Source organism: Macaca fascicularis, chromosome 18 (genome assembly GCF_037993035.2).
Source record: "Macaca fascicularis isolate 582-1 chromosome 18, T2T-MFA8v1.1".
NCBI classification, from domain to species: domain Eukaryota; kingdom Metazoa; phylum Chordata; class Mammalia; order Primates; family Cercopithecidae; genus Macaca; species Macaca fascicularis.
Genome location: NC_088392.1, coordinates 21,051,280 through 21,123,158, shown reverse-complemented (window position 1 = coordinate 21,123,158; position 71,879 = coordinate 21,051,280). Strand labels below are relative to the sequence as shown.

At 43.1% G+C, this 71,879-nt stretch overlaps 1 protein-coding gene and 1 pseudogene across 3 annotated transcripts; one reads left to right on the top strand and one right to left on the bottom strand.

Moving 5' to 3' along the window:
• Window positions 1-36,218: 36,218 nt before the first annotated feature.
• LOC102120841 (cytochrome c pseudogene) lies at window positions 36,219-36,682 on the bottom strand (annotated as a pseudogene).
• A 7,454-nt stretch (window positions 36,683-44,136) lies between these two features.
• On the top strand, window positions 44,137-48,388 carry PMAIP1 (phorbol-12-myristate-13-acetate-induced protein 1). Of its 3 annotated transcripts, none has more exons than XM_015439698.4 (3): window positions 44,137-44,374; window positions 44,568-44,851; window positions 46,722-48,388. In XM_015439698.4, exons 1-3 carry the CDS (start codon window positions 44,317-44,319, stop codon window positions 46,770-46,772), a joined length of 393 nt encoding a protein of 130 aa, XP_015295184.1. In that variant the 5' UTR covers window positions 44,137-44,316; the 3' UTR covers window positions 46,773-48,388. The 3 variants fall into 3 exon arrangements, with proteins under 3 accessions (XP_015295184.1, XP_005586606.1, XP_065389760.1); XM_065533688.2 differs by having other exon boundaries at window positions 44,147-44,374; window positions 44,573-44,714; window positions 46,722-48,386; XM_005586549.4 differs by lacking the exon at window positions 44,568-44,851.
• The last annotated feature ends 23,491 nt before the right edge of the window (window positions 48,389-71,879 follow it).

Genomic DNA, 71,879 nt, shown 5'->3' with positions numbered 1-71,879 from the left:
GCACCTGTAATCCCAGCTACTAGGGAGGCTGAGCAGGAGAACTGCTTGAACCCAGGAGGCAGAAGTTGCATGGAACTGAGATCGCACCACTGTACTCCAGCCTGTGCAGCAGAACAAGACTCTTTCTCAAAACAAAAACAAACAAAAAACCCAAAAAAAATCGGTCTATGGTTCCTGATATGCTATGTAGTCTGCTAACAGACATAGGTTTGAAGCTGTATGAAGAATATCTTTCAGTAGCTTTGGGGATGATTTAATCTTATTTGGAGAGAACATCAAGGATTCCAATTTGAGGCCATTCCTGAGTGTGAAGCCTGAGCCACACCCCCTCCCAGGGTGGACCTAGATCAGGAAGCCCTATTTACATACAAAGATCTCTGCCTCCACCCCTGGCCTGGGGCTGTTCTCTGCCCTGGGCAGGGAAATTCCCTCTGGTCAAAACATCCCTACGAGGCATGGAAAGCAAAAGCATAAACTGCAGTTCAAATCCACAAATATCCCTTTTCTGGTATCTCCTTAATCCCTTCCCTTCACCACAGCTTAGTTTACAAAATTATCGCTTTGGAAGTCACAGCAGGAATGAATCTGAGCTGGTACTGTCCAGTGGGGACAGAAAACAGAAAGCAAGGGCCAGGGCAGTAGTTCGAGCCTGTAATCCCAGCACTTTGGGAGGCCGAGATGGGTGAATCACTTGAGGCCAGAAGTTCAAAACTAGCCTGGCCCACATGGGAAAACCCCATCTCTACTAAAAATACAAAAATCAGCCAGGCGTGGTGGCCCTCACCTGTAGTCCCAGCTACTTGGGAGGCTGAGGCAGGAGAATTCCTTAAACCCAGGAGATGGAGGTTGCAGTGAGCCGAGATCGTGCTACTGTACTCCAGCCAGGGCAAGAGAGTGAGAAGAGAGAAAGAAAGCGAGAGAGCAAAGTGAGAAAGCAAAGCAAGAAACAAGCAAGGCCTGGCTGGTTGCTGGAAAGGGAGCCTGGTGTGAGCAGACATGGAGACCCCAGGCAGCTAGGGCTCTTACTGGGTCCCCTTGAGGACCATTTGGGTTCCAAGATGGAGCCTTGACACCAGGGTGAGGGAGGGTATCCAAAGGTAAGGGAACACGAAGGGAAAAGTGAGGGGCTCCAAGAAAACAATTCACTTACTTCACTCTGCTCCACGTGCTTTCAGGGAAACAATGAAACTGTTGGGAAAAGAGACTCCAATTTAGTACTCAGGGAGGAAGAATTTCCCTTTGCTATCTCACCTGATCAACTGTGACGTCATACGATACTGGTTGGCTAACTGGTCTTTCCTCTGTGCAAGCCTCATTTCACTCCCCACCTGCCCCCAGTCCCACTCAACTCAGGAGAGAGGCAGGTGGGCAGCAGGGGTTACCACTTCTCGGAAGATCTGTTATACCTTAGATCCTTTACGCCAAAGCCCAAGCCAATTGTCTTCACGCAGAAAGCACAGCTGAAATGTTAAACACCTCACACAGGAGAGTGGTGACCTGTGGGGAAGCAAGGGAAGAGACTGGATGGGCGGGGGGAAAGGAAACTTAAACCCTAGCTTGAAAAGGTTAATTGTTCAGCTGGATGGCATGGTTACGAATGTCCACTGTGCAGCATGAGGTCTAAAAGATTTCATAATAAGTTATAAGTATACCATACTTCAGTGCAAACTTAGGAATGCATAGTTCTGTGCTGATTTTAGTTCAATTCTAGAAGCACATATAGCCATGAAGGAAGCCTGAGCTAGGAGTTAATAGGACCCAGGTGCCTAAGTGTGTGTCAGCTGCCCTCTGTGCTTCAATATCCCCATCTTAGCCGGGCACTATGCTATGGGAGGCTAAGGCGGAGGATCACTTGAGGCCAGGAGTGGGAGACCAGCCTGGGCAACATAGGGAGACCCTGTTTCTAGAAAACCTTTTTTTTTTCTGAGACAGAGTTTCGCTCTGTCACCCAGGCTGGAGTGCAGTGGTACAATCACTGATCGCTGCAGCCTTGAACTCCTGGGCTCAATCCATCCTCCCGCCTCAGCCTCCCAAATAACTGGGACTACAATCCCGGGCCACCACGCCAGGCTAATTTTATTTTTTGCGGTGGGGGGTGGGGGTAGAGAAGGGGTTTCACCATGTTTCCCGGGCTGGTCTCAAACTCCTGAGCTCAAGTGATGGGCCTGTCTTGGCCTGCCAAAGCGCTAGGATTACAGGTGTGAGCTAGTACAGCTGGCCAAAAAGTCTTTTTAAAAATTAGCTGGTTTGTGTCTCAGAGAGGACACCAAAAAAAAAAAAAAAAAAAAAAAAAGAAGAAGAAAAAGAAGAAGAAAAAAAGAAAAAGAAAAAATTAGCCAAGCATGGTGGTGTTGGACTGTGGTCCCAGCTGCTTGGAAGTCTGAGGCGGGAGGATCACTCAAGCCCAGGAGCTGGAGCTACAGTGAGCTATGATCACACCACTGCAGTCTAGGTGAAAAGAGTGAGACCCCGTCTCTAAATAAATGCATATAAATAAATACAAACAAAAACAAAATTAAAACCTCCATCTTTAAAGGGGGGAAAACCTTGTTCTGCCCACTTCTCAGAAGAATCATACAAGAAACTTCTGTAAAAAACCTCAAGTGGCTGCGCACGGTGGCCCACGCCCGTAATCCCAGCACTTTGGGAGACCAAGGCGGGTGGATCACTTGAGGTCAGGAGATCAAGACCAGCCCGACCAACATGGTTAAACCCCTTCTCTACAAAAAATACAAAAATTAGCTGAGCGTGGCAGCAGGCGCCTGTAGTCCCAGCCACTTGGGAAGCTAAGGAATGAGAATCACTTGAACCTGGGAGGCGGAGGCTGCGGTGAGACGGGATCATGTCGCTGCATTGCAGCCTGGGTGACAAAACGAGACTCTGTCTCAAAAAAAAAGAAAAAAAGAAAAACAAAGAGCAACATATAAATGCAAGCCATTCTATGTTTTATTCGGGGTCTGGACTATCCATGATGTTAAAGTCACAATTGTTGGATCTTTAGGTTACCGGCATACGTGCTTTTGTAGGGGAAAGATGGTGTTGAATGATGGAGGAGAATAACATGGTTCCCAAATCATAAACTGAGTTACAAGCCTCCTGGTCATCACCAATTCTGCGTTATTCTCATTTCTGTTCTCAACTCTTCTGTAAGTCTCTCTGCAGAACAGCAGCTTTGGGAGAGATGGAATAGTTCTCATCTCACTCTTTCGTGCATGGTGGGGAAGGCAATATAATTCTTTTTCCCCTAAGCATGTACTTGAAAAGTAAACCATTTTAAAGTTTTCTTTATCTCTCCCTAAAGCATTTTCACCTTCAGAAGTTTATGTATCTGAGTCATGGCTATAAAATCACATGGATTTATTTTAAAAATGCATTGTGATTTCTACCAGATTAATATCACTTTAAAACAGCCGCTTTGGGAAGCTCTATTTTTTACCTGTGATTTTTACTTTGTTTAAAACACGTTTGAAACTCTTCTGGGGTGGCTTTCAGAATGTATTTACAAACCGCACAAGAAAACGCATCCTCTGGGTCAAAACTGGGTTTTAGATCCAAACAGCGTTGCCCAGATGGAGCACCCGCGTTCCTGAAAGAATAAATTCCAAGTTGTTTACGGAAAGCAAAGCTCCAAAGGAAAAAGGTTTGTCACCCTAGAGGATATCCAAAGAATAAACTCTGGGCTCAGAAAAGTTTCCAGAACTTTCTTGGCAATGATAGCATTGACTGAGCCATGAGGACAACCCAGACAGGAACCACCCTTACCTGGATATAGAAGTTTTAGATCAGCTTCTTTTAAAAGTGGGCTTTTACGGTTTATAATTATTTTTAACAAATTTTTTTCTGTAGCATGAACTAATGAGAGCATCAGTATTTTTTATAGCTTGTAAATTGAACCAGTGATAAAATGATACTAGAATTTGCTTTTGGGCAGATAAACTCGTAGATTACTCAGACCAATAGACAATGACAAAGCACATTTTCAACAGTAACCTGACTGTTTAGGCACTAGTGTTACATTTTCTATCTAAAACGTGAATTCTAGTGGTGGCTCACACCTGTAATCCCAGCACTTTGGGAGGCCAAGGCGGGCGAATCGCCTGAGGTCAGGAGTTCGAGACCAGCCTGATCAACTTGGTGAAACCCTGTCTTTATTAAAAATACAAAAATTAGCAGGGTGTGGTGGTGTGCTCCTGTAATCCCGGCTACTCTGGAGGCTGAGGCAGGAGAATTGCTACTCCAGCCTGGGCAACAGAACAAGACTCTGTCTAAAAAAAAAAAAAAAAAAAAGGCTGTGTGTCTATGCATATCAATGTATATTAAGAGATTTAGGGAGTTGGGCAGATGCTCGTGTTCCTCCTTGCCTCCTGCCCCCCGCAAAAAAAAAGACATTTCACTGTTTTGAATGAGAAAATGATTCTGATCAATAGTCTAACAACAAATGGACTCTGAGCAGGGTTAGGAGATCTAGCTGACCTCCACTGCCACTACGGAAATTTCATCCAGGACAAAGCCTGATTCTGAAAGTCAGCTCGTTAAAGTACATCATAAAACTTTTACTGTTCCTTTTGGAGACCTGGCTAAGCCAACCAGATAATACAAGACAGATTTATAAGCCTGGTGCCTGCTGGCCCCTCAGTAATTCTAAGTGGCTTGGAGAGGCTCCCAGATGCTTTATTGGTTCTTGTGGACCAATCATCAATGATGAAGGGTTAGGCAGGAAGGCTCTTGTCTTGTGTCCCTTGACCACCTGGGCTGTGTCAACCTTCAGCTCCCCTTACAGTGCTTACCACTTCACGAGGCTGCCTCTCTAAGACACAATGTTCCCTAGGCCCTCCAAAAATTATCTTTGCAACTCCCAGAGAACTTTCTAAACTTAGTTAAAACAGCAACAGATACAGAAATGGACACCACATTGATCATTTCTGGTTACGACCACTCAGGCAAAATGTTAGTACGGTACAAGAAATGGCAGGAGGTGGTGTCACATAACAGCCACTATCGGGAAGGCCAACCCAGGGGTATCCTGAGCACTTGGCAGTGCACAGGATAGCTGAAGAGGAAGAGACTACTTGAGAGGCCATATTATACACATTTACACCACCTGCTGCCTGCCCCCCTTTAGGTGAAAGTCAAACTGGAATATTTAGATGCGTTCCTAGAGACTGGGGGAAATTCAGGAAACTGCCGAGCCTCCATTTCTTCATCAATAAAGTGAAGCAGAGTATTTGTTGCATGAGAAAACATCCCTAAAGTTCTTTAAGGATTGATCCCTCCCTACCTCCCTTTCTCCTTCCTTCCTTCCATCGCTCCCTTTCTTTCTTTCTCCCTTCTCTCCTCCCTCCCTCTCCCTCTTCCTCCCTCCCTCCCTTTCTTTCTTTCTCCCTTCTCTCCTTCCTCCCTCTCCTTCTTCCTCCCTCCATCCCTTTCTTTCTTTCTCCCTTCTCTCCTCCCTCCCTCTCCCTCTACCTCCCTCCCTTCCTTTCCTCCTTCCTTGCTCCCTCCTCCCTCCCTCCCTTCCTTTCCATCCTTTTCTTTCCTTCTTTTCTTCCTTCCTTGGCCACTAGGTCTAGCCCTGAAAACCTATTTGTGCCCTAGGCCCAAAGTTGAGTTCCTATCTGATCCCCAAGATGTGGTCCTTTCTGTTTCCTTCAGTCCCGGTCACTGGGTCTCCATCTCTCACCCTGTCTTGAATGTCCAGCCAGCACTCATCTAAAATCCCCTTGTTCTGCTCTTGTCAATGCCTGTTCTAGAAAGGAAGTCCTGTTTCTGACACCTGGATGGCGGCCCCGCTGCCTGCCACACACTCCAGATGTTGCTCACCTGCCCTTTGGCCTCCTGACTACTGACTGCTCTTCTTCAGCTATCCCTGTGCTCCGTCAAGCTCTCAGGATACCCCTGGGTTGGCCCTCCCGATGGTGACGGTTATGTGACTCCACCTCCTGCTATCCCTTGTACTGTGCTAACATTTTGCTTGAGGGATCATAACGAGAATTGAGGAAGCGTTTCAGGATTCCTAGGTCGTAAGCTCCTTCATGTCAGGAACAGATTCTCAATCAGCATTTTATATCTGGGGTCTGAGCACTGACCTGACCCAAAATAGACGCATGAACTCTTGGCTTAGAGATGGAAGAGTGCTGTGATTATTGTGTTCTCCCCAGGGCCCACGTCTGGCTCTTTCATGTAGGAGTTCCCATGGGGTTCTGTTGTTCCGCTTAAGTAATGCTACAGTCAGGCTTCTAGATACCACTATCAAAGCACTCACTGGACAGGAATAAAAATCAATGTGCTCATGGGCATTCGTTCATTTTACAAATATTTATTGTTTGTTGTTGTTGTTTGTTCTGTTTTTGTTTTTGTTTTGAGATGGAGTCTGCTGGCCAGGCTTGGTGGCTCACACCTGTAATCCCAGCACCTTGGGAGGCAGAGGCAGGCGGATCACCTATGGTCAGCCGTTCGAGACCAGCCTGACCAACATAGTGAAACCCCATCTCTACTAAAAATACAAAATTAGCTGGTCGTGGTGGGACACGCCTGTAATCCCAGCTACTCAGGAGGCTGAGGCATGAGAATCGCTTGAACTCAGGAGGCGGGGCTTGCAGTGAGCCAAGATAGCGCCATTGCACTCCAGCCTGGGCAACAAGAGTGAAACACCATCTCAAAAAAAAAAAAAAAAAAAAGAGATGGAGTCTGCTCGACCACCGAGGCTGGAGTGCAGTAGTGTGATCATGGCTCACTGCAGTCTCGACTTCCAGGGCTCAAGTGATCTGCCCACCTCAGCCTCTCAAAGCGCTGGGATTACAGGCCTGAGCCACTGTGCCTGGCCTTGAGTGTTTTACTGTGTGTCAGGTTGTGCCAGGTATAACCTGTATAAAATTATGTGTTCCCTGATAGCGGAATTGACTGGAGCAGGGGTTCTCAAACACCGGAATCAACGGGGGATCTTGTGAAAATCAGATTCTATTCTGCAGCTCTGAGGTGGGGGCCAAAATTCTGCATTTCTCACAAATCCCTGCTGATGCCAAGGCTAACGGGCATAGACAGGATCAAAGTGCTCCTCAAAGTGTGCTCTCTGGGACCAGGAGCTCCCTGGACCACCCGGGAGCATGTTAGAAATGCAGATTCTTAGGCCCCATCCCTGAACTACTGCACTAGAAACCTGGCTATGGAGCCCAGCAAGCAAGCTGTCCTGTGATTCTGATGCATGCTGAGTGTGGGACCCCTGGTCTGGAGCTGGGCGCTTCAACCTGGGCTGTACATTAGCATCGCCTTGGGGAGCTTTCAAACAACGCAGGCCTCCAACCCAGGCACAATGAATCACATCTCTGTAGCTGAGGTCTGCCATGATCTGCCCACCTCGGCCTCCCAAAGTGCTGGGATTACAGGAGTGAGCCACTGCGCCTGTCCAGAAGCCAAACTTTCTAAAGTCCAGGAGAAGAAAAAAGAACAACTTCCCTGCCATTCTTTAATTCATATTTTTGCAGGTATTTTTTCCCCCCAACTGTTTTTTTTTAAATGGGGTTAATTTGTTTAGCAGCAAATATTTTTTTCTTTTCTCAAAAAAAAAAAAAAGTAGGGGGGTAGGAGTTGCAGTGGCTCATACCTGTAATCCCAGTACTTTGGGAAGCTGAGGCTGGAGAATGGCTTAAGCCTACAAGTTCAAGACAAACCTGGGCAACATAGTGAGACCCCATCTCTCTTTTTTCCTTTTTTGAGACAAAGTCTTGCTCCGTCACCCAGGCTGCAGTGCAGTGGTGCAATCTCGGTGCACTGCAACCTCTGCCTCCTAGGTTCAAGCCATTCTCCTGCCTCAGCCTCCTGAGTAGCTGGGACTACAAGCACCCACCACCACGCCCAACTTTTCTATTTTTTTATAGAGACGGGGTTTCACCATGTTGGCCAGGCTAGTCTCAAACTCCTGACCTCAGGTGATCTGCCTGCCTTGGCCTCACAACGTATTGGGATTACAGGCATGAGCCACCGTGCCTGGCCCAAGATCCCCTCCCCCCAAAAAGGCAATAGAATAGCTGATTCTGGAGACTGAAGAAGCTGGGAGACGCGGCATCTAAATAGCAACTGGTTTAAATGACATGAACATTAGGCCCATGTTGTGGGTTGAGTTGTGTCCCATCTGAATGATGGTGAAGGCCTAATCCCCAGCACCTGTGAATTTGACCTTACTTGGAAATAAGGTCTTTGTAAATGATGTTGCTCCGATGAGTCATTAGGGTGAGCCCTAATCCAAAGTGCTTGGTATCCTTATTAAAAGGGGTACTTTAGACAAAGAGGCACACATGGGGAGAAAAGCCATGTGAGGAAGGAGACAGCTGTTGGAGTGATGCTTCTAGAATCCAGGAACACCCAGGATTGCCAGCAAAACACCAGAAGCCAGGAGAGAGGTACGAACAGCTTCTCCCTCACAACCCTCAGAAGGCAACAACCCCTCCAGTACCTTGATTTTGGACTTCCAGCCTCCGGAGCTCTGAGACAATGCAATTCTATTACATGCAGCCACCCAACCATAGCCTTCCCAGAATAAATGAATACAGCCTGGCCCCCTGGAAGCCCTTAGCAGACTCCCTTCCTTTATAAGACAGCACCAGCATGATCGATACCATCTGTCTTCCAGGACAGCTGTGAAAGATAAAGTATTTCTTAAGCATGTATCATTTGAGGCATTGGGACAGCGAATAGGAAAGTATCTAATAAGAATAAAAGAGCAGAGCATAAGATATTACTATTTCCTTTCACTTCAACTAAGCCATAGCAGAGAATGGATGGAAGATGCAGAGAAATTTAGAATTAGGAGGCCAAGCATGGTGGCTCACGCCTGTAATCCCAGCAATCTGGGAGGCCAAGGTGGGCGGATCACCTGAGGTCAGGAGTTCAAGACCAGACTGGCCAACATGGTGAAACCTCATCTCTACTAAAAATACAAAAAAGTAGCTGGGCGTGGTGGTGGGCGCCTGTAGTCCCAGCTACTCAGGAGGCTGAGCTCACGAACCCGGGTGGCGGAGCTTGCAGTGAGCCGAGATCGTGCCACTGCACTTCAGCCTGGGCAACAGCGAGACTCTGTCTCAAACAACAACAACAACAACAAAATTACCTGGGTGTGGTGGTACACACTTGTAATCCCAGCTACTTGGGAGGCTGAGGCAGGAGAATCACTTGAACCTGGGAGGTGGAGGTTGCAGTGAGCGGAGATTGATTGTGCCACTGCACTCTAGCCCAGGCGACAGAGCAAGACTGTTGCAAAAAAAAAAAAAATTAGAGCTAGGGGCAAATTCCAGCAAATATTCTTTATAGGACAAGCATTTTCAAAGCACTCCCTGTAACAATGATAATCCCGGGGGCTACTGAGCACACATCATGTACTAAGTGCCGTATGTACACTATGTGCATGATCTCAACACATACATCTACCCAATGAGGTAAGTGCCACTATTATTCCTTCTTTAAGACAAAGGAAACTAGGATTAAGTAGTCTGTGCAAGGTTGCAGGGCTATGTCAGGGCTCAGGCATGATTTGAACCCTTGCCTCTGAGGACATTCTATTAACCTCGGTGAGGCTTGTTTCTCTAGCAGCTTAACAGCTATAGATTAGGAGAAATATACAGCAGTAGCAATGCTCTAAAAGTGGAATTTTAAAAAACAATCTGTACACATTGTTATCAGTTCATAAATTAATTAATCAAGGTTCCTGTGACTACACAGAGGGTGATGAGTTTAAACCCTTCTTCCTAGAAAGAGAGGGTTTTCCTAGATTAAATAATGCCTTAAATTATCTACTCTGTTTCGGGAGTGAGTCACCCCAGGGTTAGGGATTTGAGGCTGAAAGGTAGAGAGATTGTAGCTGAATATTTCTGGACTCTGGCAGAGACAGGTAGAAATGAGATCATTCTAGATTCGAGATTATTTTAGATCTTTCTAGGGGCAGAGTTAAGAGACCAACACTTTTCTCAGGGATTCACTGAGGGAAGACCGAGGCCAGCCATGGGGTCTGATCAAAAATTCCTTACAGTTCTGCAGACTTCTGTTAGCAGCTGAGAGACTAAGGCAGAATTAGGGGGAACAATTGCTATCTCAGACAGTTTCCGTATACCCTTTACCTGTCTCAGAAGGACTAACTTTGAATTTCAGTTTGGAAATACATGATTTTTTCCCCCAACTGGACATCAATACTTGATTGTTTCAACTGCTTTTTAGAATTCCAAGGCAAGAGGCAGGCAGGGTGGGGAGCCAGCAGCCTTGTGGGTCACTGGCCTTCGACATGGTGTCAAGGGTCCAATGTCCAGGCTAAGGGCAGACGGCCAACCAAGGACTTTGCTGTCACCCTGTAGGGCTGTGCAGGGACTTTAAGGACAAGAAATTCACCCTCCTCTCCTGAACTTTCCAGCACTGGCTGTTTTACTAGGCCATGCATTGAACTGAGTTTTCCTGACTGCAACCTCATTTTGTGCATCTCTAGCAACTTCAGAAAGGTGGTGTAATGTCAGGAAAGCCCCAAGGGCTTTGGAGACAAACCTGCTTTAACAGGTTAGACAAACCTAACCCCAAGGGTTTAGGAGACAAACCTCACAGCCATGTGGCCATGCTACTCACAGCTGTGTGGTTTTAGGCAAATTGCCTAATTTCCTTTTTTTTTTTTTTGAGACAGAGTCTTGCTCTGTCACCCAGGCTAGAGTGCAGTGGTGCGACCTTGGCTCACTGCAAGCTCCGCCTCCCGGGTTCACGCCATTCTCCTGCCTCAGCCTCCCGAGTAGCTGGGACTACAGGCGCCCGCCACCATGCCCGGCTAATTTTTTGTATTTTTAGTAGAGACGGATTTTCACTGTGTTAGCCAGGATGGTCTCGATCTCCTGACCTTGTGATCCGCCCTCCTCGGCCTCCCAAAGTGCTGGGATTCCAGGCGTAAGCCACCGCGCCCGGCTGCAGATTGCCTGATTTCCAAAAGTACCTGTCTTTTCCTTGTAAAAGGAGGATTTTTGTACCTATCTTGCAAGGCATTGCCTTGCCTTGACTAGAGATGTGGTATGTTACAACACTTTTTTGAAGACCAATAATAATGATTATTATTCAGTAATTGGAGAGACCGGGTCAGTGATTTGATCATTCTCTCTCATACTTCACAGTGTTTCCACTACACTCATATTTCACTTTCTTTCATCCAATAAATATTCAGTGCCTTCTGTGTTCCAGGAACAATGCTGGACATCGGGACTCTAAAGATTTGGGCATGGATCTCTCCTGCAAGGAGCTGAAGTCTCTTTAAGAAGAGATAAGACTTGTCTATCAAGGTAGAAAGAGATGAGTGTCTGTTTTCAATAGATAAAGTGGTTGGTAAATAGGTTTCCAGGTCCCGCTCAAGTGGAGCCAAGGTCCTAAAAAGGCAGTCATTAGTGAAACAAAGAGAGGGCCTGGTTATCTTGAAGACCCCACAGACATCTGGCAGAAGTAAGTAGTCAAAAGAAGCTGGGACTACTCCAGTCCCTCACCCACATTCAGCCTGAGCTGCGCCCAGTGTAATTAGCCTCAGGACCAGGCCATTCTGGCTATAACCACAGTGCTGATTGGTGGCTCTGTTTATGTCTCCCCAGACGGTAGACACAAACTTTCATTTGGCAAAAGGCAACCATTACTCCCAAATATACTAGTGAGAGCCTCCGCTTCGCATTGAGAAAGGAGGCATCACCCACTTAAGCACTTCCTTCCCAGTATCAAAAGGAAAGGGGTCAACAAGTGGTACTTTCCTTTAAGAAGTTTCAGACCTGGACAGGGGCATTGGTTTATGTCTGTAATCCCAGCACTTTGGGAGTCTCAGGCAGGAGGATCCCTTGAGCTTAGGAGTTAGAGACCAGCCTGGGTAACAGCAAGATCCCATCTCTACAAAAAATAAAAATTAAGGCCAGGTGTAGTGGCTCATGCCTGTAATGCCAGCATATTGGGAGGCCAAGGCAGATGGATCACGTGAAGTCAGGAGTTCGACACCAGCCTGGCCAACATGGTGAAACCCCCGTCTCTACTAAAAATACAAAAATTAGCCGGGCATGGTGGCACGCACCTGTAGTCCCAGCTACTCCAGAGGCTGAGTCAGGAGAATTGGTTGAACCCAGGAGGTGGAGATTGCAGTGAGCCAAGATTGTGCCACTGCACTCCAGCATGGGTGACAGAGTGAGACCCTGTCTAAAAAAAAAAAAAAAAAAAAAAAAAAAAAAAAAAAATCTGGGTGTGGTGGTATGTGCCTGTAGTTTCCCAGCTACTCAGGAGGCTGAGGTGGGAGGATTGCTTGAGCTGGGAGGTTGAGGCTGCCATGAGCTATGATCACACCACTGCACTCCAGCCTAAGTGACAGAGTGAGACCCTGCCCTCCACCCCTGCCCCTGCCCAAAACAACAACAAAAACAACAAAAACCAAAAAAAACCCCAAAACCAAAAAAGCAGAACAACAAAAACGTTTCAGACCGACAGAGGATTTTTAGAACAGTGAATATACTGTGTATACTATAATGGTGGATACATGTCATGACACATTTGTTCAAACCCATAGAATAAAAAACACCAAGAGTGAACCCTCACATAAGCTATGGTATTTGGGTTTTGATAATGGCATGTGAATTCAGCCATTGTAACAAACGTGCCATGCTGGTGCCCATAGGGGAGGCTGCACAGGTGGGGGCAGAGGATGTGTGAAAGATCTCTGTAGCTCCCTCTTAATTTTATGTTGAGCTTAAAACTGTTCCAAAAATATATATATATATTTTTTTTTTTTGAGATGGAGTCTCACTCTGTTGCCCAGGCTAGAGTGCAGTGGTGCGGTCTCGGCTCACTACAAGCTCCGCCTCCCGGGTTCATGCCATTCTCCTGCCTCAGTCTCCCAAGTAGCTGGGACCACAGGCACCCGCCACCATGCCCAGCTAATTTTTTGTGTGTGTTTTTAGTGGAGACGGGGTTTCACCGTGTTTGCCAGGATGGTCTCAATCTCCTCACCTTGTGATCTGCCCACCTCGGTCTCCCAAAGTGCTGGGATTACAGGCGTGAGCCACTGCGCCTGGCCTTAAAAATATAATCTTTAAAAGAAAGTTTCAGACTTCCTCAAGGAACGGAGGACAGATGTCAGTTTTGTCTCAGGTTGCTGAATAAATGCCCTTTGCCCACTGTCTAAATCAGCTGGAAGCGATTTACACAAAGCCAGGAGTCTTTCTGCATATTCCAGGGACTCCTGGCTGCACCTGCAGCCATCTTTAGCAAACGCTCATCTACATAACAATGCACCAAGGCCCGGGGAAGCTTCTGGGACTGTCGTTGTTCTGTTGTGTATTGACCTTCAGTTGTATGGGAAGTGTTTTTCTATAAGGGCAAACACTTTGTTTACCACCTGGTAACAAACCTTCTGGTAAACAAAGTTTGCATCACAGATTGGATTACTCCCACTCCTTGCTGTTCAAAACCAGTTCAGAAAGGGTGTACATTATCTAGCAACGACTAATTGACTTTACGACACAAGTCTGAACAAAGGCCAAGGCAAGAGTTAAAAAATAATATGTCTGGCCAGGCACAGTGGTTTATGCCTGTAATGCCAGCACTTTGGGAGGATGAAGTGAAAAAAAAAAAAAAAAAAAAAAAAACTCAGTAAGTTTAAAAAACATATAAGAAGGTACAGGGAAAACACTCCATTTTAAAACAGTGCGAGTGAGATAAGGCAGATGAAAAGCCTAACCATGTGCTATTTATAAAGTGATTATGTGACTGCACAGTTGACTATGAATAAAGGGAAAACTTGAGACACTATTAGTAAACATAGTTATTATTACCTAATCTTGTTCCTAGAAAAGCCAGTGAAAGTTTAGACTCAATATTCAGGCTTAAGTATAGAATTAAGCATCATTAAAATTCTGAAATTATGGAGGGCGCCTGTAATCTCGGCTACTCAGGAGACTGAGGCAGGAGAATCGTTTGAACCTGGGAGATGGAGGTTGCAGTAAGCCAAGATCAGGCCACTGCACTCCAGCCTGGGCGACAGAGTGAGACTCTAAATAAATAAATAAATTCTGAAATTGTAGAAGCAAACCTGAGATGAGATAGGGAAAGTTACACAAAATTTTACAGATTAAAAGTCATAAAGGATGAGATAGTGGTTTGCTGCTTTCTGTGGAAGACAAGCTTATATTGGGGGATCATCCAAGTTCAGCATGCATTAACTCTTGATTTTACACTGCTAGTCCAAAAAAAGTCTTTATCTTCAATAATACAGACTTCCAAAGTCGCTCCCCTCTGTCCAACACTGTCGACACCTGTCTTGGAGTGTCCATCTTTACATCCCTGCAGCCCCCTAACTTCTCAACCCAGCTATTGAGTCATTCAGAGTCAGGCAGGTGTAATTAAGTGTGGCTACTGTTTCCCTACACGCACAGACTTAAGTCTCTGGATCCAGAAAGTTTAAGACTCTATCCTCAGAGTGGCTTAGTAGTCACACTATGTAATTATGCTTTTCTATCCTAACTACGGCATAAAGAAATGAAGGCGCCTCTCTCCTATGTTGCTTTAGAGAGAAATAGAGCTTTTTGGAGTGTTTCTAGAAGGTTCTACATGTCAACAGCAGCCAGCAGGCTTATCTGCTTTCTACCATGCACCTCTGTTTCTCCTCATTGTCTTCCACTCCTTCTGCACTATCTTTCTTCCCCTTGACTTAACCTCATGTTAGATAAGACTGATCACATCTGAGCATCACAGAAAAAGTGGGAGGTGAAACACAGGCCACAAAGGTTTGCATCTACTATCTGGGAAGACATAAACAGAAGATATAAATGTGCTTCCTTCATAACAACATAGTGATGTCAACCACACTGTCCTACGAGTACTTGATTTGGTGAGATTGCCCTGTACTTCCAAGGTGGTGGAAGATCACGAGTCTTCCCTGAAAGGTTTCAAGCAGCATAGAGTGTTTTGTTTCCCTAATTCTGTTAAGCACATATTATGTAGATTACTAGTAATAGTTCTAAGATTCAGGAGTAAGCAAACAGATATCAGCCATGACCATTACACTCCAATCGATTTGCTGTTGCTGGTCACGGTCATAGTGGGGTTTGTAGTGGGGCTGTAGTGGGACTTGGAGCCACAGCAGGGATGCACCGAAAGTCAGTAACTATAAAGGTGAATGGATATACATTGATGGTCATTCAGAAAGTTTTCCAACCATTCTACTATAATAATCAGATAATGTTAAGTAACAGTGTTATTTTATTTATTTATTTATTTTTGAGATGGAGTCTTGCTCTTGTCGCCCAGGCTGGAGGGCAGTGGCATGATCTCAGCTCACTGCAACCTCCACCTCCCAGGTTCAAGTGATTCTCCTGCCTCAGCCTCCTGAGTAGCTGGGATTACAGGGACCTGCCACCATGCCCAGCTAATTTTTGTACTTTTAGTAGAGGCGGGGTTTCGCCACGTTGGCCAGGTTGGTCTTGAACTCCTGACCTTAGGTGATCCGCCACCCGCCCCCATCGCCTCTGCCTCCCAGAGGGCTGGGATTACAGGTGTAGGCCACCGTGCTTGGCCAAGTAACAGTGTTATTAGTAGGCTCATAACAACAACAAAAAAAAGTTCAGCAAATAATGATAATGGTCAAATAGGGAGACTTTATCTGGCTTGAATATATTGAGACTATGTGTGAAAAGGAGATATTTCCTGGTACAGCTGCCTAACATTGAGATAATGTGCCAACATCAATGGAAATGGGTACAGTGGGATGCATAGAAGTGCTAATGATGATGTCACACATAGCTAGGTGTCCATGTGAGAGTCCAGACCTTGGAAACAGTGAGATGCAAAATCCCAAGTCTTGAGACTTTGAGCATTGTAGGCAAGGCTTACATATGAAAATAATTTGTTTTCTGTTTTGACCTGATTCCATGGTGAGTAGAATACACTGGCCTCTGATGGCTGGTGGTGGGGGTGAGGGGAGAGGGTGTAATTTGGAGCCAAAATATCTTTATGATCCTAGAGCTCTGGCTTAAGGGAAGGAACACATTTCTATTAGATTGCACAGTATTTTATGTATTTAATTCTCTGTTCTCATCCATGCATCACATGGATTCAAAGCAGAAACAAAATGCACTCTCTCAGTCTACAGCACTCTCCAAGTGTGCCCCAAGAGCATGTTATAAAGTATCATGGGCTTGGAGAGCCCCCAAAACCTCTGGGTTCTCTCCCCTTCTTTCTAGCCCCCTTCTCCTCTGTTTCCCCAGGCTGTTTTTGGCATGAGCCCAGTGGACTCATACACCTGAAGACACCATCAATAGATGAATATTAACATGAGAATGAGTCATGCTTTGTGCCTGCTTGTTTTGCTATTCGTGGATTTGCTTTGTCTTGTTATTTAGCATAAACTCTTTGGAAAGTTTTCTCTACCCAGCACCCCGTGTTTACCTCTGGGCAGCAGCTAAAATTGCACAATCTCAGGGATTATCTCCAGACTATCACATACAGTTTGGAATACAATTCAAAATATTTGCAACAGATACAATTTAAAAAGGGTCCATATCCTTCACATTCTTCTTCTGGATCTTGTTCTAAATGTATATGAAAATGACAAACTCTTGCAAATTCATTTTTTTTTAAGCACAGGAGAAAAAGAAACCAAACATGTAATTAAATACTTTTCAAGAGAAAAAATAATAATTGTAAATAAACATATCTTAAAAGGTTAGGCAGGGCATGTTGGTTCATATCTGTAATCCCTGGGAGGTTTAGGGGATCTAAACCTTAAGGGACCACCTTGGGAGGTCAAGGTGGGTGGATTGCTTGAGCCCAAGAATTTGAGACAGGCTGGGCAACACAGTGAGACCCCATTGTCTACAAAAATTTAAAAAAAAAAAAAAAATTAGCCAGGCTTGATGGTCTGCACCTGTTGTCCCAGCTACTTGGGAGGTTGAGGCAGGAGGATTGTTTGAGCCCGGGAGGTCAAGGCTGCAGTGAGCTGTGATCACGTCACTGCACTCCAGCCTGGGCAACAGAGAGTGACCCTGTCTCAAAAACAGAAACAAAAACCAAAAGATTGGTCTTGTGAAAAACAAAGAAGATGTAAAGTATAAGAAGAAAGAAAGCTTTTTTTCTTTTCAGATTGACAAATAGTATAAAGAAAGACAATATGCAGAATAATGGAGGACTGTGAGAATTGATGTCATTCACTGCTGGTGGCAGACTTTCTGAAGTACAGTTTGTTTCAAAGTGTTTTCCTCTGCAAATAAAAAGAAAGAAGTAACTGCATGGATAATCTTAACAATGTAAACATGTAACAAACATTTCATTTGTTACATAAAAATGTAATAAGTAACAATGCAACAATGTAACAAAATAGTGGTAGAAAACAGGCATTTGTGGTTTTTTTTTTTTTTTTGACAGAGTCTTACTCCGTCACCCTGGCTAAAGTGCAGTGGCCAGTCACAGCTTACTGCAGCCTCAACCTTCCTGGCTCAAGTGATCCATCCCCAGTCAGCCTCCCTAGTAGCTGAGACTACAGAAGAACACCGCTATACCTGGCTAATTTTTTAATTTTGTAGAGATGAGGTCTCACTATGTTGTCCAGGCTAACCTCAAACTCCTGGCCTCAAGTGATCCTCCTGCCTTGGCCTCCCAAAGTGTTGGGATTACAGGCGTGAGCCACCATGCCCAGCCCAAAAGATTTTTACAAGCTTGATAGAGGTAGGACCTGCTTAGAATAGCACCAAGGCTAAAACTTATAAATGGAAAGAGACAAAATTGACTGCCTAAAAAAAATCTAAATGGCAAAAATATGAAGCTAAACACAAACATCAAGAGAAAATAATTATTGCAATGTATATGAGAGACAAATGCTTAGAATTTATCTACTCAGGCCAGGCACAGTGGCTCATGCCTGTAATTCCAGCACTTTGGGAGGCTGAGGTGGGTGAGTCACTGGAGGTCAGGAGTTCAAGACCAGCCTGACCAACATGGAGAAGCCCCCATCTCTACTAAAAAATACAAAATTAGCCGGGCACGGTGGCACGTGCCTGTAATCCCAGCTACTTGAGAGGCTGAGGCAGGAGAATCGCTTGAACCTGGGAGGTGGAGGTTGCAGTGAGCCAAGATCACACCCTTACACTCCAGCCTGGGCAACAAGAGCGAAATTCTGAGTCCAAAAAAAAAAAAAAAAAAAATTATCTACTCAAATATATGTACAGAAGTAGGTAACTAGGTTCTTAACATAGGAACTAGGTTCTTAAGATATCCTAGGAACTTAAGATAACTTGGTTCAAGGATGTTCTTTGTAGAATGTATATAATAGCAAAATACTGAATGCAAAATGTTCATCACTAGTAGATTGGTTATTAATGATTGCATGTTCTGTTATGCCACTTAATGAAATAGACATATGGAAAGGATGTTAACATATATCTCTAAGTGTAAAAAAAGTCTACTAAACAAGATATGCAGAATAATCTATTCTATTAAACAAATATATATGTATATGTGCATATATGTTTGTATATTAATATAAACAAGTCTAAAAGTATATACTAAAAATAATACGTTATCTTTGGTTGAATGGGCTAACAGGAGATTTACTTCTCACTTCTTACATTTCTATGCTTTTGAGTTTTCTGAACATACAATAAAATGGATTACATATATATGTTATATATATATATATATAATTTCTTTAGAGATGGGGTCTTGCAATGTTGCCCAGGCTGCACCTCAAACATCTGGGCTCAAGTGATCCTTCTGTCTCAGCCTCCCAAGTAACTGGGACATTAAGCTGATGATACTACACCCAGCTATATATTACTTATATAATGAGAAAAGTATATTTACATTTTCTTTAAATGTGAATATAGGATTCTGTCTTTCCTCCAGTTTTTCTTCTATTTTGTATTTTACAAATTCCTGTAATGCATCCAACAATAATGCAACATTAGGGGACACAGGAAATGGGTTTTTGTTTTGTTTTGTTCTTTTTGAGACAGAATCTCACTCTGTTGCCCAGGCTGGAGTGCAGTGGTGCAATCACTGCTCACTGCAGCCTCAACCTCCCAGACTCAAGCAATCCTCCCATCTCCAGCCTCCAGAGTAGCTGGAATTACAGGCATAGACCATCACGCCTGGCTAATTTTGGTATTTTTTGTAGAGACAGAGTTTTGCCATGTTATGTAGGCTGGTCTCGAACTCTTGGGCCCAAGTGATCCTCCCCCCTCAGCCCCCAAAGTACTGGGATTGTAAGTGTGAGCCACTGCACCTGACCAGGAAATGATTTTATCCAAGTTTCATTTTAAAAATGTAAGCTAGAGATCATGAATGAGAGGAGAAAGTTCATGTCACCAGCATCTTTAGTATTGTATGCATGCAACAGTCTTTAATTTTTTTATTCACTTTTTCTTATTTTCATTTTTTGTTACATATTTTCATTTTTAAAACCAACATTGTTGTTAAAGAAAGAACACACATTTTCAAGTAAAGAGAGCATGTGGAAATAAACACGAATTTCGGCCAGGCGCGGTGGCTCAAGCCTGTAATCCCAGCACTTTGGGAGGTGGAAACAGGTGGATCACGAGGTCAGGAGATCGAGACCATCCTGGCTAACACGGTGAAACCCTGTCTCTACTAAAAAATACAAAAAACTAGCCGGGCGAGGTGGCGGGTGCCTGTAGTCTCAGCGACTCGAGAGGCTGAGCCAGGAGAATGGCGTAAACCCGGGAGGCGGAGCTTGCAGTGAGCCAAGATCCAGCCACTGCACTCCAGCCTGGGCAACAGAGCAAGACTCCGTCTCAAAAATAAAAAAATAAAAAATAAATAAACACGAATTTCACTACTATTGAACTTGGTTAAAAACATCTCAATATTACTGAGTCATAGCTATTTTATGACATGAGAGTAGGATGAGGTAATGAGTACATGTCAAGAAAAGGGACTCTCTCCCTTTCCCTTCCCTGCTATATCCTCCTCTTCAAAAAAAAAAAAAAAAAGAAAGAAAGAAAGAAAGAAAGAAAGAAAGAAAGAAAGAAAGAAAGAAAGAAAAAGAAAAAAGAAAAAAAGAAAGAAAGAAAGAAAAGGGATTGCTTTAGCCCAGGAATTTGAAACCAGCCCTGGTAATATAGCTAGTCTGTCCCTAAAAAAATTTAAAAATAGCCAGGCATGATGGTGCACACCTGTAGTGCCAGCTACCTGACAGGCTGAAGCAAGAGGATTGCAAGCACCAAGGTGTTAGAGTTTAAAGGGAGCTATACTTGCACCACCGCACTCCAGCCTGGGTGACAGAGCGAGACCCTGTCCAAAATAAGTAAATATAGTTTAAGAACAAAAAACAAACAAACAAACAAAATCAGTAGTACATGGGCCCTTTTTTCATGGTAAATTTTGATGAAGACTTTTGCTGTATTGAAAATTGCTCTTTGGGCTGGGCGTGATGGTTCACACCTGTGATTCTAGCACTTTGGGAGTGGATGGATCGCTTGAGCCCAGGAGTTCGAGGCCAGTCTGGGCAACATATTGACACCCTGTCTCTATGAAAAAAAAATACAAAAATTAGCCATGCATGGTAGCACTCGCCTGTAGTCCCAGCTACTCAGGAGGCCAAGGTGGGAGGATCACTTGAGCCTAGGAGGTTGAAGTTGCAGTGAACTGTGATTGTGCCACTGCACTCCAGCCTGGGCTACAGAGTGAGACCCTGTCTTAAAAAAAAAAAAAAGAAAGAAAAGAAAGAAAAGAAAAGAAATATATAAAAGAAAAGAAAGGAAAAGAAAAAGAATTTGCTCTTATTATAACCTGCAACCTGAAGACTGAGAGTTCTATTTTCAAAACATTTTTGACTGTGAAGATGAGGAGTCTGATACTTTGAATAAACAAAACTCAGGTCCTGGCAAATATGTATTCAACTAAGTGTTAAATTCCTTGAAGTTCAGACACGTCCTCTGCCTAAGATCACACGCTGAGTTAGAGTCGGGACTAGACTCCAAGACTCTTCACCGTAGGCGGCTTGTTTCCCTTTACTCCCTTTAGTATTTTATGAAATGAATTTTTTTTTCTTTTGAGACAGAATCTCCTTCTGTTGCCCATGCTGGAGTGCAGCTGTTATTCACAGGCTCCATTACTGCACACTGCAGCCCTGAACTCCTGGGCTCAAGCATCCTCCCACCTCAGCCTATGGAGTGGTTGGGACTGAAAGCAAACACCACTGCACCCGGCTGAAATGACTTTAAGCTTGGAATTCAAAGCCTCTTTAAAACTTAAGTGCTGACCGTGCACTGTGGCTCACAACTGCAATCCTAGCACTTTGGGAGGCAGAGGATTTCTTGAGCCCAGGAGTTGAAGACCAGCCTAGGTGACAGAGTGAGACTCTGTCTCAAACACACACACACACACACACACACACACACACACACACACACACAAAGTGTTTTTAGGTATAGCTTCTCACTATTTTCTTGTTTCTTTTCAAAGATTAATGAGTTATATACATTGTATATAAATTTCTGAAATGTATAAAGGATGTAAAGGTTTATTTTTCTTGAAATGTTGAGAACTCCTTTTTATTGCATACCACTTAAAATGGTAAACAGGAGACATATTTGCTGAATAACAATGTAGAACTGAACCTTGTGACTTAAAAACAAATCCCCAGCCGAAAATAGCATCTAGGGGAGATTTCCCTGCACTGGAAAGTGACATCAGAAACTACAGCCACAAACAATTTTCTCAGGATAATGGAACTGATAGGGGGCAGGGAAGGTTCTAGAAATCTCACAAAGGAGAATCTCAAAAAGAGATTTGGGCTCATAAATGTCTATTTACAAACCTTGGGTTTGTAAATTTGGGTATTTACAAACCTTGAGTTTAAAAAAATATTCTCAGTGAAAAATATATTGAATTTTGTAAAGGAAATCAGCCAATCATAAAGGATTTTGGCACAAAGCTAGTTTATCTCTCTCTCTCTCTCTCTCTCTCTCTCTCTCTCTTTCTTTCTTTTTTGAGACAAATTTTCTTCTTGTTGCCCAGGTTGGAGTGCAGTGGGACGATCTTGGCTCACTGCAATCTCCACCTCCCGAGTTCAAGCAATTGTCCTGCCTCAGCCTCCAGAGTAGCTGGAATTACAGGTGCAGGCCACCATGCCCGCACCTTGTTTTTGGTAGAGACGGGATTTCACCTTGTTGTCCAGACTGGTCTCAAATGCCTGACCTCAGGTGATCTGCCCACCTCAGCCTCCCAAAGTGCTAGAATTACAGGCGTGAGCCACTGCACCTGGCCTGAATTTTAGCTTTTAAAGCTGGATATTTGCATTTCTAAAATTCTTAATAATTTGCCTTATTTGAATAATTATGCTACTTCTTGCTATTTTGTTCAATGCCACTGTTAGTATTCAGAGTTCAAGCCGCTTGAACTGACAACTAATGTCCAGCTAGTAGATCTAGCCTAGTATTGAGTGACATAGGGCCTTCACAATCAAACCTTTGGCTTTTGGCCAGGCGCAGCAGCTCACACCTGTAATCCCAGCACTTTGGGAGGCTGAGGTGGCTTGAGCTGAGGAGTTCGAGACTAGCTTGGGCAACATGGCAAAACCCTGTCTCTACCAAAAATACAAAAAAAAAAAAAAAAAAAAAAAAAGCCAGACATGATGGCATGCACCTGTAGTTCCAGCTACTCAGGGGGCTGAGGTGGGAGGATCGCTTAAACTCAGGAGATGGAGGTTGCAGTGAACCTAGATCACTCCACTGCACTCCAGTCTGGTTGACAGAGTGAGATCTCATCTCAAAAAATCAAAAACAAAAACAAAAAACAAAAATATTTGGCTTTCACTCTTGATTCTTTTTAAAATAGACAAGCACAAATTCCCAAACTTCTTCTGTGCATCTGGGGAAGGAAATGATTATATCTGACGTTGATCTAAAAACAACTGGGTCATATCCTTTTATTTATACAAACACTAGAAAGGAGTATCTGTAGGCATTATGGAAACTTCAATCTGTTAGAATGAAAGTGCAGATTTTATTCCAAATTGTGTTCTCTATCTGCCACCAAGAATCCTAGTAAACAATGTAAAAGAGCCTGAAAATTTTCCAGATGAAGGCAGAGGAAGCCACCAAGATGCTTCCTACTTTAGAGGCTATTCAGAAAACTCTGCTATTGGGTGACATAAATTCTTTTGGGACAAAACTCTAAATGGATATTACTTCATTAGAAATTATTACAGTCTTTTTATTACAATATCTATTTGGAATGACACTTTTCCAGAACAGCTCCAATCAACGACTGAAGAAACAACAAGCAACTAAAACCAAAATATAACAACAATAAATTCATTTACTTTCATAAAATTGTCTTAGGGTTTACCAAGGGATTTTACACATATTTGGTCATTTGAGCGATCAAAGGAGAAATTACATCGTGCTGGTTTGTTTTCAAATGGCCTGCACTTCTTCTTACTTGGCGGAATTCATAAACTACTGATGTGACTCATCATCGAAGGCTGACATGTCTCATGCACCCAGAACGCACCTACCAGTGTCGCACACTTCACTCCTGATATTCAAGTTTAGAGGTAGATCACCTCTCTTTAAGAGGTGCCTGAGGCAAATCCATGAAAACAGACTTGAGAGCTGGTATAGACCCGTGCAAAGAACCTCAGCGTCAGGAAATAGCCTGAATTTCAAAATGAAAACCTCTCATATTTATCTTGTTGGGTTTTGGTTTTTCTCCCCCAGCTTTATTGAGATAAAATTGACTATATATATACATATATATTATAATATGTATATAATACATATATGTATATTTATTCATGGCCGGGCATGGTGGCTCATGCCTGTAATCCCATCACTTTGGAAGACTGAGGCTGGAAGATCGCTTGAGATCAGGTGTTCGAGACCAGCTTGGCCAACATGGTGAAACCCTGTCTCTACTAGAAATACAAAAATTAGGCTGGGCGCAAAAAATTAGCTGGGTGTGGTGATATGCGCCTGTAATCTCAGCTACTTGGGAGGCTAAGGCAGGAGAATCGCTTGAACCCAGGAGGTGAAAGTTGTAGTGAGCCGAGATCGCGCCATTGCACTCCAGCCTGGATGACAAGAACGAAACTCTATGTCTAAAAAAAAAAAAAAAATTAGCCTGGTGGAGTGGCGCATGCCTTTAATCCCAGCTACTCGGGAGGTTGAGGCACAAGAATCGCTTGAACCCAGGAGGTAAAGTTTGTGGTGAGCTTGCACTCCAGCCTGGGTGACAGGGAGAGACTCCGTCTCAATTTAAAAAAATAAAAATAAAAAAATAAAAAATATATATGGTTTATAACATAATGATTTTATATATGTATACATTGTGGAATGATTGCCACAATCATATTAATGAATCCATCCACCACCTCACCAAGTTACCATTTTCTGTGTATGTGAATGTGTGTGTGTGTGACAACACTCAATATCTACTCTCTTAGCAAATTTCAAGTAATCACAGTATCCTTAACTATAGTCACTATGATGTACAGGTCGTATTCATCTTATAACTGAAAGTTTGTACTCTTTGGCTGTCATGTCCCTGTTTCTCTCACCATCCCCCTTGGCCTCTGGCAACCATCATTCTACTCTCTGCTTCTGTGAGTTGATTTTTTTAGATTCCACATAGAAGTGAGTTCACACAGCATGTATCTTTCTGTGTGTCTTATTTCACTTAGCATAATGTCCTCCAGGTTGAACCTTGTTTATTTGAATCTCAACTCTGCCCTATTTAGCCAAGGGCAGTTTTCATATCTTGTAAAATTGAAACATTTCTTACTTTACAGGGTGGCAGTGAAAGTTAAATAAGACACTGTATGAGATTTGAGCCCCTGAAATTACAGTCGAATCCATTTACATTATCCTAGTTATCCAGGAGCCTATATGTATTAAAAGTAAAAACAGAAGACATATTTGGTGAATAACAATGTTGAACTGAAACTTGTGACTTAAAAACAAATCCTGAGCTGAAAATAGCATCCAGGAGAGATTACCCTGCACTGGAAAGTGACATCAGAAACCATAGCCACAAACAATTTTCTCAAGATACGGAACTGACAGAAATCTCACAAAGGAAAATCTCAAAAAAGGAGTGTCTTTTATGCTAGCCATCACTCTTTAGCCTCAACTAGTCAGAATTTTGTGCTCTAGTCCCAAAGTTATTTTCAGATAGTCTGTACCCCTACATTTATTCAAACAGTATTCCCAAGAGCCAAGATATGGAATCATTGATTCCAATAAGAGATGAATGGATAAAGAAAATGTGGTACATATACACCTGGGAATACTATTCAGCCACAAAAAAGAATGAAATCTTGTCATTTGCAGCAACATGGATGGAACTGGAGGACATTATGTTAAGGGAAATAAACCTGGAACAGAAAGTTAAACACAGCATGTTCTTACTCTTATGGCAAAGCTAAAAATAGTTAATCTCATAGAAGTAAAAAGTAAAACAGGCCAGGCGCAGTGGCTCACGCCTGTAATCCCAGCACTTTGGGAGGCCAAGGCAGGTGGATCACCTGAGTTCAGGAGTTCAAGACTAGCCTGGCCAACATGGTGCAACCTGGTCTCTACTAAAAATACAAAAAACTAGGTGAGCGTGGTGGTGGGCACCTGTAATCCCAGCTACTAGGGAGGCTGAGGCAGGAGAATCGCTTGAACCTGGGAGGTGGAGGCTGCAGTGAGCTGACATTGCGCCATTGCACTCCAGCCTGGGCAGCAAGAGTGAAACTCGTCTCAAAAAAAAAAAAAAAAAAAAAAAAAGTTTATAAAATTACAACTAGATAGAAGGAATGAATTCTGGTATTCTATACCACTGTAGCATTACCATAGCTAACAATAATATATAGCCAAAAGGAGGGTATTAAATGTTCCCAACAGAATAAATAATAGATGTTTGAGATAATGGACATTGTTAGTTAACTCTGGTCTGATCACAATATATTTATCAAAACATCACTATGGACCCTATAAATATGTGTAATTTTTATTTATCAATAAATACATTAATAGTTAACATATTATATATACAGGTTAAGACATTGCAGTAAAAAAAAAAAAAAGACTGTAATCAGATAAATTATAGGAAGAACATATTTAATTTTATTGACTTGTCCTAAGGTAAAGTTAATGGTTTTGGGAGGTGGGAGTTTTTCCTTCCTCTTTTACATAGATGGCTATCCAAGGAACTAAGAATAGACGACTTCCCCTTTTTTACTAGATCTTGTCCAATTAAGAAACATTCCATTACACAAGCATTCCTTGGCCTCCCAGATGTCATTTTCCTGTTTGTAGTTTTCAATGATGTTGCTTAGAACTATATTGATTTGTTTAAAATGATTTCTGGATTTCTGGGCTTCTGAGAAAGCAGAAATAGTTCCCTTTTATAACTATTTTCCTTTGCCCTGTGCATGCCTCCGTGTGTGTTTGTGTGTGTGTGTGTGTGTGTGTGAATCAGTAATATCAGTAAAACAATCTAGGACATTGTGACCAAATTATCATGCAAAGCCATAACTCTGTCCCTAAATCTAATTAGACATCTTTCATCACTGAGTGTCACGTAGTTCTTAGATTGGATGTTTATGAAAAGTATATTCAAGGCTGGGCATGGTGGCTCATGCCTGTAATCTCAGCACTTGGGAGGTGGAGGCAGGTGGATCACTCGAGGTCAGGAGTTTGAGACCAGCCTGGCCAATATGGTGAAACCTCATCTCTACTAAAAATACAAAAATTAGCTGGGCATGGTGGCATACGCCTGTAATCCCAGCCTCTTGGGTGAGGCAGGAGAATCGCTTGAACCCGGGAGGTGGAGGTTGCAGTGAGCCGACATCGCTCGACTGCACTCTAGCTTGGGCAACAGAGCCAGGCTGCATCTAAAAAATTTTTTAAAACAGCATAGAGCATATTGAGTTGAGATGAAAAACCCATTTACATATCTTAAGAACCAAAGAAATGCAAAATCAAGAGATCATTCAGGTGAGAATTGCACAGCCCCACAGGTAGAAGAAGAGCATGAAGTGAATGGTCACAATAGGCTACAGACCCACAAATTATGAAGTCCTTGTTACAGACTATAAATCAGGCTCAGGATGCTCTGTCGCCATGCCTGATGAGAGTCCAACGAGGACACCAATCCTGAAAATTACATGGAAAGATAAACTCCAGATTTAGATAGTTTGAAAAGATAGTTTCCTTTGTATTATATTTTTCTACCAGGAGAAGAATGTGTATTAGGTATACAAATGTTTAAGAGAATAAAATCTTTAGGATTAATATTCTGCATGGAGAGTGTACCATATCTGGTATTCTATGTATGTTTAAGAAAGTAGAACATGTAAGAAATTTGGACCTATATATTAGTCTATGTAGTTAGTGTTTACGAAAGTTGGGCCTAATTTTAAATTAGAGTTACTAAGGCAACTCCTCCTTACTCCACTTTGGCTTAGCAGACTCCAAAGCCCCTTTTTCCCACGTCCACGTCCACACACTCCTCAAATATAAAAGTGATCTACACAGTGAGTCAGATCAGAACAGTTCAAGATCTAGTCAAAGCGACACCATTGAAGCCTGCACTACATGACCACACAAAAGAGTGGCTGTCTGGAGCAGGGGGCTCCCAACTGTAATCCCAAGAGTGGGAGGCAAAGACGGGAGGATCGCTTGAGCTCAGAAGTTCAAGACCAGTCTGGGGAACAAAGACCCCATCTCCAAAAACAATTTTTTTTTAAGTAGCTGAGTATGGGGCCACAAGCCTGTAGTTCATCCTAGCTACTTGGGAGGCTGAGGCAGGAGGATGGTTTGAGCCTGAGAGGTCGAGGCTACAGTCAGTCAGATGATGCCACTGCACCCCAGCTTGGGCCACTGAGCTAGAGTCTGTCTTAACAAAACAAAACAAAACAAAACAAAACAAAACAAAATGGTGGTCACCTGAAAGGTATCTTACTTCCACTGATGCCCACAGTTAACATGGACCAGCTCTGGGCACCCCTCCCAACCCCCAAATGCCCAATTAATCAGCAGTGCTTGTTCACAGAGGTAACTAATATTAAGCATCCTGTTTGTTAATTTACTTACTTTACAATAGCACTTAGAACATTTAACATGTATCAAAATTTTCTATCTCTGTGGATTTTGTTAGGACTGAGAGCAAATCATGCTTTCTACTCACTTTCTTAAATAAAAATGATAAAAGCCGGCCACGGTGGCTCATGCCTATAATCGCAGCACTTTGGGAGGCTGAGGTGGGCGGATCACGAGGTCAGGAGAGAGAGACTATTCCTGGCTGACATGGTGAAACCCCGTCTCTACTAAAAATACAAAAAAATTAGTCGGGCCTGGTGGCAGGCGCCTGTAGTCCCAGCTGCTCGGGAGGCTGAGGCAGGAGAATGGCGTGAACCTGGGAGGCGGAGCTTGCAGTGAGCTGAGATCGGGCCACTGCACTCCAGCCTGGGTGACAGAGCAAGACTCTTGTCTCAAAAAAAAAAAAAAGATAAGAATAATACAAAACCTAACTCTTCCTTTAACAAATAAGCTCAAACAATACAATAAGAAAAGGATGAGAAAATAAAAGTTTTACACTATCCTAACAGGTATCAGAGGTTTTGTTTTGTTTTGTTTTTTGTTTTGCTACTCGGCCTCCTGAGTAGCTGAGATTTCAAGTGCACTCCACCACAGTGGGTTAATTTTTGTATTTTTATGTAGACATCGGGTTACACCATGTTGCCTAGGCTGGTCTGGAACATCTGGGCTCAAGCAAGCTGCCTGCCTTTGCCTCCGAAAGTGCTGGGATTACAGGTGTGAGCCACCATGCCTGCCAGAGTTTTTTTTTTTTTTTAAGAGTTTTTTTTTTTTTTTAAACTGCTCATGCATTTTCTTGTTTCCAATTGCTCTGTAAATGCTCTGACCACAGTATGTTATGAACACAACAACGCCACCTCAATTCTCTTAGATTGCATGGCACTAGTTTTTTTTTTTTTTTTTTTTTGAGACGGAGTCTCGCTGTGTCACCCAGGCTGGAGTGCAGTGGCGCGATCTCGGCTCACTGCAAGCTCCGCCTCCCGGGTTTACGCCATTCTCCTGCCTCAGCCTCCAAGTAGCTGGGACTACAGGCGCCCGCCACCACGCCCGGCTAGTTTTTTTGTATTTTTAGTAGAGACGGGGTTTCACCATGTTAGCCAGGATGGTCTCGATCTCCTGACTTCGTGATCCACCCGCCTCGGCCTCCCAAAGTACTGGGATTACAGGCTTGAGCCACCGCGCCCGGCCGCATGGCACTAGTTTAAAAGTTAATGGTGAGGTACTGGGCCCGGTGGCCCTTGCCTATAATCCCAGCACTTTGGGAGGCTGAGGTGGGAGGACAACTTGGGACCAGGAGTTTGAGACCAGCCTGGACAACATAGTGAGATCCCATTTCTACAAATAAATTTTTAAAGATTAGTTGGGCCTTGTGGCGCACGCTTGTAGTCCCAGCTACTTGGGAGGCTGAGGCAGGAGGACCCCGTGAGCCCAGGAGTTCAAGGTTGCAATGAGCTGTTATCCACCACTACACACCAGCCTGGCTGACAGTGAGATCCTGTCTCAACAAAATTAAAATTTGAATAAAAAATAAAATAACAATTAACAGTGGGCCGGGCGCGGTGGCTCAAGCCTGTAATCCCAGCACTTTGGGAGGCCGAGATGGGTGGAACACGAGGTCAGGAGATCGAGACCATCCTGGCTAACACGTTGAAACCCCGTCTCTACTAAAAAAAAATACAAAAAACTAGCCGGGTGACGTGGCGGGCGCCTGTAGTCCCAGCTACTTGGGAGGCTGAGGCAGGAGAATGGCGTAAACCCGGGAGGTGGAGCTTGCAGTGAGCTGAGATCCGGCCACTGCACTCCAGCCTGGGCGACAGAGCCAGACTCCGTCTCAAAAAAAAAAAAAAAAAAAAAAAAAAAATTAACAGTGAAGGAGGCTACAGAGGCTTCTTGAACTTTAAGGTGAATTTGAATCGCATTGAAATCTCGTTAAAATGCAGATTCTGACTCAGCCGGCCTGGATCAGGGCCTGAGATACTGCATTTTAATTCAGCTCCTAGAAGATGCAGACTTCCTTACACCCCTTCTCATACTGAGTGGCAAGGATGGTAGCAGTGAGTTAGACCAAGCCAGAACTAGAGTTTAATTTTGCTCTGGAGGCAGAAATGCATAAGGCAAGATCTCACAAGAAAAGTAAAGGCATTCTGTATGTGGGATTTTCCTTTCCTAAAAACCATTCCGGGGTGGGTGGGTGTGCGAGTTTTTCCCAAGTCACGCAATACTGATGAGTCTCCTACATTTGAACTCTTGGATCTCTGTCATTCAGTGTATTAATGGTGAGTCCATCGCAGATTGCCTGGATCCCTTGAAATGTGGGTAAAAGAAAGGGGCTCTGGCCAGGCATGGTGGCTCATGCTTGTAATCCCAGCACTTTGAAAGGCCAAGGAAGGCAGATTACCTGAGCTCAGGGGTTCGAGACCAGCCTGGCCAACATAGTGAAACCCCCTTCTCTACAAATAATACAAAAATTAGCCAGGTGTGCTCCTGTAATCCCAGCTGCTCGGGAGGCTGAGGCAGGAGAATTGCTTGAACCTGGGAGGCGGAGGACGCAGTGAGCTGAGATGACACCATTGCATTGCAGCCTGGGTGAGAGTGAGACTCCATCTAAAAAAAAAAAAAAAGTTATCTTCCCAAGGTGGGATCCAGTGAAGTTTGGTCTAGTAATTGTTTATTTAAATAAACTCTTCTGGTAATAAACCTTCAGGGCAGGGAATTTTGAGGCTAAAATGAAAGAAAGCCCTGGCTGAAGAAACAATGACCAAAGCCACTCAATTGTCACTTCAGTGCTGGTGAGTGTGGATGCAGGTGCCCAGTAAGGCCTGACAGCAATATATTCCTCAGGGTGAGTTATGACCCAGGCATCAAAGGAGGCAACCTCAACGCCCGGCTGCCAGGAGGAACATGATAGTCAAAGGAAAAAACAAGGGTGGGGCCCCTGTGAAGAGGCAAAACATATTCTCACTTTCATCAGAAGCTAGGATCAGCTGGGTGGATTACCCAGCCTTTGGCTAGAGTTCTGGAGGATTCAGATTAGAGATGTTGGATCAAAACAACGAAAGAAAAGACTGAACAGAGCCATTCTGTAAACATGGGCCGAATTCTACTATTTGCTGCTCTACCCAATGTTGTGATTACTACTGAGTGCTTCCTCTCTTTGTTTGTTCTTCTGAGCCAACCTTTGTCCTCTCTGCCTAGACACTCATTTTCCTGGTAGGACACTTTGAGTTCCGGAAAGACGACGATGAATAACTAAGGCTCAGGGAGAGATAAATACTGCTCTGTCTGCAAAACCACAATGCCTGGCAACCAGCTAGAGTCCCACACTTGGAAACAGAAAGAAATCCTGGGGTTTCTAGAAACCAAACCCACTGGAACCACACAACTTCAGACAAAGCCATTGCCTTCCTTGGGCACAGCTTAATACTCTCTAACGATGATCACAGCAGAAGCCCTATGGACATGTGTACTGTAGCAGTTGGGGAGGGTGTGAGGTGGGAAAAAAAAAGTTTTTTTTTCTTTTAAGTTTCCATGCTTTTGAAGCCTGAGTTGAAATAAGGAGAGAGGAAGCAGCTGAGAAAAGCAGGAACTAATAGGGCAGCTGACTCACAGGCGCAGAATCTCAGGTTCATTTGCTCTCAGCAGAAAATTCTCTCTTTCCAATCAGTTCCACTGTTTTCACTTACCGAGCTGATAGCCTAAAAATAGAGATGAATGTGGAACATTATCTTTTAAAAATGCACCTCCCTCTGGGAATGGTAATAAGCCATCAGCCATTCACACATTGTTGTGAATTAGTTTAATTTAGTGAGTGGCAATTAGAATGGAGGAAATTTAGAAAGTAAGTAATCAGCCTTTATTTTACACATGAGGAAATTATGGTCCAGAGATGGGGGCTTCTTGCTTGAGATCACACAGAACGTAAACAGCAAACAGAGGTAAGCTGCAACTACTACTCTCCCAGGTCTCCTGTGAGATCTGCCGACTCACATTCTCTTGGCATTCATTATGACATTTGTTTATTTATGTGTTTGAGACCGAGTCTCAGTCTGTCACCCAGGCAGGAGTACAGTGGGACGATCTCGGCTCACTGCACCCTCCTCCGCCTCCCAAGTTCAAGTGATTCTCGTGCCTCAGCCTCCCGAGTAGCTGGGATTACAGGCATGAGCCACCACGCCTGGCCATGACTGACATTTAAAATAGTCATCTGTTGAGCATCCCTAGCATGCCAAGTGCAGGAGGAAGAGTTGGAGACACAATAGATGTGGCTGTCACCTCATGGAGCTGATAGTCCAGCTGGGAGACTAGTAAGTGAATACAGGATCAAGGACCACTGCCCAGTAAATGAAGCAACTATGACTTCTGCTACGTTATGAAGAAAGAAAACAAGACATAGAGATCAAGAAGGAGAACGATTTCAGATGAGGTGGCAGAAGAGGCCTCAGGGAATTTCAGCTGGGATCTGGAGGATGAGAAGGTGCCAACCTCGACAGGAGAGTGTGAATAAGTGTAAAAGTTTCAGGAAAGAAAGCTGCATGTGGTCCAGTAACTGACAAAAGGTCAAGGTGCTTTACATTGGACTTTCAAGATCTGGGTTCAAACCCTGGCTCCATAACCTACCAGCTCTGTGGCCTATGCACCTCCTGAGCTCAGGGATTTCGAGGTCATAAGAGATAGTGGTTAGAGATATCGTCTTCATCGAACGGCCTTTGAGATTAGAATTCATTCATTTACATTTCACTTGACTTCTGTTTTGGATAGTTATTGCTAAGTTTCCTATGCTATACAGTGACATTTTTCAGTTCTGAGGAACATAAAAATGTCTTTTACTATCACACTGACTTTCCAAAGTCTAATACTTGGACATTGCTAACTCTGTGACTTTATTTTAAGATCTTGACACGGTTCTAATTATACATTATATCTTTATTTCATTGTACTGTTGCTTGATAGTACTGAAAAAGATACTAATACACCTGACTCTGATTTTAATATCACCCTTCGCTCTGTATTTTAATTTCTGCTGCCACTAACAGATGGTAGCCTCTGTGAATTTCTGAAACTGCCCTTTAGAGATGGAATGAAATGGATACCATTTGGAGATCACTGGAAAAGCTCAAAGCAAAATTTATTTTATTGTTCTGTTGTTTTCTTGTGAGTCCCATTAGATGGTTCCTGTGCTATCCAATCGTTCTTATTTATCTATTTATTTATTTAAACCTTCAGTTGATGTGTAACATACAGAAAACAGAGTAATAAACTTTCACAAATTGAAGACACATATGCAAACAGCAGCACCCCAGTTAAGAGATAGAATGTTATCAACACTCCAGAAGCCCTTCTTTGACCCCTTAAGTTACAAAATCTTGTAAGGGGGACCACTATTATGACTTCTAATGTCTTATAGTAGTTTTGCCTGCCTTTGTACCTTTTATAAATGAACCCACAAAGTATGCACTCTTTTGTGTCCGACTTCTTTCACTCCACATGTTTGTCATATTCATTCACATTGTTGCCCGTAGTTATAGATCACTTACTGTAGTCGCTACATGGTCTCTCACTGTGGGAAAAGACGACAATTTTTGCATTTTATAGTGGTTGGGTGTTCAGATAGGGTTCCAGCTTGGGGCCACTACAATTAGGGCTGCTGTGAATATTCTTGGACATGCCTTTTGGTGAACATGTACGTACATTTCTATTTATAACTGGGAAGGAAATAACTCGGACCACATCAATTTGAATTTTATTTGCATATTCTTTGAGCAATTAACATAAACACATGCTTTAAAATATTCAAAAGTTACAGAAGAGTGTACAGTAGAAAATAGTTGTCCCTCCTACTCCCGCCCACTAACCACTCCATTCTCCTTCTGAGAAGCTTACTGTTATCCATTTCTTATGAAAAAAAAAAAATATATATATATATATATATATGGCCCTGGGCACAGTGGCTCACACCTGTGGCACTTTGAGAGGCTGCGGCGGGCAGATCACTTGAGCTCAGGAGCTCAAGACCAGCCTGGCCAACATTATGAGAGCCAGTCTCTACTAAAAATGCAAAAATCAGCCAGGCGTGGTGGCACATGACTGTAGTCCCAGCTACTTGGGAGGCAGAGGCACGAGAATCACTTGAATCCAGTCAGCGGAGGTTGCAGTGAGCCGTGATCACACCACTCAACTCTAGCCTAGGCAACAGAGAAAGACTCTGTCTCAAAAAATGATAATAATAAATAAATAAGTAAATAAAAATAGCTTTCTTTTTGGAACTATCACATTTTATCAGTTGCAATCACAGCTTTATAAACACATCCTAATTGACTGAACTGCGGTCCTAATAATACTAATAAACCGCGAGTGAACATTATAGTTTACATACTTTTATCTACTCTCACTATTTAATCTTCCCCCAAACTGAGGAGGTAGGCACAGAGTTAAGACAACCATTTAACAGATGAGATAACGAAGCCCCAGAGAAGTCAATCCTTTGCCAAAGAACATGTTGGGTTTCCAATGGCAGAAGTAGGAGTAAATCCAGATTTCTGGCTAAAACTAAGTAACTACTTCTAGTTACCTCCTGCATTAAGGAATCAGAGTTAATATCTGACAGCAACAATGTCAAAACTGACAGTGCCTGGTACCTAGGGCTCCTGTGTCTCTTGGGAGCCAAAGCTGCCCTGGGATCTGTGCTGGACCCAAGCCTCCTTTAGCCGAAAGCTCCCGAGCTCCACAGGGCAGAGTTATCGGGACGTTGAAAGGAGAGGGGGGAAACTCTCATGCCTCCCGACAAAGGTTGGAGATCCCGTGCTCCTTTCCTGCCAGAAAGTCACTCAATCAGATAAATGTGGGTATTCTATTTTTGCATATTCCCCAAGAGACAGCTTTTAAAAAGTTACCTACTGATGATGACCGAGCTAACTCATCTCCACTTCCTGGCCTGTTTGTGCATTTGAGGTCTCATGTTCAGAAAGTGATTCATTTCCTCTTTTTCTTTTAGTTTCCTTTCTCTATTTGTCACCTCTTTTTTTTTTTTTTTTTTTTTCTCTGAAATCAAAATGGTTCTGTTTATAATCACAGATTTCTGGTTGCAATTTGGCCTGTCATGTTTCCACCCAAGCACTGTGGCTTGCAAGCTTTCCCAGGAACAGCTTGTGTGTTTGAAATGAAGAATACACTATTTTAAAGTTTATTCCAGGGACTTTTAGGGTGGAACTGCCCCTCTTACTTGCCCTATTCCCTTCATTTTAGAAGTGGTCTTTTGACTTTTTTCATAGTATTATTTTACTTGTTATATGTAAGAGGTTTATTTGGAAACAGAATGCTTGTTTGCTGGTGCTGCAAAGAAATAGTACTCAAACATAAATTTAATTTTCTTTTTTTTCCCCATGATCTGTGGTTTTCTTTTTAATTATCTTTAGTCTTGTGATCACACATAATTTTAAAATTTGTATATATCTCTGCTACTTTAATCCTTTTAAGTTGGCAAAAGCACCATTCCCAATCACAAATACACAGTTCCACAGTTTTATGTTTCTGAATGGCTGTTTAAAGACAATCCTAAATTATAACTTAGTTTGACTTACATTGTAAAGAATTCAAGAGTGAGGTTTAACTTGCTTCTATTTTAAAAGCATGTGACCTTATAGATTTATAAGATGTGAGAAGTGTTGAATAATCTTTAATATTACACATAAACAATACTAAAATGCCTTTCGATAAGTAAAAGGAACCATTTTAAATATACGGAATTATAATTAGATTGGCATCGTTAAGGCCAAAACTCTAGACATTGCTACCTTATTTATCTTCAACCCTTGCCTTTAAGAGGCAAATGACAGGTGAATCTTGCTTGGTTCTGAGACAGTGAAGGAATTTCCCCAGTATTTAAATATATTCATATAACCAGCTATATAAATCTAAATATAAAACCAATCTCCAGTAAGTTTTAAGATGGCACGCACCATCTTTGTGAAAAGCTGAACATTACTAACGAAGTCTAATCATATCTTTGGAAGGGGTCAACAGTGATAGCATTTACTGAATTGGAATTACTATTAAAATTCAAAAACTGAACATATTCATTTAACCACAAGCCAGTCTTAGTTTTAAATCAGGACTGCCCAACAAAATATGCTGTCAGTCATTCACGATCTGAATTCTGGTGTATGAGATCTATTAAAGTATGGTACACATAAAAAAACATGAGACATTTGTTTTGTAATAAATAAGGCAGTGGCCAATTATTACTCATTAGTAGCTTTTTTGAGATAAGCTATCAAGTCTGCCCTTTCTTCCTTCTTCTTAATGCCGACAAAGATCATTTTTGTTCCAGGGAGGCACTTCTTGGGATTCTCCAAATACTCCATCAGTGTATCCTCTCCCCAGGTGATGCCTTTGTTCTTATTGGCGGCTGTGTAAGAGTATCCAGGGGCCTGAACTGTCTTCCGCCCGAAGAGACCATGGAGATTTGGCCCAGTCTTGTGTTTGCCTCCCTTTTCAACGGTGTGGCACTGGGAACACTTCATAGTAAAAATCTTCTTGCCTTTCTCAACATTACCCATATTTAATTCTCTTTTTAGTCACTGGTGCAACGAAGATTCCCGCTCCGAAGCAGGACGTCCCCACACTCTAACTTTCTTGGTAAGGCCATTTTTACTTTCTGCAGAGAGGGTGCTCGTGGCAGATGGAACAATGGCGAGAGCACATCCAAACAAAGGAAGGAAGCAATTTTTATTCCTTACGCAGTTTGTCCCTGCTACTTTGTCCTGTCTCCATTGGCCAGAGCCAGACAGCACAAACTAAACTAAAACCTGATTGGCTAACAGTTTAAAACTTTTTAAAATAGGTAAAAGTAATGGAAAGACAAAGGAAAAGAGGAAGTTGCATATGCCAAATAGGGAAGGGGCATAGGCTGTGAGCTGGAAGGTGCCTGTGAGCATGTCTGTCACAAATATATTGGTTAAGGTACAAGGACATAGAATGTACTACGTGCCTGTGAGCATGTTTAACAGCTACATAGGATAGGGCCTAACAAAGAGTTATTAGCATAAAGTGAGGAGGCTTGAAGGAAATTAGTCTTTAAAAGAAATTATTATTTTTAACATTTATGATTTATTTTTTAACAAGAAGGGAAACTTTGAAGAGGGAACTTTTTACTTTCACATTACTGATCCAAACTTTTATATTCCTAGGAAGTCAAATGTGTCCTTGGGATTTAGTCTTCACAGCAGGCTTTCAAAATCCAGTCCAGTCCTAAAATGATGAAAATATTCACCTATGATTTATTTAAGAACTTTTCAACGTGTTTGATATTTATATTTAAACATGTGAAATTCTGGAATTTGTTTTGATGCAGATAATGAGGTAGGAAACCGACATTAATGATTTTTTCTGAATGTATAATCAATCCTCTTAAAACTACTTATGGAGGCTGGGCGCAGTGGCTCACGCCTGTAATCTCAGCACTTTGGGAGGCTGAGACGGAAAGATCATCTGAGGTCAGGAGTTTGAGACCAGCCTGGCCAACATGGTGAAACCCCGTATCTACTATAAATACAAAAATTAGCCGGGCATGGTGGTGGGTGCCTGTAATCCCAGCTACTTGGAAGGCTGAGGCAGGAGAATTGCTTGAACCTGGGAGATGGAGGTTGCAGGGAGCAGACATTGCACTATTGCATTCCAGCCTGGGCAACACAGCAAGACCCTGTCTCAGAAAAACAAAAACAAAAACCAAACCAAACCAAACCAAAACAAAAAAACCCACTTATGGAATAATCAATTCACTTTGTCTTCACTGAATTGAAATGCCACCTCCATCATATACATCATTCCTACATTTTAAGGTCTGTATCTTTAGCTCTCTGCTCTGCAGAACTATTTAATACTGTGTTTATATTTGCTTTGTAGTATCTTAAAGGGTAGGGGTGGTTCTCTATGGGCTTCTTACATTCCTAAAAAAAACTCTTCACGGCATTCTAATTGGAATTGCATTGTGTTCATAGAATAATTGGGCAGAGGAATGTCTTCTCATCCAGAAATCTTTCTTCCATTATGTCCTTCAACACACAACCAGGATTCTTCATTTAGGTTTTGCGTACGCCTTAGTAAGCATATTGATAGTTTTAATTTTTTTCAGAGATGGGTTCTTGCTCTGTTGCCCAGGCTGGAGTGTAGTGGCACCATCATAGCTCACTGCAACTAAAAACTCCTAGGCTCAAGCGATCCTCTTGCCTCAGTCTCCTAAGTTGGTGGGACTACAGCTTTAAGCCACCACACTGAGTCTATACATACGTATTTCTTTGTTACTAATTGAATGGTGCTTTTTAAAAACATTGATTTTTCTAACTGATTATGACTGAACTATAGCCTGTTATTGCTGGACTATAATAGACTATAAGAAGGCTGTTTTATTTTTCTTTTCTCTTTCAGAGATGGGATTTCCCTATGTTGCCCAGGCTGGTCTCAAACTCCTGGGCTCAAATGGTCCTCCTCCATTATCCTCCTAAGTAGCTAGGATTACAGGCACAACCCACAGAGCTCAGAGTTGAAGTCTGTTTAAAAAACTAATGTGGTATCGGCTGGGTGTGGTGGCTCATGCCTGTAATCCCAGCATTTTGGGAGGCCAAGGTGGGGAGGATCACCTGAGGTCAGGAGTTCAAGACCAGCCTGGCCAACATGGCAAAACCCCACCTCTACTAAAAATATAAAAATTAGCTAGGTGTGGTGGCAGGTACCTGTAATCCCAGCTATTTGGGAGGCTGAGGCAGGAGAATCACTTGAACTCAGGAGGCGGAGGTTGCAGTGAGCCGAGATCGTGCCACTGTACTCCAGCCTGGGCGACAGAGCAAGATTCCATCTCAAAAAAATAAAAGAAAGAAAGAAAAGAAAAGAAAAAAAGAAATGCCAGGACTGTGGGCACCCACCAGAAGCTAGGAGAGGGAGGGAAGGATTCTTCTGGAGGCTTCATAAAGAGCATGCCCTGAAGGCACCTTGATTTTGGACTTCTTGAGTGCTGTGGCGTGATCTTGGCTCACTGCAACCTGATCTCAGCTCACAGCAACGTCTGCCTCCTGGGTTCAAGTGATTCCCCTACCTCAGCCTCCCAAGTAGCTGGGACTACAGGTGTGCACCACTGCCTGGCTAATTTTTGTATTTTTATTAGAGACGGGATTTCACCATGTTGGTCAGGCTGGTCTCGAACTCCTGATTTTAAGTCATCCGCCCACCTCGGCCTCCCAAAGTGCTGGGATCATAGGTGTGAGCCACCGTGCCTGGCCTGAGAGAATACTTTTCTATTGTTTTAAACCACCTAGAGTGTGGTACTTTGTTACAGCAGCCCTAGGAAGCTAGCATAAGATAAAATGTCAATTACAATGACGCTGAAACAAAAAAAACAAGACATTTTCGACTACAATGTGGTTCTACCCTAGTCAGGAAATATGGGAGTTTTAATAAGATAGGTTGAAACAGTGACTATCTTTGCTGACACTGCCATTTGTACTAGAATTACCATAATATTTTTACAAGTCACACTGTCTTGGGTCTTAGCTTGGTTAATCTACTCACACCACAGTCAGAGTGACTTTCTAGAGTTTTATTACATCAACTACCTGCTAAAAACCTTCCATAGTTCCCTATTGCCCCCACGATAATATCCAAACTTCTCCAGTGGCTTTTCTCCCTATCGCTTCTTGCCACTCCTGGCTTCACACTGCTGTCAGTCTCTGCCGAGAATGTCCTTCTTCCCTTTGGTTAGTGTGATTGCTTGGCCAACTTCTATTCGAGTCTCAGGTCCCTATGTGGATGCCTTTTCCTACTGATTGCTCTCCCCAGCAACCCTGTAATCTGCATTAATTTCCCTGGCTCAGGACTGACACACATCTTATCGCACCTGCTGGGTTACTATCTATATCACCCTCTGGCCTTGCTACTCAAACTTGTCCACAGAGCAGAAGAAGCAACACAGCCAGAGTTCACGAAAGATGCAGAATCTCAGGTCCAAGCAGAGCTCCAGAATCAGATGTACATTTTAAGAAGATACTCAAGTGATTCTTATGCACATGAAGTTTCTGAGTTACTGGTCTCTCAACTGAAGATTGCATAAGGGGCAGGGGCATTGCCTTCCCTTGGCCTAGTTCAGTGTCTGTCTTTTTGTTTTTTTATTTGTTTGTTTGTTTGTTTTTTGAGACAGAGTTTCGCTCTTGTCGCCCAGGCTGGAGTGCAATGTCGTGATCTCGGCTCACTGCAACCTCCACCTCCCGGGTTCAAACAGTTCTCCTGCCTCAGCCTCCCCAGTAGCTGGGATTACAGGCATGTGCCACCACACCCGGCTAATTTTGTATTTTTAGTCGAGATGGGTTTTCACCATGTTGGTCAGGCTGGTCTCGAACTCTTGACCTCAGGTGATCCACCCACCTTGGCCTCCTAAAGTGCTGGGATTACAAGCGTGAGCCACACCGTGCCTGGCCTCAGTGTCTGTCTTAAAGAGAGATTTTTTTTTTTTTGAGACAGATTTTTACTCTGTTGCCCAGGCCGGAGTGCACTGGCGCCATCTCAGCACACTGCAACCTCTGCCTGGGTTCAAGCGATTCTCCTGTCTCAGCCCAGCCTCCCGAGTAGCTGGGATTACAGGATTACAGGCGTGCACCACCACGCCTGGCTAATTTTAGTATTTTTAGTAGAGACGGGGTTTTGCCACATTGGCCAGGCTGGCGGACTCCCGACCTCAAGTGATCTGCCTGCCTTGGCTTTCCAAAGTGCTGGGACTACAGGCATGACAGATACAATCCATCAAATATTCCGGCTAATTTCCTGTTAACAAACATGTTATACAGGAAACCAACAACAACAAGTTTCCCTTTTATTAGAACAAACACAATCAGATCTACAGCCTGTATATTTTATCCCAGGCTGACTCTAAATATGCCTCATTTATATCTCATATCTTCTTGTTTAACGGTCAAATCCTAGTTTCTGCATGAAATGTACGAATGACTATTCTATTACTAATCATGCTTGTCTTGTTTGTCATTGTGGTTCATATATACATATATATACTTTTTTTAACACTGACATTGAAATGATCAGATGTGCACTGTCATTTTTGAACTTGTTTCATGAAAAAGGATTATCTAATAGTTTTTTAAAATGTCATTTTCACCAGTCCTACTTAAAAAAAATAATAATAGGGAATTCTAACACTTCACGATACATTTTTATTAATTATTTTGTTTGGTCAAATATCTCTATGTTTATATTTGTTGCAAGCCCAACATTAAATGATACCTCCCTTTTCCAGAGGATATACAGTTAAGAGAGGCTATTCACTCTGCTTCTTCTAGCTGCTGCTTCTTTTTTTTTTTTTTTTTTGAGACAGGGTTCTCACTTTGTCACTCAGGCTAGAGTGGAGTGGCTAGATCATAGCTCACTGCAACCTCCTCCTCCTGGGCTCAAGCAATCCTCCCACCTCAGCATCCCGAGTAGCTGACACTACAGCTTGTACTTGTATTACCTGCAGGGACGGGGTTTCGCCATGTTCCCCAGGTTGGTCAGGAACTCCTGGACTCAAGTGATCCCCCTGCCTCCACCTCCCACAGTGCTGAGATTACAAGCATGAGCCACCATGCCCAGCCAATTCTCTTTAGAGAATGTTAGCCCTGCCAAAGAGTTGTTTATGGACCATCTCAAATCCCAAATCTTTAAAAGTCCTCTATAAGCCAGCTGAATTTGACCCATTTCCAAAGTCCACCTCCCCCGACTTCTTTCCGCTCTTTTCCTCTTTGCAAACTGAATTTGCAATTCCCTAAAAAACAGAGTTGCCTAAGGTTTGTATCCAGTACGGGTCACGTGACCAATTCTTTTCTAATGAAAATGTTAGAGGATGGGATTAACATACCTTTTGTAGGTAAACAATGTTATGATTCACTTTTTTTTTTTTTTTTTTGGTTGTTGTTGAGTATATTCACTGCATTTCAGGGTGTGTGATTTGAACAACAGAAATTTAATAATTTATGCAACCAAAAAGTGAACGGTGTTCCTTATGTATTAAGTATGTCAAAATGAGCCTGGAGTGGTTTTGAATTACCACTTGGGGATAATAGATTTCAAGGCAGCATCTCCACTGTGCTTTCTGCATCTTGTGATGATTCCTGAGTTCTGTCCACTCTTACTCGTTTGTATATACCCCACTCAAAAACAGCCAACATCAGCCTCGAAACTATGTTGTTTAAACTCAAGAGCAGTTTTGTTCCATGCTTATATTGTTGACCATACCTTCAGCAGGACCAAGCCATAAATAAATATTTGCTGGTTTGTGTTGATTGAATGATTTAAGATAAATAAACAACCTCAAATGCCTACTGAGGCCAGATAATGTAAATGGGAAAAGCAAACAGCAGGGAGTGGGGTGAACAGGAGCACCCTCGGTTCCTCTAAAGGGTGTGGCTTCAACCACACACTTCAAGCCTATTTTGCACTTTTGGAAAATGGATCCCGGGTTGTCAGAGCTTCTGGTTTTCCAAGAGATGCTGGAATCTGGGTTTTTCATGCAATCCCTCAATGTTTAAAATGTTGGTCATCAATTCAAATTTTTACAATACATTTCGAAGGCCAATACTGTAAACCAAACTAAACACTTCTAGGGAGTCCATGCAACGAATTTGCAATCTTTTCATTAAACAGCACAGCTAATATGAAAACACGCTTTTTTTTTTTTTTCTTTTTTGAGACAGAGTCTTATTCTGTTGCCCAGGCTGGAGTGCAGTGGTGCGATCTCGGCTCACCGCAACCTCCGCCTCCCAGGTTCAAGCGATTCTCGTGCCTCAGCCTCCCAAGCAGCTGGGACGACAGGCGTGCACCACCAAGGCTGGCTAATCTTTTGTATTTTAGTAGAGACGGGGTTTCACCATATTGGCAAGGCTGGTCTCGAACTCCTGGCCTCAAACGAACCACCCGCCTCGGCCTCCCAAAGAGCTGGAATTACAGGCGTGAGCCACCGCGTTCAGCGAAAACACACATTTTCTAGGAAACTGATTGCTGGGAAGGCTACAGTGGGTAAGAGCTCTTGCTCTCTGTGGGCCTGCCTGGGTCGGGATAGGGGCAGTGCTCTCTGCCTAAGTGAACTTGGGCAATTTTCTGCAAACCTCAGTTTCCGCACCTGTAAAGTAGCAACAGTTGTTCTGAGGACGGAATGAGAGAATGCATGCCAAAGCCCTTAGCATGAAGCGGCTCCCAGTAACCGTTAACTACTCCTAATTACTACTCCTCATAATAGAATTACTCATGGCCTCGCTAAATATTGTGCAAATAATTTCACGTTCCCAGGTAGCTCATTCCTCCCACAAAAGATTTGAACGTTTTCCGTATGATAACGATCCACTTGTTTTTGCTAAACATCCAGAATGGGCGATATCGACCTATCTGGAAGCTCGCACACAAATCCCTTCCCAATTCAAACACGATGTTCTTTCTGGCTGGCACCAGAGCTTCTGTTTGCAGTGACTTCCTGGGACCCGGCGCCTTCTCACAGGGCCTCTGGTTCTCCTCTGCGCTGATTACGGTTCTTCCCATTTCCCTTCCCTGTTACTGCCCATACTCTTCAAGTTCGAAAAGTTTCCTTTTCCAATCCCTTTCCGGGACTTGTTTACCCAAGTCTCTAATTGCCAAGGCCTTTGGTCTCTCCCCACCCACAACTTTCCTCCTGGGAAAACTCTCCTCCTGGGAAAACCCTTCTCCTCCCGCCACTCCCAGCTCCCGCCACCACTGCCGCTGACGACGCCCAGCGTTTGCAGATGGTCAAAGCCGATTCCCTTCTCCTCCCACCCCGTTTTGTAAGGAAGTAATTTCGCGGCCGAGGGCTCTGCGCCCCCAGCCGCGGGTCGGCGCCGCCGCGGGTCGGGAGCGTGTCCGGGCAGGTCGCGCTCGGCGGGGGACTTCCCCGCCCGCCTGGGTCGCGCGTCCGCTCCCCGAGCGCCGTCTGTGGGGCGGGGACAGGGGCGGGCCCGGCGTCTAGTTTCCCTACGTCACCGGGGAAGTTCTTATTGGACAAAAGCGTGGTCTCTGGCGCGAGGACCTCATAGGTTCCCGGGCACTCACCGAGTGTACTTGGCAGTTCCGCGCGTCCGAGCAGTCGATCCCTGCACCCCTGCCCGCGGGTCTGTTCGTGTTCAGCTCGCGTCCTGCAGACGTCCGACGTGCTCCAGTTGGAGACCGAGGTTCCCGGGCTCTAGCTGAGTGGGCGGCGGCACCGGTGGAGATGCCTGGGAAGAAGGCGCGCAAGAACGCGCAACCGAGCCCAACGCGGGCTCAGGCAGGTACCGACCCGCTGGGGCCAGCCAAGACCCAGGCTGAGCGGGGTCGGGGCCGGGGTGGAGGTCTCGGTCGGGGCGGGCTCAGCCCGTCGGGGCTCGGGCACAGACTGCGCAGGGGCTCAAGGTCGGGCCAGGTCTGTGCCCTGGCGCGAGCGTTAGGGGCGCCTCCAGAAAGTTCTTCGGGGGTTTTCCCCAGGACAGCGGGGACTGCAGGGACGGCAGGGACGGCGAGGGACCAGGCCGGATTTGGGATTGGGATGCAGCTGCATTACACCAGAGGCAAAAAGCTCGTCTCCTCCTCCCCACTTGTCCTTCCGCGGGGCCACGAGGAACAAGTGCAAGTGTAGGCGGCTGCTTCTGGGAGAAAGTGATTGTCGCGGCAGAAGGGGCAAGAGAGGACTCCGGAGACCGCCTGGACTCCCAGCCCTTCCAGAGACGGCCCCACAAGGGCAACCTGTGTTCAGGAGCCTAGAAAATCTTGTAATATTTAAATAATCGATCATGTGGGAGTTGGGGATAGGAGAATAGGAGTTAGTCCGCTTCCTTTTTTCATTCATTCATTCTCACTCCCCGCCCCCATACTTACAACTCCATCATAACTTTTCAGGCCAGCGCCCCGGCCCCATCCTTTTTCTAAATCTAACCAGAGCCCGAAATCTGTGTGGGCCATACTGCTGTTGCATCAGACGATTATACGCCCCCCCGCCCCCCGACCTTTTAAGTTACTTTCATTTTATAGAGCTCCTGGGGCGTACTAAGGAAGTGGAAGTGGTGCATTGCAAATGTGACCATGCCTAAGTTGGTAACAGGCTGCTGTCTCTGGCTCTTGTGTAGGATGGAAAAAACTTTGTCTACCTTTTGTGATGTCCTAGGATTCTGACCGTGTTTCTTTCTGAAGGATCTTACCTGTGCATAGCACTTTCTGGTCCGACTTAATTCCCAAGAATAAGAAGCAGCACAAAGTTCCCCTTAAACTTGATTTGATTGATACTAATACATTTATAGGTGTGTAACTGCAATTTTTAAAAAATTAAGGAAGTGAACGGGAACTATTTTCTGCCTTGTTTTCTACATTTTTGGTGAAAGGGATAACTTTTCCACTTAGAATTCAGGGCTTCCAGTGTCGGATGCTGAATGTTATTTGGTGTTTCTTTTTTACTTTTAGGACTGTATATTAATATATCTCAATTTCTGTAGAACACATGTCTATGTAAATACTTCCCAAAATGTTTGATCCTGTAGCCCATAAAGAATAACGTCTTAGGAGATTTATTAGGTCTCTTGGTGTAGGAGTTAGTAAATATTTCACTCACCTCTTGTAGAGAGAAATTGGTTGAAATATAGGTTTAAAATTTTGCTTTACTATATATTTACAGCTTTGATTTGTTTTGAACCTAAATAGAGTATTTTCAGAGTCGATTTATAAAATAGACCAGATTTTAATTTGTAATCATTATTTTTAATGTTTGTAGTCATGAAGTAAACTCAGAAGACCTCAAGCTGCTCTTTGAAATATTCAAGAAAATTGAAATTATAGTCAGTATAGATATGATATTATAGTCAGTATAATGTTAACTGCACTTACTGAAAAAAGTGTACTTGGAAATTATAAGCATTATTTTTCTTAATATTCAGTTTAGAATAACTCAGTTCCAAAAAGTAGTACATATGTGAATTAAACATCACTTATTTTCTGCTCCTCTCATTCGCATAAAGGCAAAGGATTGGTACAGAATGGGGTTATAAGAAGAAGTGGGGTTACATTAAAATAGAAATGTTTAAATTATTTTAGAGAATGTGGACTTAATTTTAGAATAAGATTTTATGAGTCTTTTGTGAGAAAATTACAGAGTTTTTTTAAACGAGAAAAAGAATACATTTAGATTTGCCTATATAATGAGAGTATAACCTAAGCTGTAAATTATTGCCATTTGAAAATCAAATCCTACTTGAAAGCCACACAGAACTTGACTTCTGTTTCCCAGCCATCCTTAAATGAAAGAGAAAAAGATGACATCATCTAAGGCTGGTAAAATGACTAATGCTACTCTTTGTACTATCTGACATATTTGAAAGTAAGGTAACACTTGCCTCATCCAGGATGCATTTTTAAAAAACTCAAAGTAAATGTCTTTATTCTTACCTCAACGATTGCTTTCGGTGAGTCACAATGTGTGTGTGTGTGTGTGTGTGTGTTTTCCATTTGGAAAACAGGTGCATATAAAGCCAAAGTTAAGAGAAATGCTTCGTGGGATACTCAGTTTGTCACTAGTGTGGGCGTATTAGGTCTTGCTGGTTACAGTTTGTAATATCATCAATGTTAATGTCCATGTTTTGCTTTCCTTCTCAGAGCTCGAAGTCGAGTGTGCTACTCAACTCAGGAGATTTGGAGACAAACTGAACTTCCGGCAGAAACTTCTGAATCTGATAGCCAAACTCTTCTGCTCAGGAACCTGACTGCATCAAAAACTTGCATAAGGGGACTCCAAAAGAGACTTTTTCTCAGGAGGTGCACACTTCATCAATTTGAAGAAAGATTGCATTGTAATTGGGAGGAATGTGAAGGCACATTCACGGGTGCCCTTGGAAACGGAAGATGGAATACATCAAAGTGAATTTCTGCTTGAGATTTCCCAGATTATCATTCTTTGGGATGAGAGAACATTATAAAACCACTTTGTTTATTTTAAAGCAAGAATGGAAGACCCTTGAAAATAAGGAAGTAATTATTGACACATTTCTTTTTTACTTAGAGAATTGTTCTAGTGTTTTTGCTGAAGGTTACTGCTGGCCTAGTGTAAAGGGAGATGACCAATGATTAGACTGGGCGGCTGGGAAGAAACAGTTCAGTGCTTTGTTGTTGCTGTTTTTGGTGTTTTGCTTTTCAATGCCAACTCAGCACAATGTATATGATTCGGTTTATACATATTACCTTGTTATAAGGAAAAAATTCATTCTGAGAACACTGAAATGTTAGAGTCAATGTTGATTTCTTAGGTCACTACACGATGTAAAATCATTTGTTTCTTTTGACTCAAATTGTATGGCTTCTGTTCAGATGATCTTTCATTCAATGTGTTCCTGTTGGGCATTAGTGGAAACTATGGAAAACTGGAAAATAACTTTGAAAAAATTGGATAGAAGTATAGGAGGGTTACTTGGGGCCAGTAAATCGGTAGACTGAACATTCAATATAATAAAAGAACACAGGGATTTTGTGTAACCAGGGATAATTAAAAGAAAAAAGAAGTTGATTTTTAATTGATGTTTTTAAAACTTAGTAAAACAAATATTCAGAAGTAACTTGATAAGAAATGAATGTTTCTAAAGAAGTTTCTAAAGATTTGGAAAATGCTCCTTGTCACATTAGTTAGTGTGCACCCTACAAAAAGTGACCTTTTAATATAAATTAAGAATATTTTTATAATTGGAATATACTTTTCTTAAAAAAAAGGAACAGATAGTTTCATCTAGAATGAAAGTTCCACATATGCATCAGTGAATATAGGTATCTACACATACTTACCTACTTATATGGATATCTGTATAGATAATTTGTATTAGAGTATTATATAGATTCTTAGAAGGGTCGCAAGTAAGTTTCATTTTTTATCTGGGCTATATACAGTCCTTAAATGCATAAAAGAAATAATGCCATGATTTTATTTCAGCAAAAATAATTTTATTTATTTTGCCTATTTATAGTTAAAATATTTTTCTTTAGTTTGAAAATGTGTATTAAAGTTATGTTTTTGAGTTACGAGAGTCTTATAACTACTTGAATTTTTAGTTAAAATATCTTAATGTAGGTTATAGTCACTTTAGATGGAAGATTACCTCACATATGTTTTCTTCAGTATTACTTAAGATTGTTTATTTAGTGGCCGAGTTTTTTTCTTTTCAGCCTAGAGGCAGATATCTTACCATCTGGTATTTATGGTCTATCTTGTATTTAAATATATGTACACATATAAAAGTTGATACTGTGGCAGTAAACTATTAAAAGTTTTCACTGTTCTTTTCTGTGTGTTAATTTTGTCTTCATCTTGTAAGCTGCTGACTAGTAAGTGTTCATTATCAAGCCAAAGTATGTTAACTGATTTCCATCAGCAGACATCCTCTGACCTTCTGACCACACTGTCTCCTCCCAGTAGTTGGAGTAGAAAATATAGGAGAATTTGCATGATTTCTGCTGTCAAGGGACTTACACTTTAATTGGGAGGGAAAATAGTGAAAAATAGGAAATGAATGCCCTACATAGGTCCTTTTTTTTTTTTTTTTAAATTTCTTCTGAGACAGAGTCTTGCTGTCCCCCAGGCTGGAGTGCAGTGGCACGATTTTGGCTCACTGCAACCTATGCCTCCCGGGTCTGAGTGATTGTTGTGCTAAAGCCTCCTCACCGCGCCACCACACTGGGCTAATTTTTGTGTTTTTAGTAGAGATGGGGATTTCACCATGTTGGCCAGGCTGGTCTTGAATTCCTGGCCTCAAGTCATCTGCCTGCTTCGGCCTCCCAAAGTGCTGGGATTACAGCCTATAGAGATTCATGACCTCATTAGAGGTGTTTTGTGAGCTGGCATCCTTGACTGCTCCTGGGTCTGTCTGGCAAGAGGAGCTACAGGACGGTTTCCTTTTTGGCGACCTCACACTTCTTCCTCTGCTTCCAGCGCTAGAGTAGCAAAGATTGCTTCATCTGAGCTTAGTCATGTGCAAAAGTAGATGTAACTCAATGGCCTTCCTGTTTGAGTGTGTGAACTAAAAAGATACCCCTAGTTTTTAGCTTCGATCTGGGAGCCACATCTTCACCCCACCCCTGCCCTGGGAAAGAGTCAGCTGACCCCTTAGAATGTAAATTGCCTTCCTAAAATGGGAAACGTGGGGAAAGGAGGAGGAGTTACTAGAGGAAAAGAAGAACCGGAAAGCTGAAGGATGCGGGGGTTATGGACAAGATATATAACAATGCCTGCAGGGAAAGACTTCCGTCTGGGAAAGTGGGGTGGGGGTGGGAGCTTGGCTTCAGAAAGGGTGGGGACAAACTGCATGGTTTGATTTGAGAATCACTGGAAGAGTAACTCCTGTCCCTAAGACTCTTCGCATAGCCAGAACTGTTTTGCTAAATGTGCACCTCAGTAGTTCTCGCCACCACTAGAAAACAAATAAGGAAAAAAGTGTACCTTAAGCTTTTCTTTTATATAAAGAGTAACACATGAAAGTTTAGGCACAGATTCACAATCTTCAGGTATTAGAACTATATATTTTTTTGAGAACCATATTTTAATGTTAAAAAATGTCCAAGATGTTCAGGCAATTCTAATTATATCTGTTGACTGACAACAGCTAGCTTTTAAATTTGCATTTATATTATAAAAGAAAATGTATCTACCGGTGAATCAGTTGTTCTTCAGTTTAAAGAACTGTGTGTTGTGATTTGGGTTTTGGAATCCATTGCAATAACTACAAACCCCTCCCTACGCCACTTCCTCTCCTTAATCACTGAGCAGAAACCACCTAAAGGGTCAAAAATCCTGTAAATCTCCTTGTCAGTCGTCAAAGGGGACGATCCATCAGGAAGAGAACCAACACCTTAAAAATAGATTTCTTAGGTCACTACACAACATAAAATCATTTGCTTCTTTTGACTCAAATTGTATTGCTTCTGTTCAGATGATCTTTTATTCATTCAGTGTGTTCCTGTGGTAACTGGAAGTGGTGTGATACAAGGAGTATCCCACTTTAGAATCCTGAAGCTGGACTTTCAAGACAAAATCACGAATGAGCTGTGTGACCTTGGACAAGACAACCTCTCTAAGCCACATTTAATCTGAAATTGAGACTTAGATCATCTTTAAGGTCCCTGAAGTTGGAATCATAAAATGGGATGGCAAAGCAGTCTGAAGAAGGTCTCTCACCTAGTTCCAAGTCTGTTGGCCCCCACTTCTGAGCTCATTTCAGACACTGTAAGAGGGAAGTTAAGGGTTTGCAAAAAGAAGCAGGGGAGTGGGATTTTAAAAGACCTCCCAAAATTTCTGTTTTCTGGATTCTTCTCCCAAACATTGACTTTAAGTCTTAGAGGAGGTTGAGTGGGAACCTCTTGGACTTGTATTTCTTGGAAAGGAGAGTTTGCTTTGCATGCAAGCTTTCCCAGTGATGATATCACTGCCGGAATTCCTTCTTATGTGTAGCTGAAAATAGATAGGGTCACCTGATAGACACACCCTGCCGTGTCATCACGTGGATTTTTTCAAGTAATAGTTCCTGGTTAAAGAGCAAAACATTTGTCAATACTGCCCACGCACTAACTTCAGTTTCTCTTTTAAACACTTACAGAAATCTGTTCAGCCAATTCAGGGTGAAACATTCATGCTCATGATTTATTCCCTTATGGTTTTCTTCCAAGTATGCCATTCTTAAAATCACCAGAGAAATGGGAGAGTTGATAAGAGTTATAGATGGGGATTTTGGATTCTTTAATTTAGCAAGTTATTAACCACATGCTCTGCGCACCTCCCAACCACCCCCCTGCCCTGATCCATTCCATGTAATCTATGCTCTCTGCCATTAGACATTGCTCAGTGCGAGAAGCCTCGGCTTGGGTTTACACTGTGCAATAAGATAGAACAGAACAACATAGAATGTGCAAATAACTCCTTGGTATTTCTTGTGTTTCAGGAAAAAGACCTCTATTGTTCTTCTCATGCTCTGTCACTATGATCTCTAGCAGAGCCTATGAGATTTGCCCATTTCCAAATTCCCATCTTTACTCAGCCATTTTCAAAACGACTGTGTCCCTCTTCCACAGTTGTCATTGTCATTGTCTCTGGTTTCAGAATTGTCTTTTTGCCACTTTGTGCGACTCTGGATAAATATTTGATCTCTGTTTTCTTATAAACTGGTCCAAAATATATCTATTTCAAAGCATCGTTGAGAATCAAATGAGATGAGATGAACACAGTGCCTGGTTCACAGTCAGTGTCCATTAAGTGAGTTAACTTTCCTGACAAGACAGAGGAAGGGTTAGAGATTAGCTTTCTTACAAAGCTATGGAAGATCTTACCCAATTAAGATTGTTAGACTGAACCGAAACCTTTCAAAGGAAGGCGGGTAGGGCAGTGGTGGAGCTGGAGGGGAAGTGGCAGTTTTTCCCTTGATGAGGCCATCTGCTTTTCATTTATAAACCCTTAGTAATGGTAAACCGTTTTTTTTTTTTTTTTCCACCTGGTATACAACAGGTTTCACAAGCACTATTTAATTGTCCAAATCCCCTTGTATGTATTCATATAAAAATTCAGGTCCTGATTTACATAATAACATCTCAAGAAGTAGAAAGAAAGTTCCAGTCTAGTTATTTTTGACTGGGGTAAGGTTAGATTTGGGTACAGCAATTCTTCAAAAGGGAATCTTGAAATGCTCTCCCTGAGATAAGACAAAAAATGCATTAATTTGGAAAACACAGGTCAAACCCCAGCTGCCTTTGTTTTTGCCTTTAGGGAGTCAGTTGCATGCATCCACAGGGGTGCAATAGTGCTACTTTAAGACTATACTTATATAACTCATATATACTCATATATATATGTATATACATACGTACACATTTGAGTATATACTAATAGGAACAAAACTTCCACTAGATAAATACTACTCACTGACAAACCCATTATGCGCCAAATACTTTAGAAACATAAATTTATTAATTCACCTGGTGCTCACACACTGCTATTGGGAAGGTATGATTATCTTTTTCATTCTATAGTCAAGGAAGCAGCCTCAGAGAAGCAGCAGTGTCCTCAAAGTCCCAAAGTAGTCAATTGGCAAATGAGGAGAAGTCACAGGATTTGAACTTGGGCTTTTCTCTCTTTCTTTCTTTCTTTCTTTTTTTTTTTTAGACAATCTCGCTCTATTGCCCAGGCTGGAGTGCAGTGGTGTAATCTTGGCTCACTGCAGTTTCCACCTCCTGGGTTCAAGCGATTCTTGTGCCTCATCCTCCTGAGTAGCTGGGATTACAGGCTCACACCACCACGCTTGGCTAATTTTGCAGTAAAGATAGGGTTTTGACATGTTGGCCAGGCTGGTCTCGAACTCGTGACCTCAAGTGATCTGCTCTCCTCGGCCTTCTAAGGTGCTGGGATTACAGGTGTGAGCCACCTTGCCGGGCCTGAACTTGTGCCTTTCTGACCTCAAAATTCTTTTATCTTCCTACCACAATGCGACTGCCTCCCAGCGTGGGGCTGGAGGCAGGATCCCCATCCCAGAGCAACGCTAGTTTGTTTTCCATCCAGTGTCTCATTAATTACAACCAAGGTTTACACCCCTGCGTATTCCGAGGAAGGCTGATGATTAAGTCAGCTGACATGCAAAAAAAAAAAAAAAAAAAAAATAGAGCAATCATTGCGGCCCCCATTTGCACTCATCTGGTATAGGGGCTTTCCAATCTGCAGGAATAAATGAGACTAACCCTATAAATTGTCTCACTTGCTAGGTAGTGCCAGCCAGCCAGGCACAGTCATGTGGCATCTCACTCCCGGAGAGATTTTGTGGGGGAGGAGAATAGAATTAATTCTGAAAGAAACAGCATTCATGGGCTCCTTTTTACCAACTTAAGCCAAAACAGCACCTACTGAGACAGACCTGCAGGAGCTATTTGTAAATGGAAAGAAAGGTATTAAAAGAAGCCTGTCAAAACAGCAACGGGTGTGTTTTTCCGGCTCCCCTGCAGTATCCACCCTATTTCAGCAAGTCTAGGCAGCAGTCAGGAAGGAAGAAAAAATGGTTGCCACTACTTTTAAAAAAACCAAATAACAGAGAACATCTAGACTAACCAGTGTATGTTTGTGATGATTCATTTTGGACAAGTGTTGAGAACCCGTCAGAAATCAATGGGTGGTTATATTGTGAAATCCTCTGGTTTCACAAAGCCTGCATTTTTAGTAAGAGATTCCCAAATGCTGTCTTCAAGAAACATGCGTTTATTGATTCATCAGGAAAACACTCCCCTTTTCCTATCTGAATAAAAATTACACAATACCACGCTGGTCACTGAAGTGAGAAAACAGCTCCTTCACCACTTTCGAAATCTTTACTGATGTTATATTAAAATGAACAGGTTTCTGAGAACCAGCAAGTCAAGACTAAAACTTTAACTTTCAAAATGTTTATAGAGGAACATAAGGAAGTCAGGCTAATAACTTATCAATGACTCCTGAGCTATCCTGGTATTGAGAGACCTTTCCCAGAGTCTTGGAAAGCACCTAGTCTAGATGATAAATCTAGGCTTTTTATTCTGAACTTAAAATTAACGTAAACAAGGACAAAGGGCAGTAACAAGGCGTCAGTGTGTTATTTGCCAACCATACTATTTTTAGAATAAGTTGGCTAAATTAAAAAGTATGTATACTTGCTTAAAACAGACTTTGCTGTAAGTTTCAACCCACATTATCTCATAGTTACACTGAAATTTTTTCTTTAAAGTTACACTGAAATGTTTTCTTTAAAGTTACACTGAAATTTTTTCTTTAAAAATATTGTGGGAGGCCACAGATATTGACCCTTTTCTTTATGAAAGCATTTTATTGTTTCATCCTTAATGAATATGGAAATTTCTTTGGTACTGGCTTGCCTCTGACTGTCCCGCTTTTAAAACTGAAAGTCCCTCGGCCAGGTGCTGGTGGCTCATGCCTGAAATCCCAGCGTTTTGGAAGGCCAAGGCGGGAGGGTCACTAGAGCCTGGGAGTTCAAGACCAGCCTGGGCAATGTGGTGTAGCTCTATGTCTACTAAAAATACAAAAATTAGCCAGGCATGGTGGCATGTGCCTGTAATCCCAGCTACTTGGGAGGCTGAGGCACCAGAATTGATTGAACCTGGGAGGCAGAGGTTGCAGTGAGCAGAAACCGAGCCACTGTACTTCAGCCTGGGTGACAGAGCGAGATTCCATCTCAAAAATAAATAAAATAAATAAAAACAAGCTGGGCGTGGTGGCTTACGCCTGTAATCCCAAAACTTTGGGAGGCTGAGGTGGGTGGATCACCTGAGGTCAGGAGTTTGAGACTAGCCTGGCCAACATGGTGAAACCCTGTCTCTACTGAAAATACAAAAATTAGCCAGGCATGGTGGTGCTACGCCTGTGGTCCCAGCTACTCGGGAGGCTGAGGAAGGAGAATTGCTTGAACCTGGGAGGCGGAGGTTGCAGTGAGCTGAGATCATGCCACTGCACTCCAGCCTGGGTGACAGAGAGATAGTTCATCTCAAAAAATAAATAAAATAAAATAAAATAAAATAAAATAAAAATAAGTAAAATAAAACTGAAAGTACCATGTCCTGGAAATGCTCTCACTTCCAGGCAAATCAGGCGAGTCACCCTTGTGAGGCTGTAATGTGATTCCATGGGAAACTTTAGTATCTGCATCTAAGCAGCTATATCCCACTACATTTTTTTTTTTTTTCGAGACAAGAGCTTGCTCTGTTTCCCAGGATGGAGTGCAGTGGCACAATCTCAGCTCACTGTAACCTCTAGACTCTTGGGTTCAAGGGATTCTCCTGCCTCGGCCTCCCTAGTAACTGGGATTACAGATGCGCGCCGGCACACCTGGCTAATTTTTGTATTTTAAGTAGAGTTGGGGTTTCACCATGTTGGCCAAGCTGGTCTCAAACTCCTGACTTCCTCTCATTTCGGCCTCCCAAAGTCCTGGAATACGAGCATGAGCGCCACACCCGGCCCCCAATTGCTTTTTTCCCACCACTTTTCACCCAGTTGTGAGAAGCATATAATCATTATTCCCTGCCTACCACAAGTTTCAGTAGGGGATTAAAAGATACCATGGAGTCAAAGCTCTCAGCCCAGGGCATGACTGTTCATAAGCCACTAGTAAATGGCTAAAAAAAAAAAAAACTTTGTAGGATTACAGAGAGTTTACAAAAGCCAAATGTTATCATAGTTGTTGGAATTATTAAGTACAAAATGAGTGAAGAGATAAAGACATTCCTCCTGATTTATGGACTTTACAGTTGAGGAGACAGATGAACACAACCAGATGAAATATCTGCAAATGGTTCAGAACTCAAAGTTATAAGCCAACAAAGTATTCACTAGAAAAAAGAAAAAAATGGCTGGGCACAGCGACTCACTGCTGCAATCCCAGCACTTTCAGAGGCCAAGGTTGGGGGATTGCTAGAGCCCAGGAGTTTAAGACCAGCTTGGGCAACACGAGGAAACCTTGTCTCTACAAAAAATAAAAATTAAAAATAATTAGCCAGCATGGTGGAGTGTGCCTGTAGCCCCAGCTACTTGGTGGGCTGAGGCTGGAGGTTGGCTGGAGTCCAGGAGGTCTAGGCTGCAGTGAGCCGAGAATGTGCCACCACACTCCAGCTTGGGCAAGAGAGAAAGACTGTCTCAAAATAAGAAAAAAAAAAGTCAGGGCCGGGCGCGGTGGCTCAAGCCTGTAATCCCAGCACTTTGGGAGGCCGAGACGGGCGGATCACAAGGTCAGGAGATCGAGACCATCCTGGCTAACACGGCGAAACCCTGTCTCTACTAAAAACACAAAAAATTAGCCGGGCGAGGTGGCGGCGCCTGTGGTCCCAGCTACTCGGGAGGCTGAGGCCGGAGAATGGCAGGAACCCGGGAGGCGGAGCTTGCAGTGAGCTGAGATCTGGCCACTGCACTCCAGCCTGGGCGACAGAGCGAGACTCCGTCTCAAAAAAAAGAAAAAAAAAAAAAAAAAAAAAAAAAAAAAGAAAAAAAAAGTCAGGTAATATCAGTTACTTTTTATTTCAAGTAAAGGAAGGTGTTTATTTCACAATCATATAAGTTATTTTATTGTCAAAATCACTAGTGACTTAATTAATGAGCACATCTACCAAGTTATTATTGGGACTGCTTTTCCAAAAACTAGTTGCTTTGTTGACTTCCTCAAATATACTGTACTTTTGCCATGTTGTAATCTGTCTTCCATCTCCATTTTCTTTCCACAGTTACTGTTTTCCTAAAGGTCTAGTGGTCTAATTGCCACATCCAAAGGCCTCTTTTTACATTGCATCATGTTAAACCTCTGAGCGTCATCTCTTCCTTCAAACTCATGTAAAGTGATTGGCATTTGTCTCCATGCACCTCGAGCCCTCTTAACTCTACTTAGCAAGTTCCTCTTCCCTTTTGTTCCTTAAATGTCAGTTTCACAAGGTTCATCTTTCAACCATGTTATCTAAGAGTAATGACCTCATGTACCCTCTTTAAGCTAACTGAGTTTCAATTTTCGTCTTTCATCTGCCTTCTTTCTCCCTCTCCCAAGTTCTGTCTCTCTGCTTCCCTTTTAAGAATTTGTTTATGCTTTTTATGAACTCTGGATTTCTTTCTTTTCTCATTTTTGCTGCTCAAAGCTCTGTTATCCTTCAAGGTCCATGTCAAAATCCATTTCCTCTGAGAATTCTTTTCAGATTTTTCAGAACAGAAAGGGCATTCTATCTTTTAGATTCCCATAGCACATTTTTCTTTTCTAGATCCTTACTTCATTGTTGGTTCATTATGGACAAGTGTTGGGGACCTGGCAGGAACAAATGGGTGGTTATATTATGAAATTCTTTAATTTCACGAAGGTTACTTTTTAGTAGGAGGTTCCCACATGCTCTGTCTTCAAGAAACACACATTTATTAATTTGTCAGAAAAATATCCCTCTTTTCCCATTTGAAAAAAAAAACTTGTGCAATACAATATAGCACATGAAATTATAGGCATAATACGTTTTGTCTGCCTCTTCAACCTGATTATATGTTCCTATAGTTATAACATAGATCTAATTTACTTTTCACTCTGCTTCACTTAGCAAAATGACTATTATTCATTTGTTCACTCATTCATTCATTCATCCATAAAATAATTTTTGACCAGATGTGCCAAGAACTATTTGACACTAGAGATACTGAGATAGAATAACCAGGAGGACATACTACAGCCTCAAATGTCTCAAAGTCTAGTGAGAACAACAATTCAAAAATTAATTAAAGGCTTAATTATAATTAAACCTTTACATACAGTGGTAGGAGGTGAGTAGAAAGCACTGTGGAAGCTCTGAAGAGGCTCACAAAATGTGTGTGTGTGTGTGTGTGTGTGTGTGTGTGTGTGTGTGTGAGTCTGGCAGGAAGGACTGAAGTCTTCATGGAATAGAGGTTGCCTGAAATGATTGTTTTAGTTACATATTACTGTAACAAATTACTCAGAAATTTAGCAGCTTAAAACAGCATGCATTTATTGTCTCATAGTTTCTGTGGATCAAGATTCTGGGCATGGATTAGCTGGATCATCTCCTTCAGAGTCTCTGACAAAGCTGCAATCAAGTTGTTGGCTAGGGCTGTGGTCTCAACTGAAGGCTCCAGTGGAGAAGGATTCATTCTAAGCTCTCTTGTGGTTGTTGGAAGGACTTGATTTTGACACTGTTGTTGCCTGAAGGCCTCAGTTCCTAACTGGCAGTTGTCAAGAGGCCATCCTCTATTTTTTGCCACCGAGGCCTCTCCAGCCTGCTTCCTCAAAAGAAACATTTGAGGAGAACTAGAGATAGAAAGTACAAACAAGATGGAAGTCACAGTCATGTATAATCTAATCATGGAAGTGACCTCTTGTCCCTTTCATTATATTCTATTTCTTAGAAACAAATCACCAGGTCAGACCTATACTTGAGGAAAAGGGATCACACAGGATGTGAAAAGTAGGAGCTGGGGATTCTTGAGTTTGTTTTATTTCTTTCTTTTTTTTTTTTTTTTTGGCAGGGTCTCGCTTTTTCAAACCCAGGTTGGAGTTTAGTGGCACAATCAGAGCTCACTGTAGCCTTGACCTCCCGGGCTCAAGGATCCTCTCACCTCAGCCTCCTAAGTAGCAGAGACCACAAATGTGTGCCACCATGCCTGGCTAAGTTTTTAACATTTTATGCTTATTTATTCATTTTTCTGACATAGGGTCTCACTCTGTTACCCAAGCTGGAGTGCAGTGTTTTGATCACGGCTCACTGCAGCCTTGACTTCCTGGGCTCAAGTGATGCTCCTAACTCAGTCTCCCATGGCGCTGGGACTACATGTGCATGTCACTACTTCCCGCTAATATTTTTCTAAATTTTTGGTAGAGATGGGATCTCTCTATGTCTCCCAGGCTGGTCTCAAACTACTGGCCTCAAGCTTTTTTCCTTCCTTGGCTTTTCAAAGTTCTGGGATTACAGGTGTGAGCCACTGTGCCTGGCCAAGGATCCATTATTAAAGGCTGTCCACCACCACAATGAGTCTTAAAGAATAAGAAGTTAACTCAGGATATCTTGCTCAGGCAAATGCATGATGAAGAGAATGCATATGGCAACGTGCATAGGAGACACTTTGGTGCTGCTGGGTTTTAAAGTTTAAAGTAGGGGCCGGGTGCAGTGGCTCACACCTGTAATCCCAGCACTTTGGGAAGCCGAGGCGGGCGGATCATGTGGTCAGGAGATGGAGACCATCCTGGCTAACATGGCAAAACTCCGTCTCTACTAAAAATACAAAAAAAAAAACTTAGCTGGGCATGGTGGCAGACGCCTGTAGTCCCAGCTACTTGGGAGGCTGAGGCAGGAGAATGGCGTGAAGCTGGGAGGCAGAGCTTGTAGTGAGCCGAGATCGTGCCACTGCACTCCAGCCTGGGTGACAGAGCAAGACTCCATCTCAAAAATAAATAAATAAATAAATAAATAAATAAAGTTTAAAGTAGGAGATGAAGGATTTGAGGCTGGAGAGTTAAGCAGGGCCTGGTTTGTCATATGAAGGGGCTTTATCTTGCTAGTATAAGAAGGCGTAACGGGAATGTTGACATTTTAGGTATCTCAAGCTGGTGCCTAGATAGAAGATAGATTTGAGAGGGATAAATCTAGAATCTGAGAAGCCAGAAGGAGGATTGTTGTAGAAAGATGATGAAGACCTCAGTGTTGGCAGTCTTTTAGGGTAGGAGAAGAGGAAATGGGCTTGAGATATTAAAAAATATAAAGTGGATTGAATTTTATTTGTTACATCTAGGGACGCTTAGGGAGAAACATCTTTCAGACAGCGTGGATATTTATCTATGAAGTTCAGGAAAGAATTAGCTCCAAGTTTGCCAGTCACATAAATATCAGTGGTGGGTCCAACTAGAAGAGTTGAACAGAGAATGAAATGAAAATGCATCTGGGGAATAGAAGGATGTAAAGAATGTACAGAGAAAGAGAGGCCTGAAAGAATAAGAAGGAACAATCAGAAATGAATGCCGAGAGAAAATATTGGCCAGGCACAGTGGCTCACACCTGTAATCCCAGAACTCTGAAAGGCCAAGGAAAGAGGAAAGCTTCAGGCCAGGAGTTTGAGGCCAGTCTGGGAAACATAGAAAGATCCCATCATTCAAGTCAAAGGATGAGAGGTGGTCAGATGCAGCAGAGAAATCCATCAGGATAAAGATTGAACGCCACTTTCACATTCATTCATTCACTCAATTCTTTATTTACTGGGTACTGAGCTAGGTATGGGCCGTGAAGAAGACAGACATTTTTCCTTTCTCTAGGGAAGTTGTACTCCAGTGGGTAAGATGGACACTGGAGATAATTACAAGTACCCAAAGTAAATACAGAAAGTGCCATGAGCAAAACTAAGAGGGCACAAAATATTCAAGTAGAATCTTTTTAAAAAGCAGAGCAGGGGCACAGTTTTAAAGATTCCATCAAGGAAACTTCTTTTACCAAGCCAGGCAGGAAGGCTGTTCTAGCAGCTCTCCTCTGTGGCTTAGGAGTCCCAGCTTGCTTAGAACAATTAAGAGGTCTATCATTTGCTTTTTATTTTTTTTTATTTTTATTTTTTCCTGAGGCAGAGTCTCATTCTGTTGCCCAGGCTGGAGTGCAGTGGCATGATCTCGGCTCACTGCAACCTCCACCTCCTGGATTCAAGCGATTCTCCTGCCTCAGCCTCCTGAGTAGCTGGGATTATAGGCACGTGCCACCACACCCAGCTAATTTTTGTATTTTAGTAGAGACGGGCTTTTCACTATGTTGGTCAGTCTGGTCTCGAACTCCTGACTTCGTGATCCTCCTGCCTCAGCCTCCCAAAGTGTTGGGATTACAGGTGTGAGCCACTGCGCCTGGCCCAAGGTTGATCATTTCCTAAGGTAACTGTACAAAGTACCACAGACTGGGTGGGTTAAAGCAGCAAGAATTTCTTCTTTCACAAAGTTTTGCGGTCTAGAGTTCAAAATCAAGGTGTCAGCAGGGCCATGCTCCCTCTGACCCCTGTAAAGAAGAATCCTTCCTTGCCTCTTCCTAGCATCTGGTGGTTTCTGGCAATCCTTGGCGTTCCTCCGCTTGTAAATGCAACACTCCAACCTCTGCCTCTGTCACCACATGGCATTTCCCCTGCGTGTCTCGGCCTTCCGTTCGCTTTGTCGTCTTCTTGTAAGGACACCAGTCATACTGGATTAGGACTCATCCTAATGAACTCATGTTAACTTGATTATATATACAGACTTGATTTCCAAATAAGTCCATATTTACAAGGACTGGGAGTTAGGACTTCAACATATCTTTTGGGGGCGACACAATTCAACCCATAACAGGAGTTGTTTAAAATCAATTAGTAAAACTTCACTAAGGACAGTTTCAGTAGACAGATGAATTTTAGTAGTATTACAGGATTTGCCTGACATCTGCTCAATAAATGAATTGGATAAGATAGATGGTAATTGTTGCTTTTCTCAGTATCTATGGTACCGTGTTAGGTCAGAGAAGACTGTTTCTGACTAGTGCTCACCACTGAGAAAGGAGAAAACATATTGGCCTGGCCTTTGCTAGCTCACAGGCCTTTTTGTCTGGGCTGAGGCTTTTTTTTTTTTTTTTTTTTTGAGATAGGGTCTGGAGTGCAGTGGCATGATCACCGCTAACTGCAACCTCAAATTCTTGGGCTCAAGTGATCCTCCTGTCTCAGCTTCCCAAGTAGGTGGAACTACAGGCATGCGCTACCATGCCTGGCTAATTTTGTAGAGATAGGGTCTCACTATGTTGCCTAGGCTGGTCTCAAACTCCTGGGCTCAAGAGATCCGCCCGCCTCAACCTCCCAAAGTGTTGAGATTATGGATGTGAGCCACCACACCTGGTCTAGGACTGAGGTTTCTTAACTGTTCTCGGCCTCACTCATCATTTGCCCAAAGAAAAGTCTGACCTGATAGGGGAGCCTCAGGATGTCAGTGTCTCCCTGAAATTGTGTATAAAAGAGTTGTTTGTTTTTTTTTCAGATGAAACCTATTGTACTTGTCACAGGAGTCTGCAACTCAGAGCCACTGGACTGGATTTCCTACATTTAACTGCACATTAGAGTCACCTGCAGAGATTGCAAATGCCCCATCTCAATCCCAGAGACTCTTAGTCAATTGGTCCGTGAGAGGGCTTATCCATTGGTATTTTTTAAGTTCCTCTAGTAATCTTGGTGTGCAGCTGGGTTGGGCACCACAGCACCAGACAATTCCTACACCCACCCTTTTGGCACTAATATTCAGATTCTGATGCCCTCTGCTCTTTATATAAATAATACGGCACATCCCATCAAAACTACCATTGCCCTGCAGAGAGCGCTTGTTTAGAGCCTGCATATTAGGACTTAATATACTTCTGGGAAGCATTTCAAGACATTCCCTCAGGTTTCTGCTGGACTCCTCTGCTGCGCTCGGGTGGGGAGCTGGCTCCTGGGGCATCTCTCCCCTGCTTCCCATACCACTGTGCATTCAGGGGGAATCCGCTCCACAGAGGAAGTCACTGTGGAGCTTCGAAGGGGATGCACTGAGAGGGCTAACAGGGGGCTGCCAAGCGAGCCTCCAAAGTGGGAGGGGGGATGTCAAAGAGAAAGTGGGTGGCAACCAAGAGGTGCTAGGGATGGGGTTATGAAATGCAAATCAGAAAAGTGAGCCAGTTCCTGAGCACAGGTCATAGTTGCCTTTGCAGGGTGACTCAGCAGGTTACTTTTCGGGAAGTGTTTTTTCTTCGTTTTCTGTTTCTTTTTAATGAGCCAGTGAAAGGCATCAAATGAACAGATAAGTTACTAAGACTGAAAAATATTTCAGTTTCTTTTCTTTTTTTTAAAATTTTTAAAAATAGAGACAGGGCTGCTGGGTGTGGTGGCGGCTCACGCCTGTAATCCCAGCACTTTGGGAGGCCGAGGCGGGCAGATCACCTGTGGTCAGGAGTTCAAGACCAGCCTGACTAACATGGTGAAACTCTATCTCTACTAAAAACACAAACATTAGCTGGACATGGTGGCAGGCGCCTGTAATCTCAGCTATGCGGGAGGCTGAGGCGGGAGAATCACTTGAACCCCGGAGGTGGAGGTTGGAGTGAGCGGAGAGCGTGCCACTGCACTCCAGCCTACGCGACAGAGTAAGACTCCATCTCAAAAAAAACAAAAAAACAAAAAAACAAAAAAACAGAAAAACAGAGACAGGGTATCCCTATGTTGCCCAGGCTGGTCTTGAACTCCTCGGCTCAAGTGATTTTCCTGCCTTGGCCTCCCTAAGTGCTGAGATTACAGGCGTGAGCCATTGCCCCCAGCCTTTTCGGTTTCTTATGCTAGATATGAAGATTGCATTAATTGCTTCATTAGCCATCCACAAAAATCATCTAGTGATTCACACTTCTCTACTGTTGTCTGCAGACGGACACTGTATAAGCCAGGTGTCTCTCCGCCACTGACACACAAACCAAGGCTGATAGACGCTCAGATAGGATGGCCATTCCACAGTTGATGGCTCAGATACCCAGAAAGACACATGGCCTCCCCCATTTGCCATTTATCTCTGCAGACAGGAAAGCTAGGTGTGGGTGTGCTGTGGATCGGGTGACGGACATGGCCCCTTAGGACTTAAAATTGTCCTGCTGGCAGCTGGGATGACTCAGCTTGTGTGCTTCAGCCAACATAGCATCGAGGCCAGGAAGGGTGGGGCTGAGAGCAGTGGAGCGGAGGAGATCTTCCCCAGTGGCTCTATTTTAAGTTACCGGGTCTTCTAACAGGTTTGGTAGGAACTGAAGTACTGGCTGAGGAGTGAGGAGGGATTGCATAGTCTCCAGGTCGTTGGTTTAATAACAGTTTACACTTTCTGATTTCTTGATGTGTGCCAGCTTCTGTAGCTAGTGCTTTGCAAATACAATTTCATCTAATCCTTCCACCAACTTTGAGGGCTAAGTATCATTATCTTCATTTCTTTCTTCTCTCTCTCTCTCTCTCTCTCTTTTTTTTTTTTTAAATAAAAAACAAGAGAGAACACTGAAGATTAGGAGGTTTAAAAGCCTGCTCAAAGTCAGAGGACTGAATGCAGAGGTAGTGACAAATATTAGATCTGTCTAAGTCTCATGCCTGCGTCCTCAAGCCTCACAATGTAGCCACCCGTGGCCTCTCCCCATGGGGAGTTAATTCAGTGAGCCTTTGTTGAGGGCCTACAGCATGCCAGGTGCTTTGCTGGGCATGACAGAGAACGCAGTGCTGACACATGTGGCCCCTGTTATCAAGGGGTCAGTATCCTCTAGGAGAACCACCCAGGGAAATTGCCAAATGTTCGTTTTCGTCTCCATTTTATCTTTTACTGGTGGTGTGATCATGGCTGATTTATGTAGTCTGGGATAACAATTTTTTTTTTTTCAGCTATTAAAAGACTATTGTGAATCCAGACAGGAGAAAGGATGGGGACAGTGTGTTGAAAAGTAACAGGTGCTCAAAAAGTGAAACTTCATTCATCTTTCACGAGCTACCTGGATTTTGGCTGGACTGGTTCTGAAGCAAAGGAGGCTCAGGCCAAGCTTAGGCATCTTGCCTCATCCAAGACTCTTTCTTTCTAAAGACCTCACATTCTGTCACTCCTTCAGCAAATCCTGGCAGCTATGTCTTCTGAATATGGACAGAGTATGACCCTTCTCTATTCTCCTGCACACAGAACCACTATCATTCCATACCTGGTTGCTATAGAGGCCTCCTAACTGGTCTCCAGCTTCTGCCCTTACTCCTCTTCGATCTCTGCCCAAATGTCATTTTATCAGAGAAGCCTGGAGTACCTGTTGAAAGACTGTGCTCCCTACCATCACTCACTGTATCCCAGCCTGCTTTATTCTTCTTCACCACTTGACATAGATCTGCTGATTTGCTAGTCAGCTGATGCCCTCTCTTGAATGTAGGGCCCTGAGCCAGGCCAAAGCCTGGGCTCTTCCATGCACTGCTAAATCCCCCAGATCAAGAACCTGGCAGGCAAGGCAATAGGGGTTACCATGCTTGACCTCTTTCAGTTTATTCTCAAACCGGTTTGCCCTTTATTTTTATTTTATTTTTTTTAATGAGATGGAGGAGTCTCCCTCTATCACCCAGGCTGGAGTGCTGTGGCACGATCTTGGCTCACTGCAACCTCCACTTCCTGGGTTCAAGCAACGCTCTTGCCTCAGACTCCCGAGTAGCTGGGATTACAGGTGTGCGCTACCACACCCGGCTAATTTTTGTATTTTCAGTAGAGAACGGGTTTCACCATGTTGGCAAGGCTGGTGTGGAACTCCTGACCTCAAGTGATCCGCCCACCTCAGCCTTCTAAAGTGCTGAGACTACAGGCATGAACTACCACGGCCGGCCTGCCCTTTTAAATCATCTTTTTTTTTTTTTTTTTGAGACAAAGTTTCTCTCTGTCGCCCAGGCTGGAGTGCAGTGGCGTGATCTCCGCTCACTGCAAGCTCCGCCTCCCGGGTTCACGCCATTCTCCTGCCTCAGCCTCTGGAATAGCTGGGACTACAGGAGCCCGTCACCAAGGCAGGCTAATTTTTTTTTTTTTTTTTTGTATTTTTAGTAGAGACGGGCTTTCACCGTGTTAGCCAGGATGGTCTTGATCTCCCGACCTCGTGATCCGCCCGCCTCGGCCTCCCAAAGTGCTGGGGTTACAGGCGTGAACTACCGCCCCCGGCCTTAAATCTTGTTTTTAATATTGCAAAATTCAGCATATAAAGAAAGGTAAAAAGGGGAGGAAAAATTCATCCCTAATGGCAGTCCCAGCAACAACCACTGTAATACATTTAAAACCATTTTGAGTTTTAATATCATTTTTGTTTGTTTGTTTTGAGAGAAAGTCTCGCTCTGTTGCTCAGGCTGGAGTGCAATGGCGAGATCACAGCTCACTGCAACCTCCATCTCCAGGGTTCAAGCGATTCTTCTGCCTCAGCCTCCCGAGCAGCTGAGACTACAGGCGCCCCCCACTACGCCTGGCTGCTTTTTGTATTTTTAGTAGAAATGGGGTTTCTCCATGTTGGCCAGGCTGGTCTCGAACTCCTGCCCTCCGGTGATCTGCCCACCTTGGCCTCCCAAAGTGCTGGGATTACGGGAGTAAACCACGACACCTGGCCTGATTTTTAATGTAATTTTAAGAGTATTTTAATTGCAAAGACTAACCAAGCCTTATTTCATCCCAGATGTTCTGAATTTTGACATTTTACTTAAAGCATTTGAACAGTGGAGTGAGCCTAATTTGAAGTCTATACTTACTGTTATGAATGTTTAGCATTATCAGGTAACCCTTATCCAAATATTTTGAGAAAGTAAACCCTAAAAGGAAGCCCATTATACACTATAAGCTGCTCATTATGTCTCTAATGCCCTGACAACTTTATTCACATGATCACTCAGTAATTTGTCAATAAAATATTTATTCACCACCTACTACATGCTGTACATCCAGCTTCTGTCGCAGTTAGAACCTCGAACTTCCATGCTGTTGTTCTCGTGAGTTTTCATCATGATGATATAGTAAGGGCTGTCAAGCAGAAGCTGTGGTTTGTGGTTGTGGTGGGGGTGAGGGAAGATGGCTAGGCCCAGAGGTGGTAGGTAGATTTTTATGATGAAGCCCATGATCACTTTTGAAGTGGGAACAGTCTTGGACTCAGAGATGGAACAGGGTTCTTGCTCTAAGTGTTGCAACTAACTTGCTGAGGGAGGGTGGAAAGTCACTCCTTCAGATGTCAATTTCCATGTCTAGAAAATGTTAGGTTGGGTGGGGGTAATTCCTTAACTCCCATAAATGATTCATGATGTTGGCCAATTTTCTTGTGATTTGCCACCTAATTTATAAGTTGAATGCAGGGGAAAGAACCAAACCAAACCAAACCACCTACCTCCCCAACCAACCCAACCACTAAAGCCCTGTCTCAGCAGCACTTCTTGTCTTCTGCTCAGATTTCCTGGTATTCCAGCAGTAGAAAACAGTTCTTCGTGCTGCTTTGTGTTTGTTTGTGCTGATCTTTGGCTATTTCTGAGTTGGAGGAAGATTCTCTGGTTTTTTTTTAGAGCCTCCCACTGGCAAAGAAGGGTAAAAAAATCTGAGGATATAACCTACCCCAAACAAAAGTCAGAGTTGAGGTCAAATATTGACAGTCACTTGGTGGCTTCCTGATGTCTCAAATCCAAAATGTCTTTTTTTTGTTATTTTGTTTTGTTTGAGACAGAGTCTCTATTGCTCAGCCTGGAGTACAGTGGCACGATCTTGGCTCACTGCAACCTCCACCTCTCAGGTTCAAGCACTTCTACTGCCTCAGGCTCCCAAGTAGTTGGAATTACAGGTGCGTGCCACCATGCCTGTCTAATTTTTGTAGTTTTAGTACAGACGAGCTTTCCCCACGTTGGCCAGGCTGGTCTTGAACTCCTGACCTCAAGTGATCCACCCGCCTCGGCCTCCTCCCAAACGGTTGGGATTACAGGAGTGAGCCACCACACCTGGCCCAAATTGTCTTAAAATAAGAGCATTTTAGGCTATTTTGTTCCTGAAGCTTGGTCAGTTACTGCTACTTGTACATCATTTCAAGTTTTTAATTATTTAAACACAAACCATGAGTTTGACTTTTACCTAGGTCAATTTTCTATAAAACAGAGGGAAATAAGCCACTCTGAATTGGCTAATGGTTTAATTCTATGTCAAATGTAGAATTTATTTTATTTTCTTTTTTTTTTTGAGATGGTGTTTGGCTTTTGTTGCCCAGGCTGGAATGCAATGGTGCGATCTCAGCTCACAGCAACCTCTGCCTCCCAGTTTCAAGCGATTCTCCTGCCTCAGCCTCCTGAGTAGTTGGGATTACAGGCATGCAACACCACACCCGGCTAATTCTGTATTTTTAGTAGAGACAGGGTTTCTCCATGTTGGTCAGACTGGTCTCAAACTCCCAACCGCAGGTGATCCACCTGCCTCAGCCTCCCAAAGTGCTGGGATTACAGACGTGAGCCACTGTGCCCGGCCTCTTTTTTTTTTTTTTTTTGAGATGGAGTCTCTCTCTGTCGTCCTGGCTGGAGTACAGTGGTGCTATCTTGGCTCACTGCTACCTCTGCCTCCTGGGTTCAAGCAATTCTCGTGCCTCAGACTCCCGAGTAGCTAGGATTACAGGCACATGCCACCATGCCTGGCTAAGTTTTGTATTTTTAGTAGAGATGGGTCTCACCATGTTGGCCAGGCTGGCAAATGTAGAATTTCTAAGCTGTGTTTGATACTGTTTTGTCATCTAAACAGGAGACTTCTCTACAATGGTCTCTTCAACCTGAACACCCAACATGACATGTGCCTTTGGAATGTCATCTGACAAGACTGCACTTTGTCTGTAAGAGGACACCAGTGTCTGGTAACCCACAAACCTTGTTTGGTCTCTGTGAGGAGTTCTATTTCACCCGATAGCCGCAGCCTGTCTGTCATCCGCGGTGTGACCACATCAGTCGTTGGATTTTGTGCCAGGGATTCCCATAAGAGGACAGATTGCATTTGTCTGTAAATCTTTCCTTAGATAATGTGCAGTTTCTTTGGTTGTTTTTTCCCCAAAAACAAACATAAAAGGGGTAAAAAATTTTCCGGCTCTTTATTTTGATGTTTGGCAGGAATCTGCTTTGATATATTGAGAGAGGTTTTGGTGTGTGTGATATTCGCTGTTACGCCTTGAACCCCCTGCTGCTGGGCAGACAGAAACCAAGCTCTGTTGCCTCAAGGAACAGTTGTCGTAGCAGAACCCCAGAAATAAGAATCAAACTCTTGGCTTTCAGTTTCAAAAGCTAACAGCCAGGAGGAAGATGCAAAACACTGAGAAGAATAGGTGGCCAAGGCGAATCAGTTTTTCCATCGCTGAAGATTAGGTAAATCTACTTGTCCAAGACAGAAAAGACTTGAAGAGGGGAACAGTTTAGTGAGGCTGGGGACAAGGGGACCAACTGAAGCAGGGGCTGTCTGTCTCCAGCACCAGGAAGCTTTGATGAACCTCCATGGATCCACTACAGACCCCACACTCTATTCAAGCATTCTTCACCTTCCACATAACTTAGGGTCCTTCCCCTCCATGGGCTACTCGTGAGCAACACCGGCCCATACCCCATCTTTTTTCGGCATCTCACTGCTCACTGTGGAGGATTCCCCTTTCAGCAGCCTAGGAAATTTAAGCTGCCAAGAGGCTGCCTTTCCAATTCCTTTTTTCTTCCCTTCAAATCCTAATTGACTGTCTCTGAGCGGAAGAATAGTGGGTGCTGGCGGGCCTCTGCTTCTGGTAGTCACACTTCAACTGACCTCAAAGAGATTATAACGCTGTCAGAATATGAAGCTTTTTCTTTTTCTTTCTTTTTCTCTCCAGAAATATGCTTACCCAAGAATATGGGACTAGCTCGATTTACCAAACAACTGCAAATGAACCAATTCAGATGTGTTAATTCTGAATTTTTTTTCAGGTACCGATAAGAACCCAAACTATTCATTGCACTTAAATAAAACGTAATTCAAATGAATCATACCACTTAGCATTAATTAATGTACTAGTTCATTACAGAATCTAATGTCCATGGTCAGTTTCACCAAATCAATTTCAGAGACTGCAGGTCTAGAATTATCTCTCTTCATTTGTACTCTTTCTCCTCACCGGAAGCCAGTATATTAAAACCTGATTTAATTAGATACACTCAGCAGGGGATGGTTGAGCTTTCTTTCATTTGGTCAGTGGAGGATTCTGTTATAAATAATCCCAAAATATAAGTTGTTTAACAAAATTAAAAGTTCCTGGGTTGCTCATTAAAAGTCTGATGCTATTGTTCCTAGTTGAGAGATCTTCTAGGCTTCTCTCTTCCAAGGGGCGATTTGAGGACCCAGGATCCTTTCATCTTGTGGCTCCATATTTTGGCTTCCAGGTCACTGTTATGCACTGAATTGTATCTTCCCCAAATTCGTATGTTGAAACTCTAGCCCGCAGTTCCTCAGAATGTGACTATAGCTGGAAACAGGGCCTCTAAATATGTGATTAAATTACAATAAAGATGCTAGGATGGGCCCTAATCTAATGTGACTGATGTTCTTATAAGAAGAGGAAATTTGGAGATATTGAGACACCAGGGATGTGCACACAGAGGGGAAAGCACATGTGAGAACATGGCGAGAGGGCAGCTGTCTGCCTGCCAGTGAGGGAGGCTTTAGGAGAAACCAAACCTGCCAGCACCTCGGTGATGGGCTTCCAGCCTCCAGAACTGTGAGAAAATACATTTCTGTTTTTTAAGCACCCCCAGTCAGTGATATTTTGTCATGGTAGTCCCAGCAAGCTAATACCTGCACCTCAGCATCATCCAGGGAACGGATGAGTGGAGCGAGAAGCCCGTCTGGGAACTCTTTTTGGCCCAAGTCTACAAGTAGTATATCTTTTCCATCTATATTCCTCGGCCCAGAATTTAGTCACAAATGGTGGTGGCTTTAATAAGTGTTCACTAGTAATTAGTGTTTAAATTGTTTATGTCGTAAGTACTTGGATACATATGGTGCATATCATAGTGAAAAAATAAAACAACAACAACAACAAATTGTACTCCAGTGCCTCCAAAGTAGTAGTCTAATAGACAGTATAGCCACCCATTTTTCCCTGTATGTTGGGAATCCTAGATTAGAGAGTTAGGGCAGGAAAAACAATCTGTCTACTTGTTTTTAGGTAAGTCTCTCCTATGGTTTGAAATTTGTGTAAGGTATTTTTTGTTGTTATTTTATGTTTGTATTTGTAATGAAACAATGCTAAGGACACTGTTTTCATAAAAATACATGATGCACAAATTACAAATTATTATTTTTCTGTTACTAAAGGACATTAGATATTTTTAAGAAGAGATTTAGGTGGTTTTTCTTCTCTTTTCTTTTTTTTCTTTCAGAGACAGGATCTCACTGTGTTGCCCAGACTGGAGAGCAGGGGTGTGATTATAGCTTACTGTGACTTTGAACTCCTGAGTTTGGACTCACACAGTCCTCCTGCATCAGCCTCACAAGCAACTGGGACTACAGGCACATGTCACCATACCTGGCTTTTTTTTTTTTTTGGTAGAAATGGGATCTCACTATGTTGCCCAGGCAGGCCTTGAACAATTGGCCTCAAGGGATCCTGCTGCTTCAGTCTCCCAAAGTGCTAGGATTACAGGTGTGAGCCACCGTGCCTAGCTTGTTTTGACTTTCTATAAATCTTCTGAAAATAACCAACTACATTTCTTTAACAAAATCACACTTTTTCCTATAATTTTTCAAAATTAGTGTCTTGCTGCAAGCATGCATACTCATTTTCTCCATCTTTTTTATTTTTTATTTTTCTCACAAAAAGACAACTGCAAAGATGTCCAGAAATCAGTAGTTGACCAAAAGCCTTTTTCATGCTTTCGGGTTTATGTTTGGGGCATGCCATGTCTGCTGGAGAATGGTAGGGCTCCTGAGGTCTGAATTATGGTTTCCACTGAAGCCTGAGACCATTGCCTTACAGAAGCTTATTCAGAAATACACTCTATTAGAAGCAAAATTGTGTAGTAATTAAGGGTAAAGACTCTGATTTCAAATCCACCACTTAATAGCTGGACAATTTTTTTTTTTTTTTTTTTTTTTTTTTTTTGAGAGGGAGTCTGGCTCTGTCACCCAGGCTGGAGTGCAGTGGCGCGATCTCGGCTCACTGCAAGCTCCGCCTCCCGGGTTCACGCCATTCTCCTGCCTCAGCCTCCCGTGTAGCTGGGACTACAGGCGCCCGCCACCTCGCCCGGCTAGTTTTTTGTATTTTTTTTTTTAGTAGAGACGGGGTTTCACCGTGTTAGCCAGGATGGTCTCGATCTCCTGACCTCGCGATCCGCCCGTCTCGGCCTCCCAAAGTGCTGGGATTACAGGCTTGAGCCACCGCGCCCGGCCATAGCTGGACAATTTACTTAACCTCTCTGTGGTGCAGTTTTCCCCATGTGTAAAGTGGGAATAACACTAGACCTGCCTCATAGAGTTGCTGTGCTGATGAAAGGAGTTAATATATAGAAAGAACTTAAAACAGCACCTGATGGGCAGTAAGTGCTACCTAAGTGTTTGCTACTATTATTACTACTAATCAGCTAGGTAATATCTTCCATGAACTTAAGTCTGCCATTGTTTTTCTGTGTTAGCATCACATTTTCTAGGAAGAGTAGAAACTATTGGTATGGGGAAAAAACTAATATGTTAATTTAAAAAATGAGGCCAGTTGCACAAGAGGCCTAAATGA

Excerpts from the sequence above, each read along its gene's own strand:
- PMAIP1 (XM_065533688.2), top strand. The coding sequence starts at position 44,317 with ATGCCTGGGAAGAAGGCGCGCAAGAACGCGCAACCGAGCCCAACGCGG. Across the intron at positions 44,375-44,572 it reads CCCAACGCGGGCTCAGGCAG|CGGGGACTGCAGGGACGGCA; the intron begins GTACCGACCCGC and ends TCCCCAGGACAG. Across the intron at positions 44,715-46,721 it reads CACGAGGAACAAGTGCAAGT|AGCTCGAAGTCGAGTGTGCT; the intron begins GTAGGCGGCTGC and ends TTTCCTTCTCAG.